At 40.7% G+C, this 72,089-nt stretch overlaps 1 protein-coding gene across 1 annotated transcript; it reads right to left on the minus strand.

Moving 5' to 3' along the window:
- Nucleotides 1–18,595: 18,595 nt before the first annotated feature.
- Nucleotides 18,596–41,465, minus strand: eca (transmembrane p24 trafficking protein eclair). Its single transcript, XM_053773283.2, has 5 exons — nt 41,266–41,465; nt 39,185–39,300; nt 31,218–31,322; nt 24,070–24,216; nt 18,596–19,364 (listed from the first exon to the last, which is right to left on the minus strand). The coding sequence occupies exons 1-5, from the start codon at nt 41,399–41,401 to the stop codon at nt 19,215–19,217; spliced, it is 654 nt and encodes a 217-aa protein (XP_053629258.1). The 5' UTR covers nt 41,402–41,465; the 3' UTR covers nt 18,596–19,214.
- Nucleotides 41,466–72,089: the final 30,624 nt, after the last annotated feature.

Genomic DNA, 72,089 nt, shown 5'->3' on the forward strand with positions numbered 1-72,089 from the left:
TAGCCTTTTCACATATGATCGCTTGAGAGATGCTATCTCCTGATATCTGTTTTTCGTTTATCCATACCAATAACAGTCTCTCAACATCTTCTATCACTTGCGATCTCAGTTTCGAAAACAGTTGCACCTTTGGCAAGAACAGCTTCCTTGATTGCCGTTTTCTTGGCCACAATAGTAGCGATGGTTGATTGGGGTTTTGTGTACAGCCTGGCCAGCTCGGAAACATGCACTCCACGTAAATACTTAGCAATGATCTCTTTCTTCATATCCATAGTAATTCTCACCCTTTTTGCTGCTGTAGGGTTGGCACTAGAAGCTTTCTTGGGGCCCATGGTGACTTATTTTGCAGGTGCAATCACTAAAAAGGCTGTGATAATATGAAATGTTCCGATTGTATGCTTGGAAGCGACCGCGGTGGCTGGCTGGCTTGTAAACACTGGTCAGAAGTGGACGCGTCTCAGACGGAACGAATAGTGTTGGTCGAGTTTTTTAGCGCTAATCGAGGCAAAATTTTTGCGATAAAATGTATCGCTAGTCAGATTTATCGTTAATCGATGCCATCGCTGGTCGAGGGTCCACTGTATTGGCCAAATTACTCACCCTTCTGTATAAAATAGGGTAGTTCTTATAGTTGATTCAATGGTTTCTTGTCCTCTGTTGATAGAATGGAAGGCATATGTACTAACAAAATAGCTAAGAATTTGGTTGAATTGAACAATGGAATTGGCTGAAAATAAGACTCAAACTGGGTGAAATTGCCATTGTGTAAATTGCTTGCAGACAGTTAACTTTGCACATGCACAGTTCCAAAAATTTACCATCAGATTTCATATTTTTTATGTCATTACCTCCAGAACAAGATTCTGTCCTATGAGAATTTTTTTTTAAATGCCAGTGTTGTCAGCACTTTTGATTTCAATGCTTACGACAGTGAAGGTGTTAATGGACAGTGGATTGGACACCCTAGTGAATTAAATAGAGTTCACTAGACTTCAGAGAAATTGGTTATATGTATCCTTGATAAATAGGATTGTGATGTATTAATTTTTTACCCATTTCAGGCTTCAAACAAGGTGCTGACAAAGGTTCGCCAGAAATTACTCTTGGCAAGTAAGTGTGAATTTATTTGAATAGGTACATTGTTTTTAATGTATTGATGGCAGTTTACTGTTGCGACTGCTTGATAAGACTCATATTATAAGTTTTTGAATATTAATAAAAATTAACCCTTTGACTGTCGTGGTCGTATATATACGTCATGGGAGATACCGTGTGTGACGTATCTATATGCATAAATTCTAGCGGCTTCAAATCAAGCGGGAGAGGGCTGGTAGGCCTACACGAGAGAGAATGGGTCTCAGTGGTCGGTGTGCACCCTGTGAAAAAATCTGGGACTCAGCGGTGCATTGTGGGAACGCCATCTTGGTAGTCCATTTTCACCATGCCTCGCGGTAAGAAGTTCCTCACTCCTTGGCGGATTGGAGGTCTTTTGTTCCCAAGTGATAACTCAAACAGTGATGATAGTGTCAGTGAAAGTGAATTCCCTGGTTTTGAAGCGGGTGTGACTGAGAAAATTACCCAGGATAACATAATTAGTGATGAAAACCCAGATGACCCACAACCTTCTACCTCTGGTGCTGGGCCTGTTCGTTCATGTTCACCTGTACCAGGACGAAAGAGGAAACTATTTGCCCTTGTACAAGACTCAGATGTGAGCAGTGCAAGTGATAGTGATAGTGATTTCAAGGTTATTGAAAGCAGTTCTAGTTGTGATAGTGAGGGTGAATATTCCCCAGTGAAGCGGCAGTATATACGACGTCGCATGTGGTCTGGTAGTGTGCCATATGCTCTTCCAAGAGGAAGGAGTACATCTCGGAGCACATCCCGTGGCCCTACACCACGTCCTGATAGTGAAGATGACGATATTGTTACGATGGGTATAAATGATGTGAGTGAGGCAGCAGGCGGTGGTGGTGATAGTGATGGTGGCATGAGTCATGTGACACCAGCAGCGGGCCACGCTACTACCCGCACTGCTGACTCTGCACAACTACAACCAGCCTTGCCCGACCCCACACTCCCACAACCACAACCACATTACAATATCCAGAACGCACCAGCTGACCGCATCTGGGATTGGCAGCAAGATGACGAGTTTGTTCCCAATCCCCATGACTTTGATGGAGGACAAAGTGGAATACGGCCATCATGTACACTTGGGAACAATCCCACTGAACTGGAATGCTTTCAGTTGTTCTTCGATGAACCCCTGATGGACATTATTGTCAGGGAAAGCAGTACATACTATGAGTACACCATGGCAGACACTACTCTGTCACCAAGATCACGCCTACACCAGTGGAAGGACACAACTGTGGCAGAGATGTATCTGTTCTTTGCCACAATAATGCTTATGCCACATGTGTATAAGTATAGTGTCAACACATACTGGGTGACTGTGAAGGCTTACTCAGCCCTGTAATAACTTCAGACAGTATTACCAAGGCTGGCTCCTCCTCAGGAAAATTAATGAATAGAAAAAGAAATAATAACAGACAAACATAAACACTTTATTATATAGAAAATAGAAAATATAAAACACTTAAATATGAAATATTAATCCTACATTAAAGAAAATTAAAAATGAAAAATATAAATAACGGAATTCAATGCTAATATAAAACTTGGGTGTCTGGTGTTGGTGACACTGCGTGTTGTTGAAATCGTAGCCATTGCTGATGATGGGGGGGGGATCACAGGTGTTTTTTACAACCCACCGGTTCGTTCTTCACAGTATAGCCGTGAGTATTCTATCCCGATGACAGGAAAGCAGGTTCTTTACCGCTGCAATGATGAGGGGTTACATCCGGCAATTTCATACAGGTGCACAGGTAATTAAATCCAAAAAGGGGAAGGTTCAGGACGTTAGTCCATCTCTATCAGTTCTACTCGTTGATTGGCAGGTGACCCTCTCTGTCATCCAAGCTGGAAAGATAGACAGGTTACCCACTGCTTAAGAAATCACTCTCCATGATAAGTACAATACCTAAAAGATGTGGTGATTATCACAACAGTCAACTTAGAACAAGACTGAAAGGACTAAGTTTATTATTGGTCAAAAGTGAAGCTTTCAAGCAATAAATCCACTAGAATACAAGGCAGGCATGTACTTACAGTAGTGCTGGAAGCTGTGAGTCTAGTGATTACTGTTTGGATCGGAGCCCCACACGTCACCTTTTGGGGGGGGGAAGAAGGAGGGGGAAGGGATAGCGGGAGCTAGACTGACCCTACCTTAGCAAGCAGCCGGCAGTCAAACTATCACTTTCGGGGTGGGGGAAAAAAGGCGGGAATAGCGGGAGCTTGACTTACCCTACCTTAACAAGTAGCCGGCAATGAAACTATTGTTACTATATACTCCCTCGCTACTCCTATCTATTGAACTTTTTCCTCACAGCGACAGACCGCCTGATTTCAACCCCTGCTTTCAGTGACATTATACCAGTGAATAGATTTGTGTTACTGTTACATATGTTACACTTTTCAGACAAAACCAGGCCTGACAGAAGCGACAGGTTGTATAAGATCAGACGTGTGTTTATGTACCTGAAACAAAAGTGCTGTATGTATTTTTATCCCTTCAGGAAGCTTGTTATTGACGAGTCTTTGATTTTGTTCAAAGGAAGACTCTCATTCAAGCAGTATATACCAAGCAAGAGGAAACGCTTTGGTATAAAGTTATTTGTTCTGAGTGATTGCAAAACTGGTCTGGTTTTGGATATAATTGTGTACACTGGCGGTAAAACAATGGAAGATACCAGGAAGTTACTGGGTATCTCTGGTGATGTGGTTAGAACAATGATGGAGCCATATCTTGGTAAGGGGCATACAGTGGACCCCCGCATAACGATTACCTCCGAATGCGACCAATTATGTAAGTGTATTTATGTAAGTGCTTTCGTACGTGTATGTTTGGGGGTCTGAAATGGACTAATCTACTTCACAATATTCCTTATGGGAATAAATTCGGTCAGTACTGGCACCTGAGCATACTTATGGAATGAAAAAATATCGTTAACCGGGGGTCCACTGTATTTTATATACTGACAACTGGTACACAAGCCCTATACTCAGTGATTTCTTGCGAGTGAACATGACAGATGTGTGTGGCACAGTGCGTAGAAATCGTAAACATATGCCTAGGTTCAATGCTGGCAGTCGTAGAGGTGAAGTGCAGGTGTTTGCTGCCAATGACATCATGGCATTTCGGTGGCATGACAAACGTGATGTCACACTGCTGACATCAGTTCACCGACACGAAATGGTAGACACTGGCAAGCAGAATAGAGAGACCAATGAACCCATTGTAAAACCTGCAGCTGTGATGGATTACAACCTCAATATGTGTTTAGTGGACAAATGTGACATGCAGATTGTGTTTGCTGACTGTGTTCGCAAGAGTTATAAGTGGTACATAAAACTGTTTTTCCATCTTCTTGACATTTCCATGCTGAATGCTTATAATGTGTATAAGTTGAAGACCAAGAAGAAACCCAAATATGGTGAATTTTGTTTGTCAGTCATCAGACAAATAATATTCAAGTACCAAGAAACAACACCTGCAATAGACCAGTGCCCACGAAATTATCAACACATGTCCTCTCGTCTGAGGCCTAGTGATCACTACCCCATACCATTGCCTGCTACTACTGCCAAGAAAAATGCTCAAAAGAGGTGTTTTGTCTGTGGACATACCACAAAACACCCACAAAAATGCAGAGACACTCGTTTTATGTGTGAGGAGTGTAAGACACCATTGTGCTTATACCCATGTTTCAAAGAATTCCACAAGCTGCAGCACTTCTAGAAAAGTGTCCAGTGATTGTACATATGTATATATATTATAAAACAATCGTAATAAACATTTGTTTACATTGTGTAAACTAGTTTTAGCAACATTATAATGATACGAGTGTTTTTGCTATAATTGTGTTACATTCAACGAGTGTATATTTGAACATTGCACAATAATTTGGTCTCACCGGCCACAAAAGTTATGTGAAAAAATAAAATAGGGAAAAAAACAAGAAACCATCGAATACAAGTAAATCAATACACAAATAACCCGCACATAAAAGAGAGAAGCTTACGACGACGTTTCGGTCCGACTTGGACCATTGACAAAGTCACACTAACAGAGCTGGAGCAGGACGGCTATATATAGGCAGGAAGAGGTGGAGGTAGTAGTAGTAGTAGTAGTACAAGAATTGTATATAATACCGACAGGATGAAACCAAGACACATGCACAACACCTGGGCGTCCCCACCGTAGACGTTTTGCCATCCAGCCAGCCACTGGATGGCGAAACGTCCACAACAAAGACAACCAGACACCGCACATGTGTCTTAATTTCATCAGTAGTTGTAGTAGAAGAAGAAGAGGTAGTAGTAGTGGTAGTGGTAGAAGTGGGAAATAAGGATGACGAGCCAGTCAAATACAAAGGAAGGGGAGCACTGCAAGAGAGCTAGATACCCACAGAGGGAGAGCAAGCGCACAGAGGTGCGTGAAAGGGGAAGTGGTGAAATAAAATGAATGAAGAAGGAACAGAAACAAGAGACAGGAGAGAGAAAGACAACCCAGAGGAGAAAAGGAGAGAGGAAAGGGGAAGAGGAAGAAGAAAAAGAAGAAGAAGGAGAAAAAATGAGGATTCAGGTTAAGTCACGGGTGTTCTGAAGTTTGGAGCATTTTACAATGTAGTGGGAGAGGAAGGCATCTACAGAGATGAAGCCAGGGCTAAGGTTCATACAAGGAAAGTTGTGTATTAGAGAGGATTCAACTAGACGGCGACTGTTCGAGTTGGAAGTAGGGAAGACAGTTTTAGCAGAAGACCAGTCAATAGGATGGCTATGATCTCTGACGTGACAGAAAAGAGCATTGTTAGTGTCGGCAAGCCTAACACTATTTTTGTGCTCCCTAAGTCTGTCAGAAAGAGATCGACCAGTTTCTCCGAAGTATTGAAGAGGACAGGAGGAGCAAGAAATAGAGTAGACACCAGGAACATCTGTAGAGGGAGGAGAGGTATGAACGAGATTAGTGCGAAGAGTGTTAGTCTGGCGGAAGGTAAGCTTGATGTCTAAGGGACGGAGAGAATTGTTGAGATTACAGTTGCCGTCTAGTTGAATCCTCTCTAATACTCAACTTTCCTTGTATGAACCTTAGCCCTGGCTTCGTCTCTGTAGATGCCTTCCTCTCCCACTACATTGTAAAATGCTCCAAACTTCAGAACACCCGTGACTTAACCTGAATCCTCATTTTTTCTTCTTCTTCTTCTTTTTCTTCTTCCTCTTCCCCTTTCCTCTCTCCTTTTCTCCTCTGGGTTGTCTTTCTCTCTCCTGTCTCGTGTTTCTGTTCCTTCATTTATTTTATTTCACCACTTCCCCTTTCACGCACCTCTGTGCGCTTGCTCTCCCTCTGTGGGTATCTAGCTCTCTTGCAGTGCTCCCCTTCCTTTGTATTTGACTGGCTCGTCATCCTTATTTCCCACTTCTACCACTACCACTACTACTACCTCTTCTTCTTCTACTACAACTACTGATGAAATTAAGACACATGTGCGGCGTCTGGTTGTCTTTGTTGTGGACATTTCGCCATCCAGTGGCTGGCTGGAAGGCGAAACGTCTACGGTGGGGACGCCTGGGTGTTGTGCATGTGTCTTAATTTCATCTTGTCGGTATTATATACAATTCTTGTACTACTACTACTACTACTACCTCCACCTCTTCCTGCCTATATATAGCCGTCCTGCTCCAAGTCAGACCGTAACGTCGTCGTAAGGTTCTCTCTTTTATGTGCGGGTTATTTGTGTATCGTTCCAGTCACGGTATTGTGCCTTTTTGTTATTTATTTACAAGTAAATCAAAGTTTACCGGGTGAGCAGCAGTCGCCGCTGTTGCCACTCGCAGATCAATTTCAGCAAACTTCAGGACTCTATATCTCGGTAAGTACTGATGGGAAAAAATTTTTGGGGGGACTAAAACAATCAGAAAAATAATCTTAACATTTTCATAAGAAAAAATAATTTTTTTTTTTTTTTCGAATATTTTGCGACACCAGGAGACACTTCAGGATTGGGCCCTTCGACAGTCAAAGGGTTAATGTAGTATATACTAATTACTGGCCAGTGGTTCTTTATTTTATAATGGTCATTTTTGCAGAATATTCAAGGGCCAACTTTTTTTAAGATAGCTGATGTAGCAATAAATGTTTACTTTCCCAATCCCTTTGTCCCCTGATGCTGTCACCTTATCATGGTGGCAGGGTTTGAGTAACTTGATCTCTAGGCACCATGATGGTAGTGCTGAAGCAGTGGTAAAAATGAATGTTTGAACCTGGGGAGGAGGTTGATATCCTAGGGGTGAAATTTTATTCCAGAGTTAATATGAAGAGCCACTCTTGCAAACTAACAGTTGTCATTGATTACAAGAACAATATGCATCTGGTGGATAAATGTGAAATGCAGATTGAGTTTGTGGATTGTGTCTGGAAGAGTTATAAGTGATACAAGAATTTGTTCTTCCATTTCATTACCTATATTTTTTTATACTCTCATCACCTTGCTTTTTCCTATGATTACTTTTAACTCCTATCTTTTACATTTTTTCTTTTTTTTTTTTAACATTGGCCGTCTCCCACCGAGGTAGGATGACCAGAAGAAGAAACGCTTTCACTATCATTCATACTATCACTGTCTTGCCTGAGGCACACACAAATGACAGTTCAGATGCCCCTCCAAACACCAAATATCCCCACTCTGCCTTTAAAGTGCAGGTTTACCAACCTTTGCAACTTCTCTTTTGAATTTCCCTAAAGAACCGTGTCACTGTCAAAAGGACAACTGTGACAACTCGTCCGTAACAGATTCACTCTCTTTCAGTCCTACACCTCTCCCTAACACCTTGTCATTCACTTCTTATACATCCCCATTTATAAATATGTTAAACAACCATGGTGAAGCACACATCCCTGTCTAAGGCCAGCTTTTACTGGAAAATAATCTTCCTATTTCTTACGTACCATAACCTGTACCTCACTATCCATGTAAATGCTCTTTACTGTTTTAAGTAATCTATTACCTATTCTTCATGGAATAGGTGGTAGATTACATTGCTTACCTATCCATCCTATTATATGCTTTTTCTAAATCCATTGTGCTTCAGTGTTAACACTTTGTATACATATCCCATACTCTTCCTAAAACTTCCTTGTTCCTCTTCAATTCTGCTTTCTATTTTATCCATAATTCTTTCAATACCTGACTTCCAGCAGGCATGCGTGAGCGTGTTTGATAGGAGTGAATGGAGACAAATGGTTTTTAATACTTGACGTGCTGTTGGAGTGTGAGCAAAGTAACATTTATGAAGGGATTCAGGGAAACCGGCAGGCCGGACTTGAGTCCTGGAGATGGGAAGTACAGTGCCTGCACTCTGAAGGAGGGGTGTTAATGTTGCAGTTTAAAAACTGTAGTGTAAAGCACCCTTCTGGCAAGACAGTGATGGAGTGAATGATGGTGAAAGTTTTTCTTTTTCGGGCCACCCTGCCTTGGTGGGAATCGGCCGGTGTGATAATATCTTTCAATACCAAGTCTACTATACACTTTACCCAGTATATTCAACAGGCTTATTCCTCTATAATTCTTACACTCTCTTTCATCCCATTTTTCCTTGTACAGGGAAACTATGCATGGTAACATATGTAAATGAATGTTTAACCCTTAAACTGTCCAAACGTAGATCTATGTCCATGTGTGGGGGGCTTCGAACGTAGATCTACGTTTTTTTTACATGCTTTCAAATGAGGAAAATCAAGGTCGGAGTGCTATGCACATGAACGTAGATCTACGTTTGGACAGTTTAACCCTTTCAGGGTTGACAGGCATTCTCCCAGATTAGTTCTCAGGGTCGCCAAAATTTCAAAAAAAAATTATTTTTTCTTATGAAAAGATAGAGAATCTTTTATCGATCATAATGACACCAAAAGTATGAAATTTGATGGAAAACTTACAGAATTATGCTCTCACGAAGTTAGCAGTCTCAACGATGTTTACGCATCGGCGGTTTTGCCCACTTTGAGCCTTATTTTCGGCCAATTCCAGTGTACTAGTCGACAAAAATCATAACTATTTCGCTAGAACTCTGTTTTTTTTATCGAATGAGTACAAGAAACCACCCATTTACCGATTTCAACTATCCAATAAAGTGGTCAGAATTTAGCAGTTTTGCCAATTTCACATAAATTTCAAAAGATGCCAATTTCCAAGTAGGTTCCAGAATAAACAAGAAAGACATTCCTGGCACTAAAATAACATTTCCTCTGTTCATTAGTCACATCCCCAGGCCCCTCTTACATTCTTTTGCTTTCCACTTTGAATTTTTATTCTTACAAAAAATAGAAGATTTACTGTTATGGAGACTGCTGTACATGTATTAGTGTAGAAATGGTATAAATAATATCAGCATACTTGTGAAAGAATATTAGATTCACCAGTTGACGTGCATTGGACGCGTGGCATGATTTGTTTACTTTTGAACTTTGACAAAAATCGAACATTTCTGCTATTTTGAGCTCAATTTCAAGATACTTCAAATTGTGAAACCAATCAAAATCGTCTCAATTTCTGTAATATGTTTTCCATTCTATAAAATAAGACCAGGAAAACTAGAATACATCCATAAATACCATACGAAAATACAGTGCAAAGCTGCTGTTTTAAACCAAAAACACGATCAAAGTTTTTTTTTTCTCATTGAGCACTGTGTGCTGCAGGATTTTTTATACTGCGCACACTGACCACATAGACCCATTCTTTCATATGTAGGCCTACCAGCTTTCTCTTGCTAGATTTGAGGGTGCTAGAATTTATGCGTACTAGTACGTCAAAAACCCTGGCGCGTAAGCCGTACTAGTACGTCGGAAACCCTGAAAGGGTTAAGGTACAAGAGTATGTAATTACAGTGTAATTTTGTTACAAAAGCTATGAGAGTAACCTACCAGCCATAACAACCACCACCTCTTCCCACCTCTACTCAACCATAATTTCAACCACAGTTTCATACCTAATTGTCTTCTTAGCACCTCCTTTTGAGTGCCATGATTATTATCCAGAGGTGAAGCAACATGATGTTATGAATAAAAATAGAAAAGATAACCAGGGAGAGACTATTGTATGGCATGTGTTCAGACACCTACATCTAGTTTGTTTATACCAAGCAGTGATGCAAGGCCTTCCCCACACCAAAATATTAGCCTTGCCAAAGGGGTGGAGGGAAGCTTCTTAAGGTAATGTGTCCACTAATTCTGCCCTAGCACTTCTTAATGGTATTGGTGTATTGGTGTGCTGCTGTTAGAAATGAAAAACTAAATTTAAATTGCAGAATACTGAAAATGTGGGGTCATGCACTTTTATATATAAAGTATGTACTACTGTAGCAACTGACATCAATATGTCTCTATCAAAGGCACAACCTTGTCGACAAGACCTGTCAACATAAGCATCTCACAGGGCTGTGTCCTCGGCCCTCTGCTTTTCCCTCTTATACAGTGGAACCTCGGTACTCAAACAATTTTGGTATTCGAACACTTTGTTCGGTAAAAAAAATCACTTGGTAGTCAACCATTTGCTCAGCTCTTGACCAAACATGACTGCCAAAACTTCACTATTACAAGTTTCTTCACATTTTTTGGTGTTTTTTTATATTATTTGTATAAATAAGTCACCATGGGGCCTACAAAGATTAGTGATAACAGCCAACCAGAAAGAAAATTGGTTGGGAAAAATTTGTTCAGTACTTGAACAGATCGGCACTCGAACAGCCTTCTGGAACGAATTAAGTTCGAGGACCGAGTTCCACTGTACATCAGCAATCTTTCTAATGTATTGCAGCAACTTAGACCTGTTCTCTTTGCCAATAATACACTTTTGTCATCTCTAACCCAAACCTGAATTCCCTCAACACTCTTAATGAAGAACTCTTTAAAGATATATCAACCTGGATGACTACCAGTAAATTCATGCTTAACATTGACAAGACCTTCTTCATGATGTTTGGGAGCAGAGCTACAAATGTTCAGCTAAACATTATGAATAATGTTCTTCCATTCCTAAACAAAATGAAGGAAAACTCCTAGATCTGTTTTTAGACAGCAACTTGAAATTCAACACCCACATTCAATACATTACAAAAAAAAGTATCCAAGTCAGTTGGCATCCTCTTGAAGATATGTTACTATGTACCTCGGGGCTCTGGTGGCCTGGTGGTTAACGCTCTCGCTTCACACGGTGAGGGCCTGGGTTCGATTCCCAGCCAGAGTAGAAACATTGGACGTGTTTCTTTCAACCTGTTGTCTATGTTCCCCATCAGTAAAATGGGTACCTGGGTGTTAGTCGACTGATGTGGGTCGCATCCTGGGACACTGACCTAAGGAGGCCTGGTCACAGACCAGGCCGCGGGGGCGTTGACCCCCGGAACTCTCTCCAGGTAAATAGCACTACTTGCATTATACTACTCTCTAATCTATCCCTACCTCACCTATACCGTTTGTGCCTGGAGATCACTTAAAGCGAATCACGTTGAGCCAGTGATCTTGCCTCTGATACTTCAGTCTCCGTATTGTTCCACTTCCTGACAACTCTAAGGCTGAAGAAATAGTTCTTAACATCCCTATGACTCATCCAAGTTTTCAGCTTCCATTTGTATTCAACAGAACAAAAAGCAGCAGTACAAATGATTACCCAGTCTACTGTCAGACAACATACAGGTCTCCCTCAACATTCGTGTTTTCCACTATCACAAGCTTCGAACTTTCATGAATTCCCAGCCACCAAATCATATTTAAAATATATCATTGCATATGTTAGGAATTGTGATGGTGGCAGAGTTTGTTTGGAGATAGGACAAGATAGTCCTTCAATGTGGTACTAGTATCAACTCTACAGCTTATTTATCTATCACAATTCATCTAATATGACATAATAAACAATATTAATAACATAGAAACATGACATATACTCTAGAATGAATAAAATGTCATTATGTCATGAGTGTTGCTGTGTTGTTGTTGGGTGTATAAGGGCCACTGAGAGCATAAGCCTTACTTAGTGGTGGTAAAGGCGGTAGCAGAGCAGCAGAGACAGCAGTGTTGTCAGCCGTGCTATATAACTCCAACAGCATTGGAGGAGTTAGGTTTTAGGTTCATGCTGTCCTTTTTCTATCGATTAATCACTTAACTTACTTGCTACACTGTTAATGCTACACTTTATCACTGGCTGGCGCTATAGCCTTTATCGACTCGTGCTGCTTTAGTATCGTACATATCATAGAATCACTGACTCATTGAAGAAGTCACATTCTCCCCTCTCTCTTCCTCCTCCACTTTGGTACTCTGCTACGAGTTCTTTCTTAAATTCTATAGTCTTTCTCACCTTCTTTACCAAAGGGCTGGCACTAGTACAATATTTTATGATGTTTACTTGTGTTTTATGATTGTTCATGATTCAATAGATTAAGGAAGCAGTATCGTTAGGCTAAGTAAATGCTAAGTAAATGCACCAAACAATCGCGATTTTTCAACATTCGTGAGGTTCTTGATACCCCTAACCCTCACGAATGTGGAGGAAGACCTGTACTCCCCCACTCTTCAGAAACCTAAACCTACTTGTTATACATAAAATTCACTCGTTCTTCTTTGCATACTACATACATATGCAGGACAATAAATTCTAATATCAATCCTGCCCTAAAACTCTTGATAGTTGCAACAGAACTCATAAGCATAATACTAAACAAAAATCTCTATGATATTCCCCCTCATCTGGTTTAATCTATGTAAAAACTCAATGTGCATAAAACTCCAAAGTCTGAACCTCTGCCAATCACTTCAAAACTACTGTAAAAAATATGACCTTTCCCTAATGTAATCATAACTAATTATTCTGAACAATTTTTTCAACCTGTATTTTACCTGTCCTTGTTTATCATTCTTTCAACTCTTATACCTAACTTCATCATTAATGTATCACTAATTATAATTTTTTAATGAATTACTAAATACTTCCTATTTTAAAAACTGTGTATTCTTATTCTCATATACTTGTAATTATAATTAAATTTTAAGGCTGCCCAAAATACTTTCCATGAAGTATTTAGTCCCATACCCATCACATAGCGAAGAAAATTTCCAAATCAGTAGGAATCCTTTCCAAGATACGATACTATGTACGACAAACGACTCTCCTTACCCTGTACCACTCTCTAATATATCCTTACCTCACCTACGGTATTTGTGCCTGGGGCTCAACCACGGCCAACCACCTTAGACCCTTAATAATCCAACAAAAAGCTGCTGTGCAGGTGATAACCAGCTCTTGTGCTAGACAACACACCCCACCACTTTTCAAAAGACTCAACTTGCTAAATATACAAAACATACACTCATTTTCTTGTGCCTACTGCATATACAGAACATTAAACTCCACTCTAAACCCTCCCCTAAAACTACTAGACAGTTACAACAGAATCACAGCCACAATGCAAGGCATAAGGCACTTTTCAACATCCCTTGAGTCAGTCTCTCACTATGCAAGAACGCTGTGCACATGAAAGGCCTGAAGATGTGGAACTCGCTACCAGAACAGGTCAAGGATACCCTGACAGCTTATAAATTTAGGACTTTGCTAAAAAATCATCTTATCTCACAATATTAACCAAATCAACCAAACCTCTGCTAACTAATTTTATTATGTGACCTCTAGGCTCTTAATTCTGTAAATCCATAAAATAGGAACTCGCTACCAGAACAGGTCAAGGATACCCTGACAGCTTATAAATTTAGGACTTTGCTAAAAAATCATCTTATCTCACAATATTAACCAAATCAACCAAACCTCTGCTAACTAATTTTATTATGTGACCTCTAGGCTCTTAATTCTGTAAATCCATAAAATATGTAATCTTATTTCTCAATATTAACCAAATTGGCCAAAACATCTGCTAATTAGTCTTTTTATGTGACCTCCTGGCTTTTTAATTCTGCCATTCAATAAAATATTACCACCTGCACCATTACTTGTAAGGTAGATTTTGTGTGCAATTTCAAGCTTATTTTACCGAACCCTACTCACTTGTATTAAGTTTAAAAAAGATTGTAAAACTAGACCACTATTACTTGTCTAGTTTTAAGTATAGTTACTATATACTGTTATCTTATCTAGTTTTAATTAGTTACTATGTATTAGGATTAGTTTGCCCGAAATGCCTTAGCATGATAGTGGCTATCCTTGTACTTAGCAAATCAAAATTGTAATTACACATTGTAACCTTTACAAAGAAATAAACATTACTTTACTTTACGTTACATATATATCAGCCACTGTAATTGAAAAATATACTGTATTCCACTTTATAAAGTTTTGTTTGTTTATGATTGTGCGATTTATATTTGTCTACTGCATTAAAATGCTTGAAGAATTTTGCAGGGAGCATACCCCATGATTATCGATAAAAACTGTACTTGGTTTTCACAGTTACAGCTGTTCCTTTTTCACTAACAAGGGGACCGTGGGTATTGTCCCTGATATGGTGTACTGTAGGTAGGATAGCTCAGCTCGACTTATGCGTTAGGAAAAGGGTAAGGAAGAGAACATTGTATTTTAAGATTTTATAAATTATATAGTTTTTGGAGAGAACAGGGATATCTTCAGTTTCCCAAATTCAATTTAAATATTATCTATTTTTTCCACAGCATCATCTGGTAGCAAAGGAAACGTGTGCAACTGATGCGAAGGTTCTTCTGACATTTGTTCTTGGACCATCCTGCTCTGAATGCAAGAAATAGAAATAAAATTCTGTTTCAATCATTGTTCTATGATAATTCTCATGTTTGTAGTACAACCAATTTCACTTAAATGTACTAGATAAAATAAAAATAAGTCATGTTAAATATCTCCTTATTTGCAACCTGGTTTTGATTATACAGCCTCTCTTCACTTAACGACAGAGTTCTGTTCCTGAGACCTCATCGGTAAACGAATTTGTCACAAAGTGAGGAACATACTATAATGGTAGTGGGTTTGTGTCAGCCATCTTTGATATTATTTTAATGTCACCTTTACACCATCTATAACATTTCTGGTATATTTTTAAATGTTTATACAGTAGTGTACTGTATACAGTGGACCCTCGCTTAACGATCACCTCCCAATGCGACCAATTATGTAAGTGTATTTATGTAAGTGCGTTTGTACGTGTATGTTTGGGGGTCTGAAATGGACTAATCTACTTCACAATATTCCTTTTGGGAACAAATTCGGTCAGTACTGGCACCTGAACATACTTCTGGAATGAAAAAATATCGTTAACCGGGGGTCCACTGTATTGTAATAAACAGAAGAGAGTAAACCAGTTCTAATATACATTATTTAGGTATGCGTACTGGTCAGAGAGCCTGTCGTAAGTCCGGGTCGTCGGTAAACGAGTACGTCATTAAGTGAGGAGAGGCTGTACTGTATTTATGTTTACATTTAATAGAACCTAATTTCCATGAGGTTTCTGCAATGTGAAGAAAATGGTTCTGTTGAATTATTTTATTATTTTAATTTTAATATTTTTTATTTTAATATTTTCAATATTTTATGAAGAGATTCAGGAAAACCAGTTAGCCGGACTTGAGTCCTGGATATGGGAAGTACATTGCCTGCACTTTAAAATAAAGGTTTGGGATATTGGCAGTTTGGAGGGACTTCTAAACTGTCGTATCTGAGCGCCTCTGCACAGACAGTGATCATGTATGAGTGATGGTGAAAGTGTTGAATGATGATGAAAGTTTTTTCTTTGTTTGGGTTTTTCTTTCTTTTTGGGTCACCTTACCTCGATGGGAAATGGCCAACGTGTTAAAAAAAAAAACTATACCTATGGTTTTATTTCAAATTTACTGCATGTATAATGATTACTGCTAATCTTCCAGTGTGCTAGAATTTTCTGGACCTTTAGTAGACAGCTCAAAATAGTGATCAGTTTCTCAGTTGCATTATCTCTCACTCTCATATGCAGCCTCTACCATACATGTGCTGCACAGCTTCCTTTCTGAAAAATAGGAAGGTAGCTTCATTTCCTTGTACCAAGAACCCCCTTCACCAGAATAAAGGTATCCTCTTTGAAGAATGACCCAAAGAAACAGATCGGGGTTAGAAATTTTTACTGTTTAAGCATGGAAAGAATGAAGTAAAAAAACACACACACGGTTCAAAATGCAGGCAGACAATTCTATAGAACGAAAGGAATATGTAACAGACTTACACTTAAAGTCAGATGACCTATCGTTTAACCCCTTAACTGTCCAAATATAGCTGTACATTTTTACTGCTAGTGCTCCAGACATAGATCAGTGTTTTATTTTTCCTGCCTTCAAATATGGTGCAATAGGCCTGAGAGGCCTAGACACGAGAGAATGGGTCTGCACACTCATTGTGCTCAGTATGAAAAGAAATCAGGGACCCTGCAGTAACACATGGGAGCACCAGTTTCAGCACCAGCTTGGGTCAACATCATGGCAAACACCCAGGATTCACTCATGCCCCATTGTATTAACAAACTCTTATTCAAGGAAAGTGATATAGAACCTCAGTTTAGTGGATATGAGACAGATGTAGCCACAAATGATTGAGGAATTAGTGAAAATATTGATAACCCAGATGACCCTCAGCCCACCACCTCTGGGGTGGCCAGTGTTACTACTCAGAGGCAACTACGCAAGTGGAAATTACCATTTTTCCCGCAGTTTTGATGACAGTAAAAGTGATATAGTAAGTGATGACGAGATTAATTTTATGCCCTTGGAGGATTCTTTGAGTGATAGTGATATACACCATTTCCTAGTGAAGCTTGCCTTTAGATGTCATAGCCTACGTTCAGGCAGTGTGCCATGTGCAATCCTCAAGGGTGGCCCCATGGCCTGGCGGCTAAAGCTCTCGCTTTACTTGGCAAGGGTACCGGTTTGATTCCCAGCAAGGCTAGAAACTCTGGGCATGTTTCCTTACACTGGTTGTCTATGTTCCCCATCAGTAAAATGGGTACCTGGGTGTTAGTCAACTGGTGTGGATTGCATCCTGGGACAAAACTAATCTAATTTGCCTGAAATGCTCTGGAAGATTATAATAATTATAATCATGGTGGAGCGCTAAACCCATAGGATTATACAGCTCCTGGAGGGCAGATGGAGGGTATTCAGGGTCAATTTGGGGAACTGGAGCACAGATCCAATTCCCTAGATCAAGAGCTCCTCACCAACATCAAGGAACCTCCCTTGAAGGGACCAGGTTGGAAGAGAGATCCGAATGCATGCCAGGTATGTAAGAGGTGCTGCAGGAAATTATTATTATAATCAAAAAGAAGCGCTAAGCCACTAGGACTATACAGCGTGCTGCAGGAAAGAACCCAGGAGGAAGTAAGTCCTGAGTATGGGTCTCCTTACAATTTTTTTTTTTTTATTAAGAGGGGAAAAAATAAAAAAAGAGAATGTGGAGGGATAGCTCCCAGGAGGAATGAGAGGAATTGTATATCCCCCTCTGTGCCCAAGAGGGCATAGAGGGAGATATATAGTGCAGTTGCAAAATGGAACCCATTCTATACCCTACCCTTCATGCCAGTAAATCAACAATCCAGGATAGCAACCTCACATCCGCTGAGCCACCTCAGTGGACAAAAGAGAAGGCAGCTGGAAATCTGCCACAAGGCAAATCTCTATTGGCCACCACCTCCCGGAACCAAGAGGCAGCCTCCAGAGATACACTCAGCACCTGGAGGACACCCTTAGACATCCCTCCACTGGAACTCCAGAAGGGGAATCTTGACATCTCCAAATGATCCAGATTCCACAGCTAACACCATCAAGGAACTCAACAGAATAGGATGGATAGTGACACCCTTTCCCCAACCTACGAGCTAGAATTTCAGAGGGGAAGACCCTATAGGCCACATGCAGGAAAGGAAAGAGCCGAGGGATGGGAAAAAGACAGGGAAGGGGAAAGAGTGGGGAAGCAATTAGGTTCAGTTGGAGGAAGAATACTGAAGGGTCCAATTCCTCAGACCAAAAGCCTCTTCACTGTGCCATCAAGCCCTTCCCCCTCCTCCTTAAAGAGGCCCCTGTATCATATCTCATACAGCACTGTATGACTTGTGGGTTCAGCGCCTTAGTTTTGATTATAATAATCATTTCTCATGAACCTCTTATAATAAATAATGTAACCATAGCACCATACAAGTTTTCTTACACAGATTTATTAACTCTATGAATGATCAGTTATCAAACATTATTTTAGTATTAATGAGAAAGCACTAAATCTGTAAAGGTTATACAGCATTTGGGGAATGGAAGTTAATTGGGTATGATCTGAGAAAGAGAATAATAATCAAATTAAGTGCTAAACCAAGTTAGAGGACGGTTCCAATTCCTTGGATTAAGGCTCCTTCCTTGAAAAGGACAGGTTTTATATAATAAAGTTAAGCAATAAACTCATAAGGGTCAGATGGTTTTAAAAACAATACAAATAATAAAAACTTTATTTATCATCACATGGTTTAACAGACAGATTTGTGATATTTACACATCAAAACTATAAAACATTTAGCACTATTACTATTGTCTAAAATATTCCTGAAAAGCTAACTTAATATCAAGATTCATTATACCATTATAACAGCTTCAGTGAGATTATCATCTCCAATCATTTTCAAAATTTTAAAATTAATTTACTGTGATGAAGGTTCAAATTTGTTTCAATAGCAAAGTTCTTTTCCATGCTTAAGAATACCACAAATTCAAAAGATTTTAAGCAAATTTTACACGAGTATATTTTATTGCACATTCTTGGCTAATGAAATCTGAGATTTCTTAATTAAAAGAAATCGCGAATAGTGTTAGCTTCGAGACATCGTCCAAAATAACTGAATAAGTTGTTAAAAGAAAGTCTACCCAGATTGCCACTTCCACAATTTTACAACCTCAGCTTTACAAATGCACTTTCGTACTATACTATAATCATAAATATTCATTCTATGGCTTGTCTAAACATAGAAAATATTAAAGAATTACTTCGCTATTTCAAAATGCAATTTCTAAGATGTACACGATTTAGTGTCGAACCCCTTATAAATGTGCACTTTGACTATACAAGTTTCTTGGCTTCAAAGAAGCTCTTCAAATGGCGCATTTGCCAAAAGCCCATACCAAGTAGAATGCACACTTGTCCAATGGACCACCACAAGACTCTCTGATTGGTGCTCTCCGATGTTTGGCGGAAACGTTCTTCGCGGTACTGAAAAAAGAAAGCATAAAAAGAGTGCAAGAGTAAAATTTAAATCAAAGTTAGTGCAACAGATTAGTTTCTGTTCATAGTCAGTCTCCATCAAAGGTGGGACTTTCAGCAAGGGCTTCAGTGTGTTGGGCAATCGAGACATCTGAAGTGACTCCTGCAAGCCTGCTGATGAACAGGGCAATTTATTATATGGTGGACTGACATTTTGTGTAGTGGTGATGAGCTCTTCAAACGGCACACATGTCAAAAGTTCATACCAAGTAGGCTACACACGTCCAATGGACTAGCACAAGACTAATTGGTGCTCTCTGATGTTTCACGGAAAAGTTCGTCACGGTACTGAAAATAGGAAGGCATTTTTACAGCAAAACATATATCAACATAATAAAGGCAAGTGCCTTTATTATATAGATACATAATACCCCTGTGGAAAATAGGGAGGTCATTAACAGCTAACCGAATGGCTTGAGTTTGCGTGTTCACTGCCCTAAATATCAATGTGTCCAGGGACCCAGCAAGAAATGACTTCATGCCCACTAGAAATGTGATATAACCAAAACTATATATGAAGGATGATAACATGACAGATGAATTTCTGAATAGCCTAAAGTGGATTTTGGGAGTCTGAAACACCTATGAATGATGAGGTAGACATGGACACAATGTGTATGACAGCAATGAGAACTGCATAGGCTGATTCTAGTATATGACCTTGGATTATTCTATCAGGTGTATATCTGACACCACTGGGGGATATTCAGAACCATCAGTGTGCACTACCATAGCATAGTAAGTGTGAAATTGTAGATAACTGAGTTTTGGTACATGGAGGAAGGAAGGAGTAAATCATGAGAACTTCCCTTGGAGAGGGGAAAAAGTGAAATGCAGGGTAAACTTAAAGGGTAGGTAAATCAAGGAAAGCCAGTAGTGTGTGACTAAGGAGAGGACAGAAACATAATAAATGGAGGCAGCAACTGAACAAATTATATTATATTATCACACTGGCCGATTCCCACCAAGGCAGGGTGGCCCGAAAAAGAAAAACTTTCACCAACATTCACTCCATCACTGTCTTGCCAGAAGGGTGCTTTACACTACAGTTTTTAAACTGCAACATTAACACCCCTCCTGAACAAATTAGTCATACTAATATTAGTTACCATTTTATATGTGGAAGGATCACAAAGCTTAAGGAAGTGCATAAAATAACAGTCAATGAGCATTACATCGATCTTGCAAAGACGGAGTGCCTGCTACATAGGTTCTTGACTGGGGAAGAGCAAAAAGTCATGAGAGACAAATGCAACCCTTCATGATGAATGGGATGAAGGTTATGGCTGAAAGAAGGAACAGAAGGGCCTGATTATCAGCACCCCCTCCCCATGAAAAAATTTTATCAGCACCTCCTCCCCATGAAAAATTAGCAAGTGTTATAACCCCTTTATTGTCCAAATCCCCAAAATTAATATTGCTCTTAGTGTCCAGTTTAAAAAAAAAAAGTTGAAATGGTAGAGAATCTTTTACTGAAAGTACTGACACTAAAAGTACAAAATTTGATGGAAAACTTATGGGATTACACAGGTGCAAAGTTAGCTGCCTCACCACAAATTATGCATCAGCAATTCTGGTGACTTAAAGTCCTATACTGGGCAAATTCAATGTTCCATTCAAGAAAATTCTTAGCTATTTCACTAGTATGCCTTTCATTCTATCAACTGAGCATTTTATTACAAGTGCACAGAAATCAGTAATTTGGCCATTTTTCCCTGTCTATTAATCACATCTCTAGGCCTCTCCTATATTGCATTTGTCTTTCATGTTGAATTCATAATCTCACGAAAACAGAAGATTTACTCTAATTTTTGGAAAACAAAATATAACCAAGAAATATTGGTCATGGTTTATAGTGTCCAAATAACTGAATCAGATCTATTAAAACCCATAAAACAGACTGGAGGTTGTAGGGACCCTTACCCATCCTCTGGAATATCTGCAAAAATCAAATATTTCTGTTACTTGAGGTCAATTTAAAGCTAATCTCTTTCCTGACCAACCAAAATCACCTTTCAGTACAGCCTCTACTCATTTAGCGACGTAGTCGTTTACCGACGCATTGGACTTACAACGGATTCTTTGACCAGCATGCATACCTAAATAATGTATATTAGAGCTGATTTCTTCTATTCTGTTTATTACAATATACGGTACACTACAGCCTCTCCTCACTTATCGACAGAGTTCCGTTCCTAAGACCTCAGCATTAAACAAATTCATCACTAAGTGAGGAGCATACTATAATGGTAGTGGGTTTGTGTCAATCATCTTTGATATTGTTTTAATGTCACCTCTGCACCATTTATAATATTTCTGGTATAATTTTAAATGTTTATACAGTAGTGTACTGTATATTGAAAAACAGAATAGAGGAAATCAGCTCATTTAGCTCATTTAGGTATAAATTTAGCTCATTTAGGTATAAATACTGATCAGAGAGCCGTGTTCAGTCCGAGGCATCAGTAAACGAGTATGTCGATAAGTGAGGAGAGGCTGTACTGTATAAACATTTAAAAATATACCAGAAATGTTATAAATGGTGCAAAGGTGACATTAAAACAATATCAAAGATAGATGACACAAACCCACTACCATTATAGCGACAAATTCGTTTACCGACGTGGTCTTAGGAATGGAACTCCGTCGTTAAGTGAGGAGAGGCTGTAATATGTCTTCGATTCTATCAAATGATACCAAGAAACAGCCAATAAAACCATCTGAAAAAAACCAGTCACTATTTTAAATCATATACACTCTTGTTCTTCCCATTACGCCTACATGGAGCAGGATTTCTTTTTATATGGTGCACACAAGTGGCACAGACCCATTCTCTCATATCTAGTCCAAAATTTACGACTCAACTTTTAAGAGTATGCTGAGCTCATGGCATAAAACTACATCTGAGACCCTGGTGTCAGTGACGTAGTTCTAAGTGATGGACAGCGAAAGGGTTCAAATACATATAAAATTTATTACACTTTAATATTTTAGTGAAAATTGAGCATTTCATAAAACACACTAAATTAAGATTCAATGTTGAAATGAAAATTAACTTCCAGATAATCAGCATGCATACTGGTCAGAGAGCCCATCATAAGTCCGAGTTACTGGTAAATGAGCATGTATGTCACTAAGTGAGGAGAGGCTGTACAGTGGACCCCCGCATACCGTTGGCATCACATAACGATTAATCCGCATACCGCTTGCTTTAATCGCAAAAATTTTGCCTCGCATACCGCTTAAAAACCCGCTCACCGCTGTTCGTCCGAGACGCGTCCAATGTGCGCCCTCAGCCAGCCTCACATGTGCCGCCCGTGCCATTGTTTACCAGCCAGCCTCCGCGGTAACATCCAAGCGTACAATCGGAACATTTCGTATTATTACATTGTTTTCGGTGCTTTATCTGGAAAATAAGTGACCATGGGCCCCAAGAAAGCTTCTAGTGCCAACCCTACAGCAATAAGGGTGAGAATTACAATAGAGATGAAGAAAAAGATCATTGATAAGTATGAAAGTGGAGTGCGTGTCTCTGAGCTGGCCAGGTTGTATAATAAACCCCAATCAACCATCGCTACTATTGGTGGTACAGCTGCTGCTGCTGCTGCACTGTCAGCTGCTGCTGCTGCTGTAGCATCGTCTGCTGCTGCTGTAGCATTGTCTGCTGCTGCTGTAGCACTGTCTGCTGCTGCTGTAGCATCGTCTGCTGCTGCTGTAGCATCGTCTGCTGCTGCTGTAGCATCGTCTGCTGCTGCTGTAGCACTGTTGTTGGTGTGGCTTATTGAGAATATACCAAGAAACAATTAACCCCAGAGGATTTGCCACCCAGGATAACCCAAAAAAGTCAGTGTCATCGAAGACTGTCTAACTTATTTCCATTGGGGTCCTTAATCTTGTCTCCCAGGATGCAACCCACACCAGTCGACTAACACCCAGGTGAACAGGGAAAAATGCCTGGAACTAGTGCTCATATTGGTGAATTTAAAGCCAGCAAAGGTTGGTTTGAGAGATTTAAGAATTGTAGTGACATACACAGTGTGATAAGGCATGTTCTGGAAGAAAATACCAAACAGGACCTACAGTACTCAGGAGGAAAAGGCACTCCCAGGACACAGTGTCTCATCAGTCATTGCTGCATCTTCAATAAAGGTAAGTGTCATTTATTCTTCATTTAGTAGACTAGTACATGCACAATATATACTGTGCATGTACTACTCTACTATTGTGCATGTATCCTTCTCTTTGTGTGTAGGAAAATGTATATTTCATGTGGTAAAAATTTTTTTTTCATACTTTTGGGTGTCTTGCACGGATTAATTTGATTTCCATTATTTCTTATGGGGAAAATTCATTCGCATACCGATTATTTCGCATACCAATGAGCCCTCTTGCACGGATTAAAATCGGTATGCGGGGGTCCACTGTATTAGGATTAGCCTGCCCGAAATGCCCCAGCATGACAGTGGCTTTCCTTGTACCTAACAAATTATACAATGTAATCACACCTTGTAATCTTTGCAAAGAAATAAATTTTGTCTTTGTCTTTCTCATATACTCTTACACTATTCCCACCTCTCCCTCACACATGCTCATTCCTTCTCCATGTGTCCATATTAATATGTACCTGTACCGCAAAAGTCAACTTTAGCCTTACCCTCTGATAGTTTTGCTCCTTGGAAATCTGGTCTACTTGATCCAGTAACTGTCTTACTCTCAACTGCAACTCTGTCAGCTTCTCCTTTTGTGCCACATTAGCATAGTCAATTGCATGTTCACCCACTTGAATATCGAAGTGTACACGCTGAAATTTAAAAAAAAAAAAAAAAAGTTATCTTAATAATGTACATGCAATTTCTTAATGTTTCTACACATTTTCACAATAAAGGATCAGTGAAATAAGGTGGTAAACTAACAGATGTTGCCAGAAATGTACACTAAACTCTCTCATAACATGGAGAAGTTCCTAAATATCTGCACCTTATGAAAAACAGATTTATGTTAAGGAGAACATACATATGGGGAAAATAGGTTTACATGCCAGACTTCAAAATTTGCCTAGCATTTTTTTAAGTAAAAATTAAGTTTATCTTTCCTTACATTCTAGTTGTTACTGCTTGTTGACAAAGTATGTGGAGAAGACTGATATGGATCTCATCAGCTGAAGTGTATGCACAGTTTTAAGTAGTTGATGGGTGTTATGAAGTGCTTCAGCATTCAGTAATGCATCTCCAGTCTGTTTTACCCTGCAGTACTTTGTACAGCTTTTGATACACTGCACTCGAGCAAAAAGAAGTCCCATTAGGGATCTTCATTGATTTACGTAAAGCTTTTGATACAGTTGACCATGATTTGCTCCACATAAAATTGTCACACTATGGTATATGAGGGCACTCCCTCAACTACCTAAAGTCATACCTTAGCAACAGAAGCCAATATGTGTACACAAATGGAGCAAACTCTTCCACACAGCCAATTACAGTTGGTGTCCCACAGGGAAGTGTCCTTGGCCCTCTTCTCTTTCTCGTTTACATAAACGACCTACCAAATGCATCGCAACTACTCAAACCCACACTATTTGCAGATGACACTACATACGTCTTCTCCCACCAGTCATACTAGCCAATACTGTAAATACCGAATTACAGAAAATATCTACCTGGATGATGATTAACAAACTTACTCTCAATATTGACAAAACCTACTACATTCAGTTTGGGAACAGAACTACAGATGTTCCTCTTAACATAATGATAAATGGATCATCTATCACAAAGCTCACAGAGAGAAAATTCTTAGGAATCCACCTTCATAATAGACTCAAATTTCAAACACATGTAAAACAAATTTCCAAGAAAATCTCCAAGACCGTAGGCATACTACTGAAGATACGGTACTACGTTCCACAGTCAGTCCTCCTGGCCCTATATCAATCACTCATTTACCCCTATCTCACCAATGGAATTTGTGCATGGGGCTCAACAACAATAAATCATCTCAGACCATTAATTACCCAACAAAAGGCTGCAGTCAGAATGATAACAAATTCCCACTCCAGGCAGCATACTCCACCAAAATTCAAGTCTAAACTTACTCACTGTACAAAACATCCATACTTATTATTATGTCTACTACATACATAGAACAATAAACTCAGATATAAACCCTCCCTTCAAACTTCTCCTTACAACCCCAACAGAACACATGACCATAACACAAGGCACAGATCACTCTTTGATGTTCCCCGTGTCCATCTCACACTATGTAAAAACTCAATTCACATAAAAGGCCCAAAAATCTGGAATTCATTACCTGTGAATATAAAAGAAATACTGTCTGCTTATCAATTCAAGACTCTTCTTAAATACCACTTACTCAACAACAACTAAATAAATACTGAATAACTGAATCTCATAAATGTATAACCTGTGACCCTATCAAACTATTTTTTTTTAATTACATTACCCAATAGAATACCCCATTCTCTTGAATGCACAGTAACTCATCTAATGACCATATGACCTGTTTCTGCACTACAAATCATTGATTTTACTCGTTCTGATTTGATTATATTATACATTGTTATGCTACAAATTTGTACAAATTTAATGCTTCTTATTTGAAATACTCAATTGTACTTCATGTTGTAATGTGTTTACTGTAGTTTTTACCACTGAATATATCATTGCTTAGTTAACCCTTTGAGGGTCGACAGGCCCTCTCCAAGACTTGTTCTCAGGGTCGGCCAAATTAAAAAAAAAAAAATTTTTTCTTATGAAAAGATGGAGAATCTTTTCTCGATCATAATGACACCAAAAGTATGAAATTTGATGGAAAACTTATGGAATTATGCTCACGCAAAGTTAACGGTCTCGATGATGTTTACGCATCGGCGATTTTGCCCACTTTGAGCCCTATTTTCGCCCAATTCCAGTGTACTAGTCGACAAAAATCATAACTATTTCTCTAGAACTCCATTTTTTCTATTGAATGAGTACAAGAAACCACCCATTTACTGATTTCAACTATCCAATACAGTGGTCAGAATTTAGCAATTTTGCCAATTTCACACAAATTTCGAAAGATGCCAATTTCCAAATAGGGTCCAGAATAAACAAGACATTCCTGGTACTAAAATAACATTTTCTCTGTTCGTTAGTCACATCCCCAGGCCCCTCTTATATTTCTTTGGCTTTCCACTTTCAATTTTTATTCTTACAAAAAATAGAAGATTTACTGTTATGCAGACTGCTGCATTAGTGTAGAAATGGTATAAATAATATCAGTGCGCTTGTGAAAGAATATTAGATTCACCAGTTGACATGTATTGGACGCTTGGCATGATTTGTTTACTTTTGAACTTTGGTAAAAATCGAACATTTCTGCTACTTTGAGCTCAATTTCAAGGTACTTTTCATTGTAAAACCAGTCAAAATCATCTCAATTTCTGTAATATGTCTTCCATTCTATAAAATGAGACCAAGAAAACTAGAATACAACAATAAATACCATATGAAAATACAGTGCAAAGTTGCCGTTTTATTTCAAAAACATGGTCAAAGTTTTTTTTTCTCATTATGCACTGTGTGCTGCAGGATTTTTTTTATACTGCGCACACTGACCACATAGACCCATTCTTTCATATGTATGCCTACCAGCTTTCTCCCACTAGATTTGAGGGCGCTAGAATTTAGGCGTACTAGTACGTCAAAAACCCTGGGTCGTAAGCCGTACTAGTATGGCTGAAACCCTCAAAGGGTTAATCTTAAGTTATTTTTAAGCCTGCCCACAATGCTCTGCATACAAGGGGCTTTAGGCATGTACACCCAATCACTATTTCTTTGTACACCTATGTATCATGTCCAAATAAAAAATAAGTAAATAAATTGCACTGCCCAGAATCCTTTTTCAGTGAAAAGGTCTGCAATTTGCCAGTAACATTAAACTGTTCAAGTAACCTGTAGTGTTAACTGTTTATCTTTCAAGTTTTTCATCCTCTTCTACCTGCCTCTCCTAATTGGGAAGTGAAGTCCTCCAGCATTTCTCTAATTTGTACTGTAGGTGGTTCTTCATCCTCTTCTAACAAGTCATCTCTGTTTTTTCCAGGGCCACAATTTCCTTAGCCTTACTCCTTACTAAGGGTAAACTAAAAAAAAAATCACCACAGAATGCCACACTCGACCCCTTTACGGTTGTTTCGGTGGCTGTTTTATTTTATCTAAAATGCCCTAGAACATTTTGGTTATTCAACACTAAACTTTGTTATGATTATCAAATTTACACTATCAATACTAACTTTCTACTGTTGTGACCAACTCACTCAGTGCATAAATCATTATCACAGTAAAAGTGAAACTATTCAAAATATATTTTTTACAATTTGTAATCCATATCTATAAATCGTTCCATGACATTAGCCTGGAGTGCAAGCAAATTTAGACAAGTGGAAAAAAAATTCCCACCATTTAACCCTTTCAGGGTCCAAGGCCCAAATCTGGAGTCACACACCAGTGTCCAAGAATTTTCAAAAAAAAAAAATTGTTATTTTTTCTTATGAAATCGTAGAGAATCTTTTTGTGAAGGTAATAAAACAAAAAGTACGAAATTTGGTGGAAAATTGACGAAATTATACTCTCGTGAATTTTGATGTGTCAGCGATATTTACGAATCGGCGATTTTGCCGACTTTGACTCCCATTTTAGGCCAATTACATTATTCCAATCAACCAAATTCTTAGCTATTTCACTAGTATTACTTCTATTCTATCAATTGAGCACAAGAAATCGCCAAATCAACTGTTTCAACTACAAAATAAAGTGATCGGAAATTGTTAATTTGGCCAATTTAAGACAAAGTTCAAAATATTCCAATTTCAAAATAGGGTCCAGAATGAACAATGTAGGCATTCCTGGCACTAAACTAACATTTCCTCTGTTCATTAGTTATGTTTTGAGGCTTTACAAATAAATTCCATTTTGATTTTTTATTCACATAATGAATTTTTATTCACACCAAAAAATAGAAGATTTACTGTTATGCAATACTGTAATAATTGTATAAATATCATCACCATATTTGTGAATGTATATTAGACCCACCAGCTGACGTGTATTAGACGTGTGAGGTCGTTTGTTTACTCTTGAATATCGGCAAAAATTTAACATTTCCGCTACTTTGAGCTCAGTTTCAAGCCATTTCCAATGCTAAAACCAATCAAAATCATCTCTATTTCTGTAATATGTCTTCCATTCTATCAAATGAGACCAAGAAATCGCAAATACAACTATAAAAAACATACGAAAAAACACTGCAAAGTTGCTGTTTTAATCGAAAAATCATGATTTCATTTTTTTTCTCTCATTATACACAGTGTGCTGCAGGATCTGTTTTATGTGGTGCACACATACCACATAGATGTATTCTCTCATATCTAGGCCCAAATGTACCACTCACAGTTTATCAGAGTGAGCTGAGCTCATGGCGTAGATCTACGGTTTGGACCCTGAACGTAAAGCCGTAGATCTACGGGACGGACCCTGAAAGGGTTAAGCTAAAAGATGAAAGAATGATTGATTCTGCTGCCAAAGGAGCTGTTTGTTGTGCACCCCAAAGCTATATGCAAGAGCATATAGATACGCAAAAGGCCTAGGAACTAGGCCCCAACAGGGTTTACAGGAATACGTCTGCATTTATATCTACAGTTCACTTATCTGCTTCAAGCAAATTTAGGAAATTTACTTAACCTCTTAACTATCCAAACGTTGATCTACATTCTTACTGCTAGTGCTCGAAATGTAGACTGACATTATATTTTTCCTACCTCCAAATTTGGTATAAAATGCCTGAGAGGCTTGTCAGTATAGAACAGGTCTTAACACTCAACTGAGCGCCAGCTAGAGCAAACAGCATGGCAAACCCCAGGGAGTCACTTATGCCATGTCATATTAACAATCCCCTTTTAACCCTTTGACTTTCTTGGTCATATAAATGCGTCTTACGAACAAGTGTTTTTGACGTATTAATACACCAAAATTCAAGCAGGTTCAAATCAAGCGGGAGAAAGCTGGTAGGCCCACATGTGAGAGAATGGGTCTGTGTGCACAGTATAAAAAAAAAATCCTGCAGCACGCAGTGCATGAGAAAAAGAAAACTCCGACCATGTTTTTAGATTAAAATGCCGAATCTGAGGTGTATTTTCGTACAGCATTTATGGCTGTATTCTCGCTATCTTGGTTTCATGTGATAGAATGGAAGACATTTTACAGAAGTAGAGATGATTTTGATTGGTTTCATGAAGAAAAGGACCTTGAAATTGAGCTCAAAGTAGTGGAAATGTTCAATTTTTGCAGGTGTTCAAGAGTAAACAAATGACATCACCGCCCAATACGTGTCCAACTATCCATTCTAATAAGCAGTCATGAACGGGTTGACATTATTTATACAATTACAATAATGCAGTAGTCTGCATAACAGAAAGCATGAGTAATGTAAGAGGGGCCTGGAGACATGACTAACGAACAGAGAAAATGTTATTTTAGTGCCAGGAATGTCTGTAATGTTTATTCTGGACCCTATTTTGAAATTGGCATCTTTTTTAATTTGCACAAAATTGGCCAAATTGCCAATTTCTGACCACTTTATTGGGTAGTTGAAATCAGTAAATGGGCGGTTTCTTGTACTCAATCAATAGAACAAATGGAGTTCTAAAGAAATAGCTGAGTTTGGTCAACTGGAGTAATGGAATTGGCTGAAAATAGGGTTCAAAGTGGGTGGAATCGCCAATGCATATATATCTCCGAGATCGCTAACTTTGCGAGTCTAATTACATAAATTTTCCATTATACAGTGGACCCCCGGTTAACGAACTTTTTTCATTCCAGTAGTATGTTCAGGTGCCAGTACTGACCGAATTTTTTCCCATAAGGAATATTGTGAAGTAGATTAGTCCATTTCAGACCCCCAAACATACACGTACAAACGCACTTACATAAATACACTTACATAATTGGTCGCATTTGGAGGTGATCGTTAAGTGGGGGTCCACTGTATTTCGTACTCGTGGTGTCATTACCATCAGGAAAAAATTCTCTATCATTTCGTGAGAAAAAATATACTATACATTTTTTTAATATTTTGGCAACACTGAGAGACACTTTAGGATTTGGGGTCACGACAGTCAAAGGGTTAAGAGGAAAATGTTGACCCCGAGTATAGTGGGGTGCGAGATGGATGTGGCCACAAGTGGTTGAGAAAATATCAAAAGCCTAGAGAATAACCCATGTGCAACATTTGTGCCACATCCTTTCATTTCTGAAACCACTGGTAGTCTCATCCTCTCAGAACCTTCTATAATCCATGCCCTAAGTAAAGAGAAATGATTCTGTAACGTGTAATACGTGTTCGGCAAGCTGGGTGGCTAGCTCCATCTCTCTGTCTACCTGTCTGTCCCAGAGCTGCTCATAAACCAGATGGCACAAGCATGAAAAAAAGTGATATGCAGGTAAACAGGACATATAATCACATGAATATTAATGAAAACAACTAAAGGAAAATGACTACAATTAACTAGTTTATGTACAGTACTCTACACCTAGTTTATAAAATACCAACTACTAAAAATTGTGGATATTTTACTACCACATTTGTAAAATATTACAATTCCAAAATGTTGGGTATTAATGAATGTCTTTACACTTATAATTGCTCCAATTTATATCCTTGATGGCATAGTGCATTCCCATCCAAGAAAAGTGGGAAATGGGGCAAAGTCAAAATTTCATTAACCATCTTATAAACATTACCTACCAGCTGTGATCCTGAGAACCATTTGGTCGAGTTAGAGTACAAACAAATTACATGCTCTCCTGGAGTGTGTGAGGTAAATGTAAATCGGCCTTCACTGCTGTACACCTGGAATGATAATAAATATTAGAAAATGACTTTGTAACAGATACTACATATACAGTAGGTCTCCACTTATACGGCAGGTTAGGTTCCAGGCTACTGCCGGAAAGCAGACTTCGCCAGAAAGCAGAATGCCATTTTTTTCCACTTATAAATGCATATAAATGCCATATAACAAGTTTACACTAACATATATTAAGTTAGCAATAGAACTTAGGCATTAAAAAACAATAAAAAGTAAAATACACACACAGTACACTCATTATTTACCTCAAAATATTCGTAGTCTTAATGTAGGGAAAAAGGTGAGTAGCATTATTTGTCTCAGTGCTGGTGGAAATGATATTGGGAAGGGTAGGAGAGAAGAGCTGCTAGGTAAGTACAGGTCAGCTATAGATTTCATTAAGTCTAAGGGAGGGGTCCCAATCATATGTAGCATCTTGCCTAGAAGGGGAGTAGGAAGTGAATGGTTGTCTAGGGCAATTGGTGTAAATTGCTGGCTAGACAGATACTGCAAGGAACTTGCAATCCCATTCATTGACAACTGGAACAACTTTTATGGCAAACATGATATGTATGCAAGGGATGGGGTACATCTCTCTGGGGCTGGGGTGGTAGCACTTGCAAACTCAATTGAGAAGGCCATTGGTGAAATGCCTATGATTTTAAACTGACAGAAGATAGAGGTATGGGTGTGTGTGGGAAACAAGCAGGTTGCAACACTAGGGTTGGAAACAGTAAATGTATAAAAGGCATTCAGCATGAAGTTATAAATAAAGACAATAGATCAGGTCAGCAAACAAAGGGGGACAGCAGAGGACAGCAAGGGACTAGCTCCCTTAAGGTTTACTATACTAATATCAGGAGTGTAAGAAATAAGATAGATGAGCTAAGATTAATTGCAAGTGCAGGAAACATAGATATTATTGCTATAACAGAGACCTGGCTCAATCTGAAAGATAGAGAGATGCCCTCTGAATGTCATATACAAGGCTATAAATTATTCTACACTGACAGGGTCAACAGGAAGGGTGGTGGAGTAGCGATGTATGACAGAGACAATTTAAATTGTTGTGTTAGACAAGATATAAAAGTAGAAGCGTCAGCCACTGAATCTGTTTGGTTACAGCTTCTCGAGGGCTGAGAAAAACTAATTTTGGGTGTGATTTACAGGGCCCCAAATCTTGATAGGGAGTGCAGTAAACTTCTATGGGACGAAATTCGTAAGGCATCTACATACGAAAATGTTGTGCTAATGGGAGATTTCAACTATAGACAGATTGACTGGAGCAATTTGACAGGAAATTTAGAGTCAGGTGACTTTCTTGATACGATCCAGGATTGTTTTTTAAAACAGTTTGTGACAGAGCCAACTAGGGGAAATAACCTCCTTGACTTGGTTCTTGCCAGTAGGGAAACACTAATTAATAATCTTGAGGTTAATGATGAGCTTGGGGAAAGTGATCACAAATCACTCAGTTTTAATATATCATGGAATTCCCCTAATAATGGCAATCAAGTCTCCGTCCCTGACTTTCGCTTGGCTGATTTCATAAGACTGAAAAATTACTTAGGTGGGCTGAACTGGAATGACCTGACTAAGGGTCAGGTAGGTGGTGATGGTTGCCGATATGATGCTTTCCAGGGCATAGTTCTAGCTGCTCAGTCAAATTATGTTCCAAATAGGGAAATCAGATCAAACAAAAATGATCCTAAATGGATGAACAATAGATTAAAATATCTGACTGGTCAAAAGAGAGGCATATACATGTATAGGCAAATCAAAAGAGGAGAGGGGCAATTAAGAAATTGATATATTCAGTTAAAGAGAGAAATAAAAAAGGGAATTAGAAAAGCAAAAAGAGATTATGAGGTTAAAGTTGCAAGAGAATCGAAGACTAACCCAAAAAGATTCTTTCAGGTATACAGAAGTAAGATCAGGGACAAGATAGGCCCACTCAAAAGTTCCTTGGGTCAGCTCACTGACAGTGATAAGGAAATGTGTAGAATTTTTAACACATACTTCCTCTCAGTTTTTACACAGGAGGATACCAGCGATATTCCAGAAATGATAAATTATGTAGAACAGGACCATAATAAACTGTGCATGATTAGAGTCACAAGTGACATGGTCCTTAGGCAAATAGATAAATTAAAACCTAACAAATCCCCAGGCCCTGATGAACTGTATGCAAGGGTTCTAAAGGAATGTAAAGAGGAGCTTAGCAAATCTTTGGCTAATCTTTTCAACATATCACTACAAACTGGCATGGTGCCAGATAAGTGGAAAATGACAAATGTGATACCTATTTTTAAAGCAGGTGACAGGTCCTTAGCTTCGAACTATAGACCAATAAGCCTAACCTCCATAGTGGGAAAATTTATGGAATCAATAATTGCCGAGGCAGTTCGTAGCCACCTTGAAAAGCATAAATTAATCAACGAATCTCAGCATGGTTTTACAAAGGGGCGTTCCTGCCTTACGAATTTATTAACTTTTTTCACTAAGGTGTTTGAGGAGGTAGATCATGGTAATGAATATGATATTGTGTATATGGACTTAAGGCTTTTGACAGGGTCCCACATTAGAGACTATTGAGGAAAATTAAGGCACATGGAATAAGAGGAGAAATTTTTTCCTGGATAGAGGCATGGTTGACAAATAGGCAGCAGAGAGTTTGCATAAATGGGGAGAAATCAGAGTGGGGAAGCGTCACGAGCGGTGTTCCACAGGGGTCAGTGTTGGGCCCCCTGCTGTTCACAATCTACATAAACGACATAGATGAGGGCATAAAGAGCGACATCGGCAAGTTTGCCGATGACACCAAAATAGGCCGTCGAATTCATTCTGACGAGGGCATTCGAGCACTCCAGGAAGATTTGAATAGACTGATGCAGTGGTCGGAGAAGTGGCAGTTGCAGTTTAATATAGACAAATGCAAAGTTCTAAATGTTGGACAGGACAATAACCATGCCACATATAAACTAAATAATGTAAATCTTAATATTACGGATTGCGAAAAAGATTTAGGAGTTCTGGTTAGCAGTAATCTGAAACCAAGACAACAGTGCACAAGTGTTCGCAATAAAGCTAATAGAATCCTTGGCTTTATATCAAGAAGCATAAATAATAGGAGTCCTCAGGTTGTTCTTCAACTCTATACATCCTTGGTTAGGCCTCATTTAGATTATGCTGCACAGTTTTGGTCACCGTATTACAGAATGGATATAAATGCTCTGGAAAATGTTCAAAGGAGGATGACAAAGTTGATCCCATGTATCAGAAACCTTCCCTATGAGGATAGACTAAGGGCCCTGAATCTGCACTCTCTAGAAAGACTAAGAATTAGGGGGGATATGATTGAGGTGTATAAATGGAAGACAGGAATAAATAAAGGGGATGCAAATAGTGTGCTGAAAATATCTAGCCTAGACAGGACTCGCAGCAATGGTTTTAAGTTGGAAAAATTCAGATTCAGGAAGAATATAGGAAAGTACTGGTTTGGTAATAGAGTTGTGGATGAGTGGAACAAACTCCCAAGTACAGTTATAGAGGCCAGAACGTTGTGTAGCTTTAAAAATAGGTTGGATAAATACATGAGTGGATGTGGGTGGGTTTGAGTTGGACCTGATAGCTTGTGCTACCAGGTCGGTTGCCGTGTTCCTCCCTTAAGTCAATGTGACCTGACCTGACTAGGTTGGGTGCATTGGCTTAAGCCAGTAGGAGACTTGGACCTGCCTCGCATGGGCCAGTAGGCCTTCTGCAGTGTTCCTTCGTTCTTATGTTCTTATGTTCTTATACTGAAGCTTGTATATCAGTGGTAGAATATAACGAAAAGTATGTTAATTGGACACTATTCGGTTTATGGTATTTTGGTCACCGTATTATAGAATGGATATAAATGCTTTGGAAAACATACAAAGGAGGATGAAAAAAGATGATCCCATGTATCAGAAATCTTCCCTATGAGGATAGACTGAAGGCCCTGAATCTACACTCTCTAGAAAGACGTAGAATTAGGGAGGATATGATTGAGGTGTATAAATGGAAGACAGGAATAAATAAAGGGGATGTAAATAACGTGCTGAAAATATCTAGCCTAGACAGGACTCGCAGCAATGGTTTTAAGTTGGAAAAATTCAGATTCAGGAAGGATATAGGAAAGCACTGGTTTGGTAATAGAGTTGTGGATGAGTGGAACAAACTCCCGAGCACATTTATTGAGGCTAAAACGCTGTGTAGTTTTAAAAATAGGCTAGATAAATAAATGAGTGGGTGTGAGTTGGACCTGACTAGCTTGTGCTACTAGGTCAGTTGTCGTGTTCCTTCCTTAAGTGAACGTGACCTGCCCTGACTAGGTTGGGGCATTGGCTTAAGCCGGGAGGAGACTTGGACCTGCCTCGCATGGGCCAGTAGGCCTGCTGCAGTGTTCCTTCTTTCTTATGTTCTTATGTTCTTATTTACTATAAGAAGTTAGGTGTGGTAGCCCTCCTGGCCACCCCCACCCACACATAATATACGACGATGCTTAGTGATAAAATGCATATACAGTACACTCATTACTTACATTAAAATATTTGTAGTCTTAATGTAGGGTGAAAGGTGAAAAGCATTTATCTGTAGAAAGTGGTGTGGTAGGTAGGGTAGTGTAGGGAAGCCAGCCTGGCCACCCCACCCACTATGTAAACAAACAGACAATGCATTTGGTTATGGTTCATAAACATTCATACAAACACCTTACATTGTGTACAAGTTGTCTCCACAGTGGTACATTAAAATAAATAAAGACCAACACTTCCATTCTCATGTAATTTTTAGAAGGAATGATGCTCTGACAAATTATTATTATTATTACAAATGATTATTATTACAAGTAATTATTGCAAGTTATTATTATTATAATCATAATAAAAAAGGAGCACTAAACCCACAAGGGTTGTGAATTGCTATATATAGAGTGAAGGCATACAAAAGGAATATCTATCTGCAGTTATCCCCCAGTGTTTGACTAGAGAAAACGTAATTCTTCCGACACTTCTACAGAGCCGCTTTGTAAACAAATCTCATATTTATGTCAATTTTAATTCTGTGGGTGCATGTCTAATGTTTATATGTTATGTAACATGTTTCTTATATAATTTTCAAGAAAATATCATAGATGGATTAATGAAAATGTCTTTATTAACATAAAATAAGACATTTAATGTGCCCAAGAGAGATTATTACATAGTATGTACATGTACAGTATTACTATGGCATCATGAGTAGAGACACTCTTAGTGATTTTAATGTGTACCTACATGCCAGCACAGTGCGTAAGTATATTTAGGTACAGGTACACAAACATAATTATCAGAATACATATAAAATATGCAATAACTTTAAAACACTTGAAATTTTGGAAAGCTTCCAGGCATAATAGATGTGCTCACGAAGAATGTAAACAAACCGGGTGGGGCGAGCCGTATTTGAAAGACCACTTGCCGTATAGCAAATTTTGGTCATGATTTGAAATTGCCGTATTAGTGGAACACTAAGGCGAAACACCGTAAAATGGAGCCCTACTGTATTATGATGATTAATATACCAGTAAAACCTCAATTTAAAAGACTAATGGGATGGGAAAGGGTTGGGAAAGTGATTACAATATGTGAAATCTTAAGGACTATTAAGAGAGCAGGTAAGTACCTACTGCTTAAATTAACCCTTTTGATGTCACAACACCTAAAATTTACCTTTAAACTGCTGGGGCTGGCACTGGTGTCGCATCAACTAGTGCTGCAGGTATGGCAACTCAATGGAGTTTGGTCATATGATCTCCTATGTCCCTTGGCAGTAGCCTTAATGACACTACCAGACAACATGCATCAATGAATAAACTGACTCAAGATGAACACTCATTAACACTTTTATTTGTATGATCATCAAATCAAAGTTAGCATCACTGTAATCACAACGGGTGTGATAAATTATCAATAATGGCATCTATAGGAATCAGTGGATGTTGGCTATTTATTATTATATCTGTAGCAGCAAAAATTCTGGTATCTTCCCATCCCTAATTACTACTACTCAAATATGTGCCCAAACCATTTGGTCTTGTGGCTGCACTGATGCCTGCAGTACATGGTTAGGGGTCACTTGGACCTACAGAACTATTCCCAGCATTTTCCTGTCGCTTTCAGTCACTGTTTCAAAACAGTAAAAGTCTTTCAGATTTCATATCCTCATTGTTGGAGCTATCAGCAATGATTAAGACACTTAATTCACCTGGAAGTGAGAATTGTGTAGGTGCAAGCATAATCAGCAATTCTGTATTTGCACAGCATTCCCATTTTGCATTGCAGCAACCCCTATTTTTTGTAAGCTGCACACAAAGACCACACAGACCCATTTCCTCATGCCGAAGCCTCCCAGGCCTTTTGCTCCAAATATAAAGTTGCTAAAATTTACACAATACAAGCATACCTCACTGATATGGTGGGTTAGGCTCTAGACTGCTATACCTTTGATATACCTTTGAAGAGTTTCGAGAGTTTAACTACTCTCGGAGCCTGGCCATGGGCCGTAAAGCAAATCACAGCCTTGTTTTCCACATGTTTACATTATTATTTATTAAATGTGCAATAACACTAGTCCTAAAAAAAAACGTGTAAACGTAAAAAATAATAAAGAAAATTTTAAAATTGCCAAAAACCATCTGAAGAGCAAGGCAAGTGCCAAAAATAATAAACATGAATATAAATGTCTATCCTGGCAGTAGTCATATGTTTGTCTCAAAGATTAAGCCATGCAGGTGCAAGTACAAGCTGAAACCACGAAACCACAAACTGCTCATTAAGCCTTTAGATTTTAGGTACATCTTGCTACTTCTACTTACACTTATGTCACACTACACGTACATGTACACATTTATGTATACACAGTCATCAATGTTTTCTTCGATTTTAACTTAATAGTTCTTGTTCTTATTGCTTTTCCTTTCATATCCATAGGGAAGTGGAATAAGAATCTTTCCTCCGTAAGCCATGAGTGTTGTAAAAGTCAACTAAAATGCCGAGAACAATGGGATAGTAACCCCTTTTCCTGTATAGCTTACTAAAAAGAAAAAAAGAATATATACATATATTCTAAACTGTCGTATCTGAGTGCCTCTGCAAAGACAGTGATTATGTTTGAGTGAGGTGAAAGTGTTGAATGATGATGAAACTATTGTTCTTTTTGGGGATTTTCTTTCTTTCTGGGTCACCCTGCCTCGGTGGGAGACTACCGACGTGTTAAAAAAAAATTGTAAAGAGCCATATTAGTGAAGCACTCTAAAACAAGGACCGTATTAATGAAGTATACCTGTAGTTGTGGAGGCAAATTCAACATGCACCTTTTGGAGAAGATATGATAAGGCCCAAGAGGCCAGAAAACATTGATACATTTCAAAGTACAGTAGCTTACAAGGTAGGGACAGGAGTAGAGTCTGAACCCTCATAAACACAACTCGGCAAATACAACTCTTCAAAGACACGTGTTCACACACATTTGAAAATGAAAATGAAAATGTCTATTTCCTTGCAAAGCTTACAATGTGTGGTTTACATATTATAAAATATTAATTACAAAGAAGGCCACTAGCATGCCTAGGCATTTTGGGCAGACTAATCCTAATTCTTAATCAATACTGACACAGGTTATGAAGCAGTACATTTTAATATATTTACATATAATAAAAAAAGTAAGAAAAATCAGCCATACACACACAGTTACAAAAATACGGGTTTGATTAACTGATTAAATATTAATTCTAGTACTACTACTGCTGCTGCTAATTTTATAAGTAATAGAAAGAAAGAACAGAATTTAAAAAAGAACTCACTCTAGATAGAAGAACTTTGTCATCTGGGTCCCTAATTTCCACATGCATACCAAGTCCTGGAGAAGATGGCATGAAACCTCCTGTGCGTGGATCATACAACTGTAGTTTATAATTGCCTGGTAAAATAAAAAAAAATTATTTTGCATATGCCCCAAAATGGTTGGACATTTTCATGGTATATTACAGTGGAAATAGCAGCTAGTGTTATTTTAAGAGATGCCATGAAAATGTGCATACCTGCCTGAAATTCAGCATGGCTATAATTTTGGGAGGTCTAATGCACAACACAAGTAGGGTTAATCTTCGCAATTTTTTTTTTTTTTTTACCATTTTCACCCAACCCCACACTTCTGTCTTTAGATAGGCTGGGTACCAGAGCTGCTCATACAGGACCAAGTGGGGTCCCCAGACCAGTGACAGGACCGGGTGGGGGTCCCCGGACCAGTGACAGGACCGGGTGGGGGTCCCCGGACCAGTGACAGGACCGGGTGGGGGTCCCCGGACCAGTGACAGGACCGGGTGGGGGTCCCCGGACCAGTGACAGGACCAGATGTGGTCCCTGGACCAGTGACAGGACCAGATGTGGTCCCCAGACCAGTGACAGGACCAGATGTGGTCCCCAGACCAGTGACAGGACCAGATGTGGTCCCCAGACCAGTGACAGGGCCAGGTGTGGTCCCCAGACCAGTGACCGGACCAGGTGTGGTCCCCAGACCAGTGACCGGACCAGGTGTGGTCCCCAGGCAAGTGACCGGACCAGGTGTGGTCCCCAGACCAGTGACAGGACAAGTGTGGTCCCCAGACCAGTGACACAACCAGGTGTGGTCCCCAGACCAGTGACAGGACCAGGTGTGGTCCCCAGACCAGTGACAGGACCAGGTGTGGTCCCCAGACCAGTGACAGGACCAGGTGTGGTCCCCAGACCAGTGACAGGACCAGGTGTGGTCCCCAGACCAGTGACAGGACCAGGTGTGGTCCCCAGACCAGTGACAGGACCAGGTGTGGTCCCCAGACCAGTGACAGGACCAGGTGTGGTCCCCAGACCAGTGACAGGACCAGGTGTGGTCCCCAGACCAGTGACAGGACCAGGTGTGGTCCCCAGACCAGTGACAGGACCAGGTGTGGTCCCCAGACCAGTGACAGGACCAGGTGTGGTCCCCAGACCAGTGACAGGACCAGGTGTGGTCCCCAGACCAGTGACAGGACCAGGTGTGGTCCCCAGACCAGTGACAGGACCAGGTGTGGTCCCCAGACCAGTGACAGGACCAGGTGTGGTCCCCAGACCAGTGACAGGACCAGGTGTGGTCCCCAGACCAGTGACAGGACCAGGTGTGGTCCCCAGACCAGTGACAGGACCAGGTGTGGTCCCCAGACCAGTGACAGGACCAGGTGTGGTCCCCAGACCAGTGACAGGACCAGGTGTGGTCCCCAGACCAGTGACAGGACCAGGTGTGGTCCCCAGACCAGTGACAGGACCAGGTGTGGTCCCCAGACCAGTGACAGGACCAGGTGTGGTCCCCAGACCAGTGACAGGACCAGGTGTGGTCCCCAGACCAGTGACAGGACCAGGTGTGGTCCCCAGACCAGTGACAGGACCAGGTGTGGTCCCCAGACCAGTGACAGGACCAGGTGTGGTCCCCAGACCAGTGACAGGACCAGGTGTGGTCCCCAGACCAGTGACAGGACCAGGTGTGGTCCCCAGACCAGTGACAGGACCAGGTGTGGTCCCCAGATCAGTGACAGGACCAGATGTGGTCCCGAGACGAGTATTACATTCATGGAGAGCTAAACCGGTAGGGATTATACAGCGCCTGGGGAAGTGGGAGGCATTCAGGTTCGATCCAAGGAAGGGGAGCACAGGTCCAATTCTTTAAGTAAAGATCCCGTCCCCAGCACCCAGGAACCTGCCTGGAGGTGCTCTACATCACTAACTTTACATCCTTCTACTTAACATATTGTCGGTAATTCTAGCATTATTATTATTATTATAATCAAAAAGAAGCGCTAAGCCACAAGGACTATACAGCAGGTAATTCTAGCAATATTAATACACAGCTTTAAGACTGTCATGTCACACTCACCTGTCACCATCGTTTCGTCCGGAATTTCTTCAATAAAGCATTTTCTTTCAGTTTCCCCAATGTGAAAATACAAAGAGTTAGCAAAGGTACAAAATATGGCCAATAAGAGGAATATATAGGTATATTTGTTGATCATGTTGATGTTTTGACTGCTGTTGTCTGGCCGCCACCTGACTCACTCAACACTCAAACAACAACTATAATCCCGACTCTACTCCCAAAAATTATTTTATCTATAAAATCAGAAATAAAACATTTTGGGTTTAAAGTACTATATTTTTTACCTTAATTTGAAAGCGTGTAATTATTAGAATATACAGTACATATATATAATACACAATAAAGTGTCTCATAGGACTTTCTCCTGGCAATAGACTCAGTAATGAAGCTGACGTGGACAACTCTCGTAGGATCAAATACTTTAAACTTACTCCTAAATTAACTAGAGTGTAACATATTCCACACTTTACTCAAAATAGTAAACCTTATAGATATACCTCTCAAAACTACACAACAATTATTTCATTAAATTAAATTAAATTATAAAATATTGTTAAGTACAAAGAAAGAAAGTAACATGCCTGATCATTCCATAATATATACCCGCATTTTCCTAATTAAACGAATCATATTATTGACGTGTAAATTTATATGTATAAACCTTTCCTCTGTATGTGTGCCTCTGTATGTGTGCTCAAATTGTAAATAAATAAAAATAAAAAAAAATAAATTGTTTTCTTAATTTTAAGTCCTGATGATTATTATTATTATTATAATCAAGGGGGAAGCACTAAACCCGTAGGATTATACAGCGCCTATGGGGGGATGGAAGGCATTCAGGCTTAATTCAGGGAACTGGAGCACAGATCCAATTCCCTAGATCAAGAGCCCCTCACCAGCGTCAAGGAGTCTTCCTTGAGGGGTTAATTTTAAGTCCTGATGAGAGCCATATTTTTAACATGCCGAAATGCTCTGTATAAACGATGGCTTTCCAAATAGCTTGTGTCTATTTGTAACTATTAAAAAGATTTTTAGAAATAAACTTCATTTTTATTCTAATTTCCATGATGATATGAGCATTAAAGTCGGTGGTTCAGTAGGCAACGTTCTCGCCTCACACTGAGTGAACATGGTTCAATCCCCGGCCTAGTAGAAACACTGGACACATTTCCTTACACCTGGTGTGGGTCGCATCCTGGGGGACAAGATTGAAGGATCTCAATGGAAATAAGACAAGAGTCCTCGATAATGTACTGACTTTCTTGGGTTATCCTGAATGGCTAACCCTCCGGCTTAAAAATCCGAATAAATCTTAACTGAATGAGTGACATTTGGCTCACAACCGAAAGGTCTCGCGTTCGAACCCTCGGACCAGCGAAACGTGTGGGCAAGTTTTCCTTAATCTTCGCTGCACTAATTCCTACAATGTGGTGTAACCAGTTTCCTAAAATAAAATATGAAATTGCTGATGCTGCCCATTTAGTTATAACATTAGTAGATGTAACAGTGTAATACCTGGAGTTCATTACCTTGTAACCTGTTCATGATTGTGACCAGATCTACCCGGAGTTCATTACTTTTGTACCTTATTCAGCTATCAAAACTTCTGGGCCCAGTCCCTGGACCCACTATGTACCTCTGTAATCCTTTGACTACCACCCACAGGATGAGCATGGGGTGCATAATAGATATTAAACTAAATTAACTAATCATTGAGAGGCAGTGTAGCAAACTTACTGGGTCAGTCCCTCTCAGATCCAACCTTTCTCACTCGGTGATAATGTGAGTAGTCACGAATGCGCTTGGAATTTCTCTATTCTTTCACAGTGTGTGTGTGTGTGTGTGTACTCACCTATTTGTACTCACCTATTTGTGGTTGCAGGGGTCGAGTCCTAGCTCCTGGCCCCGCCTCTTCACCGGTTGCTACTAGGCCCTCTCTCTCCCCGCTCCATGAGCTTTATCAAACCTCGTCTTAAAACTGTGTATGGTTCCTGCCTCCACTACGTCATTTTCTAGGCTATTCCACTGCCTTACAACTCTATGACTGAAGAAATACTTCCTACTATCTCTCTGACTCATTTGTGTCTTCAACTTCCAATTGTGGCCTCTTGTTTCTGTGTCCCCTCCCTGGAACATCCTGTCCTTGTCCACCTTGTCTATTCCACGCAGTATTTTATAAGTCGTTATCATGTCTCCCCTGACCCTCCTGTCCTCCAGTGTCGTCAGGCCGATTTCCCTTAATCTTTCTTCATAGGACATTCCCCTTAGCTCTGGAACTAACCTTGTTGCAAACCTTTGTACTTTCTCTAGTTTCTTGACGTGCTTTTGGTGGCCCGGTGGCCTGGTGGCTAAAGCTCCCGCTTCACACACGGAGGGCCCGGGTTCGATTCCCGGCGGGTGGAAACATTTCGACACGTTTCCTTACACCTGTTGTCCTGTTCACCTAGCAGCAAATAGGTACCTGGGTGTTAGTCGACTGGTGTGGGTCGCATCCTGGGGGACAAGATTAAGGACCCCAATGGAAATAAGTTAGACAGTCCTCGATGACGCACTGACTTTCTTGGGTTATCCTGGGTGGCTAACCCTCCGGGGTTAAAAATCCGAACGAAATCTTATCTTATCTTATCTTTATCAAGTGCGGGTTCCAAACAGGTGCTGCATACTCCAGTATGGGCCTGACATACACGGTGTACAGTGTCTTGAATGATTCCTTACTAAGGTATCGGAATGCTGTTCTCAGGTTTGCCAGGCGCCCATATGCTGCAGCAGTTATCTGATTGATGTGTGCTTCCGGAGACATGATCGGTGTTATACTCACCCCAAGATCTTTCTCCTTGAGTGAGGTTTGCAGTCTTTGGCCACCTAGCCTATACTCTGTCTGTGGTCTTCTGTGCCCTTCCCCTATCTTCATGACTTTGCATTTGGCAGGATTAAATTCGAGAAGCCATTTGCTGGACCAGGTGTCCAGTCTGTCCAGGTCTCTTTGAAGTCCTGCCTGGTCCTCATCAGATTTAATTCTCCTCATTAACTTCACATCATCTGCAAACAGGGACACTTCTGAGTCTAACCCTTCCGTCATGTCGTTCACATATACCAAAAATAGCACTGGTCCTAGGACCGACCCCTGTGGGACCCCGCTCGTCACAGGTGCCCACTGTGATACATCATTACGTACCATGACTCGTTGTTGCCTCCCTGTCAGGTATTCTCTGATCCATTGCAGTGCCCTTCCTGTTATATGCGCCTGATGCTCTAGCTTCTGCACTAATCTCTTGTGAGGAACTGTGTCAAAGGCCTTCTTGCAGTCCAAGAAGATGCAATCAACCCACCCCTCTCTCTCTTGTCTTACTTCTGTTATTTTATCATAAAACTCCAGAAGGTTTGTGACACAGGATTTGCCTTCCGTGAATCCGTGCTGGTTGGCATTTATACTCCTGTTCCGTTCCAGGTGCTCCACCACTCTCCTCCTGATAATCTTCTCCATAATTTTGCATACTATACACGTCAATGACACAGGTCTATAGTTTAGTGCCTCTTTTCTGTCTCCTTTTTTGAAAATGGGAACTACATTTGCCGTCTTCCATACCTCAGGTAGTTGCCCAGTTTCCAGGGATGTGTTGAAGATTGTGTTAAGTGGTATGCACAACATATCTGCTCCCTCTCTAAGGACCCACGGAGAGATGTTGTCCGGTCCCATTGCCTTTGAGGTATCGATGTCCCTTAGCAGTTTCTTCACCTCCTCATCTGTATGTATGTCGTCCAACACTTGTTGGTGTATTCCTTGTTGGTGTCCCCATCTGGTCTGTCCCCCCAGAGTCCTTCCTGTCTCTACTGTAAATACTTCCTTAAATCTCGTGTTGAGCTCCTCACATACCTCTTGTGTGTGTGTGTGTGTGTGTGTGTGTGTGTGTGTGTGTGTGTGTGTGTGTGTGTGTGTGTGTGTGTGTGTGTGAGTATGAGTGTGTGTGTGTGTATGAGTGTACTCACCTATTTGTACTCACCTATTTGTGGTTGCAGGGGTCGAGTCACAGCTCCTGGCCCCGCCTCTTCGCTGATTGCTACTAGGTCCTCTCTCTCCCTGCCCCATGAGCTCTATCATACCTCGCCTTAAAACTATGTATGGTTCCTGCCTCCACCACATCACTTTCTAGGCTATTCCATGGCCTGACTACTCTATGACTGAAGAAATACTTCCTAACATCCCTTTGATTCATCTGAGTCTTCAACTTCCAATTGTGACCTCTTGTGTCTGTGTCCCATCTCTGGAACATCCCGTCTTTGTCCACCTCGTCTATTCCGCGCAGTATTTTATATGTCGTTATCATGTCTCCCCTGACCCTCCTGGCCTCCAGTGTCGTCAGGCCGATTTCCCTCAACCTTTCTTCATAGGACAATCCCCGTAGTGTGTGTATGAGTGTGTGTGCGTGTGTGTGTATGAGTTTGTGTATGTATGTATGTGTGTGTGTGTGTGTGTGTGTGTGTGTGTGTGTGTGTGTGTGTGTGTGTGTTTATGTGTGTGTGTGTATGAATTTGTATGTGTGTGTGTGTGTGTGTGTGTGTGTGTGTGTGTGTGTGTGTGTGAGAGACTCAGCAATCAACATTTGCACCAATAACTCACTCCAGTTGTGACCGGGTGTGGAAGTGTGAATTGCTCATTACTCTAAAATTTGTTCATGATTGCAGCCATGTATAAACGTAAGTAACCATTCTTACAGTATGAATTTTTTATGAGAGAGCCACAAAATTTGACTAACACAAGCCTATCCGATGTTATCCTGACGCCAAATGACTTCGAACAGGCGATAAATGACATGCCCATGCACTCTGCCCCAGGGCCAGACTCATGGAACTCTGTGTTCATCAAGAACTGCAAGAAGCCCCTATCACGAGCCTTTTCCATCCTATGGAGAGGGAGCATGGACACGGGGGTCGTCCCTCAGTTACTAAAAACAACAGACATAGCCCCACTCCACAAAGGGGGCAGTAAAGCAACAGCAAAGAACTACAGACCAATAGCACTAACATCCCATATCATAAAAATCTTTGAAAGGGTCCTAAGAAGCAAGATCACCACCCATCTAGAAACCCATCAGTTACACAACCCAGGGCAACATGGGTTTAGAACAGGTCGCTCCTGTCTGTCTCAACTACTGGATCACTACGACAAGGTCCTAAATGCACTAGAAGACAAAAAGAATGCAGATGTAATATATACAGACTTTGCAAAAGCCTTCGACAAGTGTGACCATGGCGTAATAGCGCACAAAATGCGCGCTAAAGGAATAACAGGAAAAGTCGGTCGATGGATCTATAATTTCCTCACTAACAGAACACAGAGAGTAGTCGTCAACAGAGTAAAGTCCGAGGCAGCTACGGTGAAAAGCTCTGTCCCACAAGGCACAGTACTAGCTCCCATCTTGTTCCTCATCCTCATATCCGACATAGACAAGGATGTCAGCCACAGCACCGTGTCTTCCTTTGCAGATGACACCCGAATCTGCATGACAGTGTCTTCCATTGCAGACACTGAAAGGCTCCAGGCGGACATCAACCAAATCTTTCAGTGGGCTGCAGAAAACAATATGAAGTTCAACGATGAGAAATTTCAATTACTCAGATATGGTAAACATGAGGAAATTAAATCTTCATCAGAGTACAAAACAAATTCTGGCCACAAAATAGAGCGAAACACCAACGTCAAAGACCTAGGAGTGATTATGTCGGAGGATCTCACCTTCAAGGACCATAACATTGTATCAATCGCATCTGCTAGAAAAATGACAGGATGGATAATGAGAACCTTCAAAACTAGGGAGGCCAAGCCCATGATGACACTCTTCAGGTCACTTGTTCTATCTAGGCTGGAATATTGCTGCACTCTAACAGCACCTTTCAAGGCAGGTGAAATTGCCGACCTAGAAAATGTACAGAGAACTTTCACGGCGCGCATAACGGAGATAAAACACCTCAATTACTGGGAGCGCTTGAGGTTTCTAAACCTGTATTCCCTGGAACGCAGGAGGGAGAGATACATGATTATATACACCTGGAAAATCCTAGAGGGACTAGTACCAAACTTGCACACGAAAATCACTCACTACGAAAGCAAAAGACTTGGCAGACGATGCACCATCCCCCCAATGAAAAGCAGGGGTGTCACTAGCACGTTAAGAGACCATACAATAAGTGTCAGGGGCCCGAGACTGTTCAACTGCCTCCCAGCACACATAAGGGGGATTACCAACAGACCCCTGGCAGTCTTCAAGCTGGCACTGGACAAGCAACTAAAGTCAGTTCCTGATCAGCCGGGCTGTGGCTCGTACGTTGGTTTGCGTGCAGCCAGCAGCAACAGCCTGGTTGATCAGGCGCTGATCCACCAGGAGGCCTGGTCACAGACCGGGCCGCGGGGGCGTTGACCCCCGAAACTCTCTCCAGGTAAACTCCAGGTTGTAACTTGTGAGTTCATTACCTTTGTAACTTGTGAGTTCATTACCTCGTACCTAGTTCAGCCATCAAAACTTTGGAGCCCGGTCCCTGGACCCATTGTGTACCTCTGTAATCTGTAAATACCTTTGTAACTTGTCATGATTGTGACTAGACCTACCTGGAGTTCATTACCTTTGTAAATTGTGAATTCATTACCTCTGTAACTTGCTCAGCTATCAAAACTTTGAGGCCCAGTCCCTGGACCCATTATGTACCTCTGTAATCTTTTGACTACCGCCCACAGGATGGGTATGGGGTGCATAATAAACATATTAAAATAACTAACTAACTTTCACAGTGGTTGTTTTGCACACACACATATATATATATATATATATATATATATATATATATATATATATATATATATATATATATATATATATATATATATATATATATATAGACATATATATATATATATATATATATATATATATATATATATATATATATATATATATATATATATATATATATATATATATATATATATATATATATATATATATATATATATATATATATATATACATACACACACAAACACACATGCACATCTTCCCTGACTTTTGTCTGAATTCCGTGACCGACCGGTCGGATCTCGAAACGGATTGATGTCGGAATTAAGTTAGTATGACGTATAGAAGTCGTATGCCTGTACAATATTCTTTTAACCTAATAAATTTCTCTTATGATTATTTCGTTTATTTTTATCAATTTGCTTTATTTCCTTAAGTTTCATTATTCACAAACTGATGTTCCTCACTTGTAGGTATCATTCATAGGCTTCACAAATAAAAATGCTGTATGGAATGTAGACTAGGTCAGGCCAATCAATTTTTCATGTTACTCATTATTTCAACATTCTCTTTTACCTTCTTAGTCTTTTTTATGGTTTTAACAAGAAGGCACTGGACAGGCACCTAAAGTCAGTACCTGACCAACCGGGCTGTGGTTCATACGTCAGCTTGCGTGCGGCCAGCAGTAACAGCCTGGAGATCAGACCCTGATCTGCCATGAGGCCTGGTCTCAGACCGGGCCGCGGGGGCGTTGACCCCCGAAGCTCTCTCCAGGTAACAGTACAGTATGTATAGTTGTAATAAAATCATCATCATCATAATAATAATAATCTTTATTTCTACAAGTACATGTAGAAGGTGTACAGTCCTAGCTTATATCAATAACATACTAATATACAGAAAACACCTTGTTATGCAGAGCATTTCGGGCAAATTAAGTCAGTTTTGTCCCCATAATGCGCCTCATACCAGTTGCTACACTAACACCCAGGTACCTATTTTACTGATAGGTGAACATGGACAACTGGTGTCTTAAGGAAACACTTCCAAATGTTTTTCCATCCGTACCGGGGATCGATCCTCGGACTTCAGTGTATGAGCTGAGTGATCTAGCAATCGAGCTACAGGACACCTTTATTTTCTATATTTGCGTACATATATTTGTTTTATTTTTCTAATTTATCGTATATATTTTTTTTGTCGTATGTGAGGACAGAAGTCGCGTAGGTGGGAAGTCGGGGAGGATCTGTATAAAGAGACACATGACAACTCTCTCTTCACCCATCAACAAGTCTGGGAAACAGTTCATTGCCAGGTGGCCCTTAAGAACAAGAACAACAACACTACGTGGAGGTGTGGCTGCCGGTTTTGGACGTTTAAACACCATGAATACGGATTGTAAGAAGCAGAAAACAGTAAGTATTTATTGTCGAGTTCCACATCATGTGGTGTGGTTGTGAAAATAATACAGAGGGAGATGATGGGGGATGGACTGGGCAGCAAAGTTTTAATAACTAAGCAAGTTTTAGCGGTAATGAAGTATTTGTATGTTTAGAATAATAATAATAATAATCTTTATTTCTACAAGTATATGTACAAGGTATACAGTCCTAGCTGACATCAATGGCATATTACTATATAGAAAGCCGCTTGTTATGCTGAGCATTTCAAGCAAATTAGGTCAGTTTTGTCGCAGGATGCGACCCACACCAGTCCACTAACACCTGTTTTACTATAGGTAAACTTGGACAGCAGGTGTCTTAAGGAAACGCATCCTAATGTTTCCACCCGTACCGGGGATCGGCCCCCAGACCTCAGTGTGTGAGCTGAGTGCGCTAGCAATCGTAATGAGTTATATATGCAGACATGAATTAGGCCCCCCAAAGTACGGAAACATCACCTTATATTTCAGCAAGATATGCTTGTAATAAAAAGTAAGTGGTTGTGCGTTATTTACAGTGGGCAAAGTCTGGGTATTTTTCCAGAATGGTTGGTAATATACCGCTGTAGACAAAATATTTTCGCATTTCCTGAATAATTCTGAGTTGTCTCTGAATTCATTACTTTTATCACATTCCAGCACATGATACTGCAAAGTACATAAATTCTCCATCTGGCAAACTTAACATTTTGTTTGGTGTCCTGTAGCCTGGTAGGCAATGCTTACCTCATAGCTAGGAGCCATGAATCGACCCCTGCAACCACAAGTAGGTGAGTAGACGGTGTCTGTGGTTCGCTCCCCGGGGAGAGTGGAAACATTGGGTATGGTTCCTTACTCCTACTGTCCCCATTCACCAAGCAAGTAAGTAGGTACCTGGGTGTAAATCGACTGGTGTCGGTCGCATCCTGGGGAAGAAGATTGAGGACCCCAGTGAAAATGAGGCAGATAGCCCCTCGATGATGCACTGCCTTTCTTGGTCTATCCTGGGTGGCTGACCCTCTGGGGTTAAAAATCCTAACAAAATCTTCTCTGGTGATAGTGATTTAACCTCCCAGAGATACTCATAATCCAGCCAAAGCCTGGTGGTAGTGACATCAAAGCATCTGCTTATTTTGTTGGATGCACCATAGACATGTGGCTCCTCCTGAATGATAATGGACTGACTGGTGTCAATCTCCTTAGTCAATAAAATTCAGTTGAAATTCTTTTCATATTATTCTCAAACTACTACTTGTCAGCCCAAGATTGTGATATACTTCCTCTTTGAAGGTATATGACTTTGCCAATTCATCAGTTGTATTATGCATCTAAAGACTAATGTGAGATGGAATCATCAGGTATATGCTGACTCCACTGTCCACAGTCCAACCACACCTGTTTCTGGTTTTTGACATAATCGTGCCACAGTTGATACTTAAGGAGTTAAAAGTATTTATGGATGATAAAGAACAAGTAACAATTAAAGCATCAACCATAGATACATGGACACATTTAAGTGCAGGAGTATGATAAACAGTTTAGTTGTAGGGTAGGGGCCCAGTTATTGATGGGTGCTCCAATTTCTTAGAGAGCCATCACTCAGTATGACAACAGCAGCACTACCAATGGATTGGCGAACAGAATCACAGCATACATAATTTGTGTAAGAGTGTGTTGTGTGACTAAGACATCAGTACATCTTAAGACACCCTGCTTTGCCCTGAAGCTAAGTTTTGGTTGTGATTTAAGAAGTTTTTATGGGGAAGGATAGTGGTTTGGACTGGGATAACTTCCCATGATATTAAAATGTATAAGTTAACAGTATGTGTGTGTGCACAGACTAGAAAAGCCTCTAATGGTAGGATAGCAAGAATGCAATTAATGTCCCCAAGTTGTTGGTCAGGAGAAGTCTCCAATGTACGCCTACTGGTGAGAAATTCTCATGTATATTTAGTAATACTATCAGCAGGTACTAACCTAGTATAACCTAACCTGACTTAGTCAAAGTAAACGATTTAAACTAAACCTAAAATACATTGCATAACTCATAGTTACATTTGGTTATGGTTTAATAAGTCACTGAAGCTGCTAACTTAATGGATTACTTGCTGATATCAGTGATATGAAAACCTGGTGATTTTGTCTTATAACAGTAGGAGTATTTCTTATCAATGTGGACAGTATTCTCAGGAGAAAACTCTGTCAACATAACACACTTATTACAAGAAATCCTATCCATAACACAGGAAAGGTACATGTCTGTTGTGGAAAGTGTTATTTATCAATTTTTTTTCTTATTAGCACATTGGCCATTTCCCACCAAGGCAAGGTGACCCGAAAAGGAAGAAACACTTTCATCATCATTCACTCCATCACTGTCTTGCCAGAGGCATGTCTACAATTCAGTTACAAAAACTGCAATATCAACACCCCTCCTTCAGAGTGCAAGCACTGTACTCCCACCTCCAGACTCAAGTCCAAATCTCATTTTTCCTGAATCCCTTCATAAATGTATCAATCATAACACAGTAGTAATAATAATAATATAATAATAATAATAATAATGCACCGAACAGTGACTTGGTGAGTGTGGGTGGCCACAGCCTCACCTTGAACAACACTGACCCATGTGTTTACCTGGAGTTTACCTGGAGAGAGTTTCGGGGGTCAACGCCCCCGCGGCCCGGTCTGTGACCAGGCCTCCTGGTGGATCAGCGCCTGATCAACCAGGCTGTTGCTGCTGGCTGCACGCAAACCAACGTACGAGCCACAGCCCGGCTGATCAGGAACTGACTTAGGTGCTTGTCCAGTGCCAGCTTGAAGACTGCCAGGGGTCTGTTGGTAATCCCCCTTATGTGTGCTGGGAGGCAGTTGAACAGTCTCGGGCCCCTGACACTTATTGTATGGTCTCTTAACGTGCTAGTGACACCCCTGCTTTTCATTGGGGGGATGGTGCATCGTCTGCCAAGTCTTTTGCTTTCGTAGTGAGTGATTTTCGTGTGCAAGTTCAGTACTAGTCCCTCTAAGATTTTCCAGGTGTATATAATCATGTATCTCTCCCTCCTGCGTTCCAGGGAATACAGGTTTAGAAACCTCAAGCCCTCCCAGTAATTGAGGTGTTTTATCTCCGTTATGCGCGCCGTGAAAGTTCTCTGTACATTTTCTAGGTCGGCAATTTCACCTGCCTTGAAAGGTGCTGTTAGAGTGCAGCAATATTCCAGCCTAGATAGAACAAGTGACCTGAAGAGTGTCATCATGGGCTTGGCCTCCCTAGTTTTGAAGGTTCTCATTATCCATCCTGTCATTTTTCTAGCAGATGCGATTGATACAATGTTATGGTCCTTGAAGGTGAGATCCTCCGACATAATCACTCCCAGGTCTTTGACGTTGGTGTTTCGCTCTATTTTGTGGCCAGAATTTGTTTTGTACTCTGATGAAGATTTAATTTCCTCATGTTTACCATATCTGAGTAATTGAAATTTCTCATCGTTGAACTTCATATTGTTTTCTGCAGCCCACTGGAAGATTTGGTTGATGTCCGCCTGGAGCCTTGCAGTGTCTGCAATGGAAGACACTGTCATGCAGATTCGGGTGTCATCCGCAAAGGAAGACACGGTGCTGTGGCTGACATCCTTGTCTATGTCGGATATGAGGATGAGGAACAAGATGGGAGCTAGTACTGTGCCTTGTGGAACAGAGCTTTTCACCGTAGCTGCCTCGGACTTTACTCTGTTGACGACTACTCTCTGTGTTCTGTTAGTGAGGAAATTATAGATCCATCGACCGACTTTTCCTGTTATTCCTTTAGCGCGCATTTTGTGCGCTATTACGCCATGGTCACACTTGTCGAAGGCTTTTGCAAAGTCTGTATATATTACATCTGCATTCTTTTTGTCTTCTAGTGCATTTAGGACCTTGTCGTAGTGATCCAGTAGTTGAGACAGACAGGAGCGACCTGTTCTAAACCCATGTTGCCCTGGGTTGTGTAACTGATGGGTTTCTAGATGGGTGGTGATCTTGCTTCTTAGGACCCTTTCAAAGATTTTTATGATATGGGATGTTAGTGCTATTGGTCTGTAGTTCTTTGCTGTTGCTTTACTGCCCCCTTTGTGGAGTGGGGCTATCCCACTAGATCATCCCACTATTTTTCATCTTGTCCTCTATAATCAAGTTAAGGCCCATGATTTTTGTGCAACCAGTTTTATGTGGCTAGGGGATCGTCTCAGCAGAAAAGATTGGGGTAACCTGACAGAGGAATATCCTGTGGAGCAGGAAGGTAGAAATGGTTGCGATATAACATTGTTGAGAGCACTGTACAAGGGGTTCCAGCTACATATACTATTTCAAACTGGAAAATTATATCACACAAAAATGATCCTAAATGGATAAACAATAATTAAAACATCTTAAAGGTCAAAAGAGAGGCACTTATAGACAAATCAAAAGGGGATAGACACACTCAAGGAGCTAGTATATTCAGTAAATAAAGAAAGGAATGAGAAGCCAAGAGAGATTATGAAATTGAATTTGCAAAGGAATCTCAGCCCAACCCAAAAGGTTTCATGCATATAGGAGTAAAATTTTGGAAAATAAATGCTCACTTAAAAATTAGTTAGGTCTGCTTACTGTCAGTGATAAAAATGCTTACAATTTTTAAAACTTATTTCCTCTCTGTATTAATGCAGAAAGATATTAGCAGAAAGTCCAAAAATCACTAATTATATATGTCAGGGTGAAAATAAGTTATGCAAGGTCACTAGAGATTATTCTCAGACAATTAGGTTAGAACTAAATAAATCACTAGGTCCTTTTGAACTGTTCTGAAGGGCTATACCTCTTCAAGGGGGGCTCCTTGGCATGGTGAAGAGGCTCTTGGTCTGAGGAATTAGACCTGTCGGTCTCCTTCCTCAGACCGAATATAATTACCCCCCAATCCCCCCTTCCCTATCCCATCCTCCCCTTTCTCCTTTCCTCCTCCTCCTCCTCCTCCCCACCCCTCCCTTTTGCCCTTCCTTTTTGGCCTTTGGGATTTTTTCCCACAGGTGCGCTAGTTCCTAGGTAGGGGACAGGGTACCGGGGTCTATCTCATTCCATTGAGGTTCTTGGCGGTAGCGTAGTTTGCTGTGGAATCTGGATTGCCTGGGGATGTCCCGATCCCTCTCTGGTATCCCGTAGGGTGGCTTTAGGTGTCTTTCGGGTGACGGGTGTATCTCTGGAAGCCACCTTTCGGATTCCGGGGGTGGTAGCCGAAGGAGGTATGCTTTGTGGCGGATATCCGGCCGCCCTCTCTTTTGTCCACCGAGATAGCTCGGCAGATGTGAGGTTGTTATCTGGATTGCTGGTTTACTGGCATGATGGGTAGGGTATGGCACAGGTTCCATGCTGCATCTGCACTACTTGCGGTGCTGAGGTCCTCTTGGGCGCGGAGGGAGATTTCTGGCCCTTTCATTCCTCCTAGGAACTATCCCTCCCCAGTCCCCCCTTTTTTTTTCTTTTTTTTTCTTTTCTTTTCTTTTTTTTTTCTCTTAAAAACAAAAAGAAAGAAGTAACCTAACCATGGAGTACCCGATCCATGACCCCGCTACCCCCGGGCCCCTTATTGTTACCGCACCCCGTTCTGACCTCGCCTCGTCTTTTCGCCACTCTTCGTACATTCCTAAAGGCCCTGTACCTCTTGCTGGTGCTGTTTCATCACCCGCTTCAGGTGCCGGGGTTTCGACTGACTCCTTCGATTTGTCTGACCTCTGCTCTCCTTTGAACATGCTTCCGGCTTCTCCCTCTACGGTGCGGCAATTTTCGAATCGCCAGCCTGCCCCACGTCGGACCGACTCTGGTCCCACTTCTAAACGTCAATGACAATCTCCTGATGTTACTTCGTTACCTTCCCATTCTACTCAGAAAAGACTGACACGTCATGCACTCTCTCTCCACACTCAGTTTTGGACCACAAAATGGACTAAATTCTTTACATTAAGACCGACTTCTACTGCCTATCTTTCCGACCATAGTACAGTGGACCCCCGGTTAACGATTTTAATCCGTGCAAGAGGGCTCATCGTTATGCGAAATAATCGTTATGCGAATGAATTTTCCCCATAAGAAATAATGGAAATAAAATTAATCCGTGCAAGACGCCCAAAAGTATGAAAAATTTTTTTTTTTACCACATGAAATGTTAATTTTAATACACACAAACTGAAAAAGGCATGCACAATTACATGACACTTACTTTTATTGAAGATCTGGTGATGATTGATGGGATGGGAGGAGGGGAGAGCATTATCTTCTTACTGTTTAGAAGGGGAATCCCCTTCCATTAGGACTTGAGGTAGCAAGTCCTTTTCTGGGGTTACTTCCCTTCTTCTTTTAATGCCACTAGGACCAGCTTGAGAGTCACTGGACCTCTGTCGCACAACAAATCTGTCCATAGAGCTCTGTACCTCCCGTTCCTTCAAGACTTTCCTAAAATGGGCCATAACATTGTCATTGAAATAGTCACAAGCACGGCTTGCAACAGCTGTGTCAGGGTGATTTTCATCTATAAAGGTTTGCAGTTCAACCCACTCTGCACACATTTCCTTAATCTTTGAAGTAGGCACAATGGATTCCACAACTGGCATAGGCTTCTCAGGGTTAGCCCCAAACCCTTCAAAATCTTTCTTAATTTCCATACTAATTCCCACCCTTTTTACCACAGGGTTGGCACTAGAAGCTTTCTTGGGGCCCATGGTCACTTATTTTCCACAAACAGCACCGAAAACACTGTAATAATACGAAATATTCCGAGTGTATGCTTGGATGTTACCGCGGAGGCTGGCTGGTAAACAATGGGACGGCCGGCACATGTGAGGGCACATTGGACGCGTCTCGGACGAAAATCGGTATGCAGGTTTTTAATCGGTATGCGGGGCAAAAATTTTGCGATAAAAGTAATCGTTATGCGGAAAAATCGCTATGCGATGCCATCGTTATGCGGGGGTCCACTGTATTGGCAAAGCGCTCCTAAGCCACGTTGGTAGAGATATTTCCTTTCATGCTCTTAAGAGTGGTACGCGCATCATTACAGTCCAGAATTCTACCCAAGCTCATGATCTTTCTCTTCTTTCACATATCGATACTATTCCTATCACTATCGAAAAACATCATTCCCTCAATTCTTGTAGTGGTACGGTTATTCTGCCCCATACCATAGTCCAACAGAATTTCCAGACATGTGGCACTGACATTCTCGAACAGCTGGAACTCCAAGATCTCCCAATTCTCAAGGTAGACACTTATGTTCTTCCTGCCCGCAGGTGAAGACGATACCCTTGCAATGTGGCTCGTTTAACTTTTGACAGCTGTGAACTCCCATCCTCTGTTTATGTAGCAGGACATCGATTACAAGTTCGGAAGGTGATCCCTACACTGCAACAGTGTAGGAATTGCTGGCGATTTGGCCACCCAGCAAAATATTGCAGATCTATAGCCGAATGCCCAGTCTGTGGTGCCGATGACCATTCTAATACGTCTTGCAGTCAAACTCAATTGTCATGAGGCTCACCTTTTGTACTCTCGCCGTTGCCAGGTCTACTTAAATGACTTCACCTGGTCTGCTCTCCCGGATTTACATGACGGCGATCATTTCCCAATCATTCTTACTTCCCCTTCATATTCACCACCTCTTCGTAACCCACGCTGGCAATTTGATCAGGCAAATTGGAACCTCTACTCACAACTAACTGTTTTTAGTGAGGTTCCTTCTTCGTCCTTCATTGATGAGCTTTTACACCTCTTCTCGTCCTCCGTTTTAACCGCAGCTTCTCATTCTATACCCCAAACTTCGGGCAGGCATTCTCAGAAATGCGTGCCTTGGTGGTCTCCTGCTTGTGCTCGTGCAGTACGTTTGAAACACGCTGCGTGGGGCAGGTACCGGTACAATAGAATCACAGAGAGACTACTTGATTTTAAGCAGAAGCGTGCGATCGCTCGCCGTGTCATCCGTGATGCTAAATGCACTTGCTGGCGAGATTATGTCTCCACCATCACCTCTGCTTCCTCTATGAGTGCAGTCTGGAAAAAAGTACGAAAACTGAGTGGTAAATAATCTCTTGACCCTGCTCCTGCTCTGCGGGTTGCTGGTGTTGATATAGCAAACCCACTAGATGTTGCCAATGAAATTGGCAATCATCTGGTCCGTATTTCTCAGGGGCTCCATCTATGCCCCTCGTTTCTTTCCTCAAAGTCTGCCAGAGAGTTAGCACCCTTGGACTTTTCTTCTCTCAGAGAAGAACAGTATAATGTGCCTTTTACACTTCAGGAACTGGAGGCAACACTCTCAGCTTGCCGATCATCGGCAGCTGGGCCCGACAACATTCATATTCGTATGCTACAACATTTACATCAGTCAGCCCTTGCAGTCCTTTATGCCTTTTCAATCTTATTTGGTCACAAGGAGCTCTTCCACAGCTGTGGAAATCTGCCATTGTTCTCCCTTTCCGCAAACCGGGCACTACGGGACATGAAGCCTCCCACTATCGTCCCATTGCTCTTACTAGTGCAGTTTGCAAAGTGATGGAACGCCTGGTAAATAGACGTTTAGTATGGTATTTAAAGACACACAACAGTCTCTCCACTCGTCAATATGGCTTTCGTAAGGGCCGTTCTACCATAAACCCCTTACTACGCTTGGATACGTATGTTCGTAATGCCTTCGCGAATAACCACTCAGTTATTGCCATATTTTTTGACCTTGAGAAGGCATATGACACAACTTGGAGGTATAATATTTTGGCCCAAGCCCACTCCTTAGGCCTCCGAGGCAATCTACCATACTTCCTTAAGAACTTTTTTACTGAAAGACATTTCCGTGTTCGGGTTAATAATGTGCTCTCCCCAGACTTTATCCAAGCTGAAGGTGTCCCCCAGGGATGTGTTCTGAGCACAACACTTTTTCTCCTTGCTATAAATGATTTGGCCTCTAGTCTTCCATCAAATATTTGGTCATCACTCTATGTTGATGACTTCGCTATTTCTTGTGCAGGCGCTGACTGTCACCTTATTACAGTTTCTCTCCAGCATGCGATCGACCATGTTTCCATTTGGGCCACCACACATGGGTTTAAATTTTCCAGTACCAAAACTCACCAAATTACTTTCACTAGACACTCTGTCATCTCCGATCATCCTTTGTACCTCTATGGCTCCTGTATCCCTGAACGTGATACAGTCAGGTTTCTAGGCCTAATCTTTGACCGTAGGTTATCCTGGAAACCTCACATTACCTCTCTGAAGGCAACTTGTCACAGCCGGCTGAACCTTCTTAAAGTCCTTGCTCATCTTTCATGGGGAGCTGATCGTCGAACTCTCCTTCGTCTACATTCCACCCTCGTTTTATCGAACCTTGATTATGGTGACCAGATCTATTCAGTGGCCTCTCCTGCTACTCTCTCTAGCCTTAACCCCATTCATCACCAAGGATTATGTTTATGCTTTGGTGCTTTTTGCTCTTCCCCTGTCGAGAGCCTCTATGCAGAAGCGAATGTTCCATCCTTATCCGATCGCCGTGATGCCCATTGCCTTCGCTACTATGTACGTTCTCATGATCTCCGCAGTCCTTCCATTTATAGAATGGTCACTGATATTAGTAGACATTCTTTATTCGTTCGCCGCCCCTGTTTGCTCCGTCCCTTCTCTCTTCACCTACATTTGCCCTTGTCTTCTCTTCAATTACCACCTTTCTATGTTCATGTTGCATCTCACTTTTCCCTACCCCCCTGGGAAGTTCCAGCTGTTCGAGTCTGTTCTTTCTCACTCCCTTGCTCGATAGCCCAACTGTCTACGGTAGCTTCCCGCTCTCTTTTTCTTGACCACTTCCACTCTCATTCTCGTGCCATTGCAGTGTACACAGATGGCTCTAAGTCTTCTGACGGCGTAGGGTTCGCAGCAGTGTTTCTGGACAGCATCGTACGAGGGCATTTACTATCTTCGGCTAGTATTTTTACTGCTGAATTGTATGCCATTCTTGCAGCACTTATCAGTATTGCATCTATGCCTGTATCATCGTTTGTGATTGTCTCAGACTCCCTTAGTGCTTTACAGGCTATACAGAAATTTGATACACCTCACCCCTTAGTCCTCCGTATCCAACTTTGGCTATGCCACATCTCTACCAAACATAAAGATATTCTTTTTTGTTGGGTCCCTGGTCATGTTGACATACAGGTCAATGAACAGGCAGACACTGCTGCGCGGTCAACAGTACATGACCTACCAGTTTCATATAGAGGTGTTCCATTTACGGACTATTTTGCTGCAATAGCTACCCACCTTCACACCCGTTGACAACAACGTTGGTCTACTCGGTAACAAACTTCAATCTATTAAACCGAGTATAGGTTACTGGCCGTCTTCTTGTCACCAGTGTCGAGGTTGGGAGACTACTCTCTCCCGTCTTCGCATTGGACATACTTGTCTTACTCATGGATATCTCATGGAGAGGCGCCCTGCTCCTCTCTGTGAGAATTGTCAGGTTCTATTATCCGTCAGCCACATTCTGTTAGACTGCCCACTTTATCAACGAGCACGCAGAATTTACCTCCAACGTCGTCTTCGCTCCGCTGCTCTCTCTTTACCTTCCCTTCTCGCTGATGGACCTACCTTTCATCCGGACTCTCTCATTGACTTTTTGACAACAACTGACTTACTTCACAAACTCTGATACCTTCAGCCCTTTCTACCTCAATCTCTTGCTAACCCTCTACCCCCGCACTATCCCCTGCCCCTCTGTTTTCTGTAACCTACTGATCATCCCTTCCCCCTTCTGCCGCCCAATACCCTTGCTTCCTTCCCTACCCTGCAGCGCTGTATAGCCCTTGTGGCTTAGCACTTCTTTTTTATTATAATAATAATGAAGGGCTATAGTGGAATATAAGGAGGAACCTAGGTAACTGTTGGCTGATCTTCTCAGCAGACCACTACAGACTGGTATTGTACTGGATAATTGAAAAATGGCAAATGTGATACCTAACTACAAAGGAGGGGATGAGTCCTCAGCCTTGAATTATAGGTTGGTTAGCCTAACCTCCACTGGGGAATAATTGAAGGAATCTATAATTGCTGGAGCAATTCGAAGCCACCATGAAAGATACAAATTGTTCAGTGATTCTTAGTATGGTTTTACAAAGGCTTTCTTCCCTTACGAATTTACTTATCTTTTTTATTAAGGTATTCAAGGTGGACCGTGATAGAGAATATGAATAGGGAAAATTTTCTCTTGGATCAAGGCATAGTTGATCGATAATCAAGAGAGGTTTTGCGTAAATGGGGGAAAATCGGAGTAGGGATGCATCACAGATGTTGTGCCACAGAAGTCAGTTTTCTGCCCTTTGTTTTTCACAAAATATATAAATGACATAGTTGAGGGAATAAAGAGCACCATACAATACAATTTTTATTTCCTTATGCTGTACAAGTAATGAAGTTACATAACATGTAATAAAACATTGGTTTGCACAAAAGAAAGTCACTAATGTGCAATGCATTTTGGGCAAACTAATGCTTAAAAGTTACTTAAGATTTAGACATAGACTCTAAATAGAAGTTCTTATGTAGTTAACTACAATCGTATATACAATAAGAAAGGTAGCTAATGAACAAATGGTACGATTTCAAAAGTATGGCTTCTTTCAGACTGATTCAGTGATCTTCAGTTTGTGGAGTGATTGACTAGAGATGGTGAAGATACAGGAAGTTGCTTAGTTACAATAAAAAATACAATGTGAGATGTGTTACCAGTTTTCTATGGGAGTTGAAGAAAGGCTGGAAGAACAGGTACAGAACGGAATGAGCTGGTTTTGTTTGACAGCATATGCTGTTTCAATTTTGTTGAGGCCTTTAGGGTGCTACAGGAAGATGTAGATAGGCTGATGCAGTGGCAGATGCAGTTCATTGTGGACAAATGTAAGGTTCTAATCCTGGGAAAAGATAATATCCATGGCTTTTATAAGCTAAATAATGTAAATCTTAGTCATTTCAGATGTGAGAAAAGCCTTAGGAATTCTGGTTAGCAGTAATTTAAAACCAAGACAACATTCCATATTTGTTTGCAATAAAACTAGTAGAATTCTTGACTTCATATCACGAATTACTGTGTAAATAATAGGAGCCCAGAGGTTATACAGTAAAACCTCCATGAAACAGACTATTAATGGGGAAGGAGTGTTCATCTTAGTGAAAATCCATTACATGTATATTCAAAATTTTAATTTATCTCTCTCTTTACCCCCTCTCTCCCACTTTCTCTCTTCTCCCTCTCCCTATCCCCTTTCCTTCCCTCTCCCCCCCTCTCCCCCTCCTTCCCTCTCTGTATTATCCTTATTCTTGTACTTTCAGGTAATATTAGTAAGTTTTATTTAGGCACAGGTACACATAAGTACATACAATTATCTTACATAATGTAAATTAGCTAGGATAACCCAAAAAACTCGGAGAAAGTGACTTGACTTCCATTGGAGTAATAGATTTGTGATCACTTGCACCAAGCTCTTTAGTGATCTCTAAGTTATTTGCGAGGGTTTCATTATTTGGCAAGACTAGGTCGAACAAATTATTACCTCTCTGGTAAGCTCTGTTATAAACTGCTGCAGAAAGCAGTCCAAAGTTCCATTTTGCACTCCTTAAGAATCTATTTTCTTCAGACCCACTATAAAAAATTAATTACTGGAATATCGTTTGTGTCATCATGTGTGAAAACCAAGAAGAAATAATTATTAAAAATTAAGCACATTTCATTCTTGTCAATACGCTGTCCAGAGTTTTAAGAGGACCTAACTTTTCTCTAATCTTTGTTCTACATACTGTACCTGGAAATAACATTTTGGGTTTGTTTTCAAATCCTTAGCAACTTTAATTTCATAGTCCTGTTTAGCTTTTTTTTTTTTTACCCCCCTTTTTTTTTAACCTCCCTCTTAATGTGAATATATAGATCCATGAGATGGCTCTCACTTCTTCTGATTTATAAATTCCTTTCTTCTCCCCTAAAGATGTTTGAGCCTATGGTTCATCTATTTTGGATCATTTCTATTCAATTTCAGTTCCTTAAATGGAACAGATGATCTTTAAAAAATAAAGAATAAAGATTTTATTTCTTTGCAAAGGTTACAATGTGTAATTACAATTTCAATGTGTAATTAGAAAGCCACTATCATGCCGGGGCATTCCGGGCAGCAATTCTAGTGTTCCCTGACATTAAGTACCACCCCTACATCCCTTCACATAGTGCCACTGACTTTCCAGTATTCATCGATAACTCCACCTCATTCTGCCTATGACCTAGTTGTACTTTAGCTCATTCCAGCACGACACATAGACAACACCAACTCCATTATGTGTATTAGTGACTATACTCTACATGACCAAAATGCTATAGCTATATACTTGTCCAAACTTCCCACCACTACAGATATCAGTACTAAAACTCAACCCACAACTCAGGATATAAATAACCATAATTTAAACCTAGAAGATGATTGATCACGTTGACCCTGATCTAAACCTCCATAATCTGACACACAATCAAAACCTATTGGAAAGTAACTGCCTTTACTACACAGCATCACAAGCCAGCACTATCCTAAACAATGCTAAAAGTCTATCAGTACTTAACTACAACATCAGGTCCTTAAGCAAACACTATGATGACCTCCTGGCACTCCTTGAATCACTAAAGACACCCTTCTCCTGCATTATTCTTACCGAGACCTGGCTTAAGCAGGACATAATAGATATCTACCCTCTACCAGGATACACAGCAATCCACAACTGCAGACCATACCAAGTTGGGGGGTGGTATTGCAATCTATTACTCTAACCAATTATCTTGTATTAGCACCACTTGCTTCAGTGATGAATATGGAGAATTCATTTTTGCTAATTTTACTGTAAAAAACCTTAAGACGCCTATAACAATCGGTGCCATTTACCGGATACCCCACACAAACATCCCAAATTTCAGTGAGAAACTAAAGGCACTAATAACACACAGACAAATGAATAAGCACCACCTTCTCTTAGCTGGAGACTTCAACATCAACCTTGGCCTACTAGATGATCAGCCTGTAACTGATTTCATCAACAATATGAACAACACACTTCTCATACCAACAATAACTAAATCAACCAGGCTCACTGAAACGAGTGCAACCATAATAGACCACATATGGACCAATATACTAGCCCCCCTTAAATCAGGGATAATCACAGATAGCACTACAGACCACTACCCTACCTTCCTCTTGACAAACATTAGTAAACCACCACTTGAATACAACAAAGTTCCATTTAGACTCCATGATGAGGCCTCAGTAAGGAAGTTCACAGCTGACCTAGAGACTGTTGACTGGCCTACAGAATTCTCCAAGGCCAATGGTATTGACGACTGGACAGACATTTTTCTTAACAAATTACTTAGACTATACAACAAACATTGTCCTATAAAAACGAAACATCACAAACAAACGGCTTGGTTGCCCATGGCTAACCAGCACCATTCTGAAATCCATTTATAAGAAACACCAATATGAAAAGCAATATAGACAGGGCTTAATACACAAAGATTTTCTTAAACACTATTCATCAGTCCTCACCAAAGTAATAAAGAAAGCCAAACAACTATACTACTCCAGTAGATTCACTGACACAAGAGGAGATATAAAAAAGACCTGGAAAACACTCTCTCAGATTCTAGGGACCCACAAACTGAAAAAACCAAGAATATTGCCCTAACTAAACCTAATGAAACACCACTGCATCCCACTGACACAGCTAACAAGATAAACGACTTCTTCTCAACCATAGGTTCTAATCTCGCCAATAAAATCCCACATACCAATGCCCATGCCGGGGACTACCTAGATGGGAATTTCCCAAATTCCTTCTATCTTGCTCCAACTGAGCCCATGGAAGTCACCGAGATTATAAAGTCACTTAAAAATAACTCAGGGAATCTGTCTCATGTCCCACCATTATTGTACAAGAGAGCGGCCCATGTCCTCTCGCATGCTATCTCATTACTTTTTAACAAGTCACTAGAAACTAGCACCTTCCCGAAACTACTAAAGACGGCAAGGGTTACACCAATACAGATTTAAACAACTATAGGCCAATATCAAACTTACCATTGCTATCCAAATTCTTTGAGAAACTCGTGCACAGGAGACTATATTCATTTATAACGGCACAAAACATTCTCAACCCCTGCCAATTTGGATTCAGGAAAAATAAAAGCACTAACGATGCAATCATAAAAATGCTAGATCTGCTTTACACAGCATTGGAAAATAAGGAATATCCACTAGGAATTTTTATTGACCTAAGAAAAGCTTTTGACACAGTAGACCACGGCATCCTACTCCACAAACTTGACCATTATGGTATAAGAGGCCATGCGCTTGCATATTTCAAATCTTACCTTATTAATAGGTATCAGTATGTCACCATTAAAGACAGCATCAAAAACACAGCCACTTGATACTGGAGTTCCGCAGGGAAGTGTCCTTGGTCCCCTGCTCTTGCTCATATACATCAATGATCTTCCAAACGTATCTCAACACCTGAACCCCATTCTCTTTGCTGACGACACGACTTATGTCATCTCTCACCCTAATCTTGCCACCCTCAACACCATTGTTAATGAGGAGCTGATCAAAATATTGACTTGGATGACAGCCAATAAACTTAAGCTTAACACTGACAAAACCTACTACATTATGTTTGGTAGCAGAGCAGGAGATGCGCAAATTAACATTAAGATCGACAACACTCTAATTGCCAGGCATAATGAGGGCACATTCCTAGGCCTATACCTCGACAACAACCTGAACTTCAGCACCCATATCCAACACATAACCAAAAAAAGTATCCAAAACGGTTGGGATCCTCTCCAAGATATGATACTACGTGCCGCAAACTGCCCTTCTCACACTATACCATTCACTTATATATCCATACCTCACCTATGCTATATGTGCTTGGGGTTCAACTGCAGCAACACACCTAAAGCCAATAATAACCCAACAAAAAGCCGCAGTAAGAATAATCACTAAATCCCATCCCTGGCAACACACCCCCCCACTCTTCATAGATCTAAACTTGCTCCCTGTTCAGTACATCCACACTTACTACTGTGCAATCTACATCTACAGGACCTTAAATTCCAATATTAACCTTGACCTAAAATGCTTTCTTGATAATTGCGACAGAACCCACAGGCACAATACCAGACACAAACATCTCTATGACATTCCCCGTGTCCGACTAAACCTTTACAAAAATTCAATGTATGTCAAAGGCCCTAAAATCTGGAACACCCTACCTGAAAATTCTAAAACTGCAGACACATTCATCACCTTCAAAACTACCATCAGAAAACATCTTATCTCCCTGATACACCCTGTCAACTAATTACACGAATACCACCTGGTGGTTAACACTTACACTCACTCACCCATTTGACCATAAACAGAAATATCAATCTCAATCTCAAAATAATGAATCTTAACTAGTCATAAGTTGGCCTGTGATACTCCAATACTGAAACTATGTATAGTGCCAAAACAAAAGCATTCACATTGCTAAACTCACAAACTAGTATTTAGTCACTTAGCCATAATACCAACTTACCTCATAATTTTGTAATATTTTAAACTTAAGATTTAATTTAAGTCTGCCCGAAATGCCTAGCCATGCTAGGTGTTCTAGTGGTACACTCTGTAATTATTATTTTACTACATGTAAACAATGCAATAACCAAATTCTGTAAACTCAGCATTGTAATCCTTATAGAGAATAAACTTTGAATTGAATTTAAACTCACAATATTGCTACCCTGATAAGTCATCTTGCCAAATTCTATTGTACCATATTCCACTGCTTTTCCACAAAACCCATACCTCTGACTATATCTAATTTAAAGTCCTAACAGCTCCCTCCACCGCACTGGCCAATGCCTCCGCACCTGCCCTGGATAAGTGAACCCCATCCCTGGCATACACGTCATTTCTGCCATAGAAGAGGTCCTAGTTATCTATAAATGGTACTGCAATGTCCTTACAGTGCTTGTCTAGCGAGCAATTAACACCAGTTTCCTTGGACTACAATTACAGTGGACCCTCAACCAGCGATATTAATCCGTTCTTGAGAGCTCATCGTTAATCGAAATAATCGTTAGTGAAGTTAATTTTCCCCATAAGAAATAATGAAAATCAAATTAATCCGTGCAATAAACTAAGGGAGGAGGAAGTTCGGGTGAGATATAAGCGACTATTGGCAGAAAGGTGGGCTAGTGCAAAGATGAGTAGTGGGGGGGTTGAAGAGGGTTGGAATAGTTTTAAAAATGCAGTATTAGAATGTGGGGCAGAAGTTTGTGGTTATAGGAGGGTGGGGGCAGGAGGAAAGAGGAGTGATTGGTGGAATGATGAAGTAAAGGGTGTGATAAAAGAGAAAAAGGTAGCTTATGAGAGGTTTTTACAAAGCAGAAGTGTTATAAGAAGAGCAGAGTATATGGAGAGTAAAAGAAAGGTAAAGAGAGTGGTGAGAGAGTGCAAAAGGAGAGCAGATGATAGAGTGGGAGAGGCACTGTCAAGAAATTTTAATGAAAATAAGAAAAAATTTTGGAGTGAGTTAAACAAGTTAAGAAAGCCTAGGGAAAATATGGATTTGTCAGTTAAAAACAGAGTAGGGGAGTTAGTAGATGGGGAGATGGAGGTATTGGGTAGATGGCGAGAATATTTTGAGGAACTTTTAAATGTTAAGGAAGAAACAGAGGCAGTAATTTCATGCACTGGTCAGGGAGGTATACCATCTTTTAGGAGTGAAGAAGAGCAGAATGTAAGTGTGGGGGAGGTACGTGAGGCATTACGTAAAATGAAAGGGGGTAAAGCAGCTGGAACTGATGGGATCATGACAGAAATGTTAAAAGCAGGGGGGGATATAGTGTTGGAGTGGTTGGTACTTTTGTTTAATAAATGTATGAAAGAGGGGAAGGTACCTAGGGATTGGCAGAGAGCATGTATAGTCCCTTTATATAAAGGGAAAGGGGACAAAAGAGACTGTAAAAATTATAGAGGAATAAGCTTACTGAGTATACCAGGAAAAGTGTACGGTAGGGTTATAATTGAAAGAATTAGAGGTAAGACAGAATGTAGGATTGCGGATGAGCAAGGAGGTTTTAGAGTGGGTAGGGGATGTGTAGATCAGGTGTTTACATTGAAGCATATATGTGAACAGTATTTAGATAAAGATAGGGAAGTTTTTATTGCATTTATGGATTTAGAAAAGGCATATGATAGAGTGGATAGAGGAGCAATGTGGCAGATGTTGCAAGTATATGGAATAGGTGGTAAGTTATTAAATGCTGTAAAGAGTTTTTATGAGGATAGTGAGGCTCAGGTTAGGGTGTGTAGAAGAGAGGGAGACTACTTCCCGGTAAAAGTAGGTCTTAGACAGGGATGTGTAATGTCACCATGGTTGTTTAATATATTTATAGATGGGGTTGTAAAGGAAGTAAATGCTAGGGTGTTTGGGAGAGGGGTGGGATTAAATTATGGGGAATCAAATTCAAAATGGGAATTGACACAGTTACTTTTTGCTGATGATACTGTGCTTATGGGAGATTCTAAAGAAAAATTGCAAAGGTTAGTGGATGAGTTTGGGAATGTGTGTAAAGGTAGAAAGTTGAAAGTGAACATAGAAAAGAGTAAGGTGATGAGGGTGTCAAATGATTTAGATAAAGAAAAATTGGATATCAAATTGGGGAGGAGGAGTATGGAAGAAGTGAATGTTTTCAGATACTTGGGAGTTGACGTGTCGGCGGATGGATTTATGAAGGATGAGGTTAATCATAGAATTGATGTGCGTTGAGGTATATGTGGAGTCAAAAAACGTTATCTATGGAGGCAAAGAAGGGAATGTATGAAAGTATAGTAGTACCAACACTCTTATATGGGTGTGAAGCTTGGGTGGTAAATGCAGCAGCGAGGAGACGGTTGGAGGCAGCGGAGATGTCCTGTTTAAGGGCAATGTGTGGTGTAAATATTATGCAGAAAATTCGGAGTGTGGAAATTAGGAGAAGGTGTGGAGTTAATAAAAGTATTAGTCAGAGGGCAGAAGAGGGGTTGTTGAGGTGGTTTGGTCATTTAGAGAGAATGGATCACAGTAGAATGACATGGAAAGCATATAAATCTATGCACAGTTACATGACACTTACCTTTATTGAAGATCTGGTGATGATTGATGGGATGGGAGGAGGGGAGACCGTTGATCTTCTTAGTGTTTAGAAGGGGAATCCCCTTCCATTAGCACTTGAGGATATGATTGATGGGATGGGAGGAGGGGAGACAAGTCTTTTTCTGGGGTTACTTCCCTTGTTCTTTTAATGCCACTAGGACCAGCTTCAGAGTCACTGGACTTCTGTCGCACAACATATCTGTCCATAGATACCTGTACCTCTCGTTCCTTTATGACTTTCCTAAAGTGGTTCACAACATTGTCAGTGTACAGGTTGCCAACATGGCTTGCAGTAGCTGTGTCAGGGTGATTTTCATCAAAAAAGGTTTGCACTTCAAGCCACTTTGCACACATTTCCTTAATCTTAGAAGTAGGCAACTTCTTCAATTTCTCTATCCCCTCCTCCGAAGCAGTTTCCTCAGGTCTGCCCTCTTGCTGTTCAAGATGATCTAGCAACTCATCAGTGGTTAGTTCTTCATTGTCCTCCTCCACCAGCTCTTCCACATCCTCCCCACTAACCTCCAACCCCAAGGACTTCCCCAATGCCACAATGGATTCCTCAACTGGCATAGGATTCTCAGGGTTAGCCTCAAACCCTTCAAAATCCCTTTTGTCTACACATTCTGGACACAGTTTTTTTCCAAGCAGAGTTCAAGGTCCTCTTAGTCACTTCCTCCCAAGCCTTACCTATAATGTTTACACAATTGAGGATGGTAAAATGATCTTTCCAAAACTCTCTTAGAGTCAGTTGAGTTTCTGAGGTCACTACAAAGCACCTTTCAAACATAGCTATTGTGTACAGTTTCTTGAAGTTGGAAATGACCTGCTGGTCCATGGGCTGCAGGAGAGGAGTGGTACTAGGAGGCAAAAACTTCACCTTAATGAAGCTCATGTCCCTAGAAAGTCACTCTGCCAAGTCTGAAGGATGACCAGGAGCATTGTCTAATACCAGGAGGCACTTAAGGTCTAATTTCTTTCAATTTTTCACATTGGGGGCAAATGCATGGTGTAACCAGTCATAGAAAAAGTCCCTAGTGACCCATGCCTTACTGTTTGCCCTCCACAGCACACACAAATTAACCTTGACGACATTGTTTTTCCTGAACACTCTGGGAGTTTCAGAGTGATACACCAATAAAGGCTTCACTTTGCAATCACCACTAGCATTGGCACACATCAACAGAGTAAGCCTGTCTTTCATAGGCTTATGTCCTGGGAGTGCCTTTTCCTCCTGAGTAATGTACGTCCTGCTTGGCATTTTCTTCCAAAACAGGCCTGTTTCGTCACAATTAAACACTTGTTCAGGTTTCAGTCCTTCACTGTCTATGTACTCCTTGAATTCCTGCACATGTTTTTCAGCCGCTTTGTGGTCCGAACTGGCAGTCTCACCATGCCTTATCACACTATGAATGCCACTACGCTTCTTAAATCTCTCAAACCAACCTTTGCTGGCCTTAAATTCACTCACATCACTAGTTGCTGGCATTTTTGTAATTAAATCGTCATGCAACTTCCTAGCCTTTTCACATATGATCGCTTGAGAGATGCTATCTCCTGCTATCTGTTTCTCGTTTATCCACACCAATAAGAGTCTCTCAACATCTTCTACCGCTTGCGATCTCAGTTTCGAAAACATAGTTGCACCTTTGGCAGGAACAGCTTCCTTGATTGCCGTTTTCTTGCCCACAATAGTAGCGATGGTTGATTGGGGTTTATTATACAACCTGACCAGCTCAGAGACACGCACTCCACTTTCATACTTAGCAATGATCTCTTTCTTCATCTCCATAGTAATTCTCACCCTTTTTGCTGTAGGGTTGGCACTAGAAGCTTTCTTGGGGCCCATGGTGACTTATTTTGCAGGTGCAATCACTACAAAGGCTGTGATAATATGAAATGTTCCAGTTGTATGTTTGGAAGCGACCGCGGTGGCTGGCTTGTAAACCCTGGCACCCACAGGACAAGTGAGGTGCGCTCAGGCCAAAGTGGACGCGTCTCGTACGGAACGAATAGCTCTGGTCGGGTTTTTAAGCGCTAGTCGAGGCAAAACTTTTGCGTTAAAATGTATCGCTAGTCAGATTCATCGTTAATCGATGCCATCGCTGGTTGAGGGTCCACTGTAATTTTTAAGTTCTCTACTCTGCAACATGCCTAATTATGTCTGTTTCTGATCTATACTTAATGCTATACCTATACCAGGTGGGACATGCAACTTTGACGATCCCAGGAAATGCCGTGCCCACATGACAGCAGGAGAATGCAACTCTTCTTCCTGTAAATTTTTCCGCCCTTAAATGTGTCGCTCTTCATTCTGGGAAAGACAGTGCTATAACATGCATTGTCAGGCACAGCACCTAATGGGGACAGGAAGATACAGAACATTCATATCATGGGAAAATTAGGGTAGCCACAACCACTCCAGTGAGAGAGTGAGAGTGAGTGAGTGAGTGAGTTTTTTACCACCAGGAAAAAAACTGGCAAAAGATGACAGAAATCGTACACCAACTCAAATCACTTCTGGAGTGGAGGCATAGTCAGTGGCCTCCACTAAAAAGCAAGAGATATTAATGCCAGAAAAAAGCCCTCCCACATACCATCAATACGATGACATTCATCTTTGCGAATATAGTAGGGCCCTGCTTTACAGCATTCCACTAATACAGACATTTCAAATTATGACCAAAAATCACTATACGGTTCCCGCTATACGGTCACTGCATCATTGCACCCCACCCGGTTTGTTTACATTCTCCGTGAGCTCGCATCTCTCCATTTTGTTTGGAAATTTTCCAGAATTTCAAGTGTATTAAAGTTATTTCATAATTTATATATACAGTGGACCCTCCTTTTTCGTCATTAATCCATTCCAGAGAGTCCGACAAAATGTGAAATTGACGAAAACTGAAACCATTTTCCCCATAAGAAATAATGTAAATCTAATTAATCCTTACCAAACTCCCAAAAGTATTAACAAAAAAAAAATTTTTTTAGAGATTAAATATAGGTTTACATACAGAAAAGAGTGACAGATATATTATAAAGCACTAATAAAATGTATAAATGAGCATTAAATATCAGACTTACCATTACTGAAGACTCTTGTTAGTGTATGGAAGACAGGGAGGAGGGGAGAGGGAGGACTGATTATTGTTTGGAAGGGGAATCCATTCCATAAAAACTTTAGGTATCAAGTCCTTATCCTGGGTTACTTCCCTTTTTTGTTTTTTAATGGCACTAGGACCAGCTTAAGAGTCACTGGACCCCTGTCGCACAAAAAAACTGTCCAGAGTGCTCTTGCAGCTCTACCCTCTACCACAGTCACTACCACCCTCTACCACAGTCACTACCACCCT

The sequence above is a fragment of the Cherax quadricarinatus genome, chromosome 17 (genome assembly GCF_038502225.1).
Source record: "Cherax quadricarinatus isolate ZL_2023a chromosome 17, ASM3850222v1, whole genome shotgun sequence".
NCBI lineage: Eukaryota > Metazoa > Arthropoda > Malacostraca > Decapoda > Parastacidae > Cherax > Cherax quadricarinatus.

Excerpts from the sequence above, each read along its gene's own strand:
- eca (XM_053773283.2), bottom strand. The coding sequence starts at position 41,401 with ATGATCAACAAATATACCTATATATTCCTCTTATTGGCCATATTTTGT. Across the intron at positions 39,301-41,265 it reads GGACGAAACGATGGTGACAG|GCAATTATAAACTACAGTTG; the intron begins GTGAGTGTGACA and ends TTATTTTACCAG. Across the intron at positions 19,365-24,069 it reads AGGAGCAAAACTATCAGAGG|TACCGCGAAGAACGTTTCCG; the intron begins GTAAGGCTAAAG and ends TTCTTTTTTCAG.